At 38.2% G+C, this 72,089-nt stretch overlaps 1 protein-coding gene across 1 annotated transcript; it reads right to left on the bottom strand.

Annotated features, from left to right (window-relative positions):
- Positions 1 to 22,931: 22,931 nt before the first annotated feature.
- On the bottom strand, positions 22,932 to 25,552 carry LOC127091958 (convicilin). Its single transcript, NM_001426955.1, has 6 exons — positions 24,711 to 25,552; positions 24,383 to 24,558; positions 24,189 to 24,263; positions 23,809 to 24,114; positions 23,438 to 23,720; positions 22,932 to 23,340 (listed from the first exon to the last, which is right to left on the bottom strand). Exons 1-6 carry the CDS (start codon positions 25,513 to 25,515, stop codon positions 23,144 to 23,146), a joined length of 1,842 nt encoding a protein of 613 aa, NP_001413884.1. The 5' UTR covers positions 25,516 to 25,552; the 3' UTR covers positions 22,932 to 23,143.
- Between the last annotated feature and the right edge of the window lie 46,537 nt (positions 25,553 to 72,089).

The raw sequence follows: 72,089 nt of genomic DNA, 5'->3' as shown, positions 1-72,089 counted from the left end.
TGATGTATGCTCGTGAGATGTCTACTCAGACTGACAATTTTCAATTTCTTATTCACTAATTCCAAGATAGTATGACCGGTGTTGCGCTTCGTTGGTATATAGGATTGGACAGTACTAGCATTCGCACTTTCAATGTCTTAGGGGAGGCTTTTGTCAAGCAGTATAAGTTTAATGTGGACATGGCGCCTGATAGAGACCAACTGAGGTCTATGTCTCGGAAGGACAAAGAGACGTTCAAAGAGTATGCGCAACGATGGAGGGAGTTAGCTGCCCAGATCACTCCTCCTTTGGAGGAAAAAGAAATGAAAAAGATCTTGAAAACTTTGAGTTCATTTTACTATGAATGAATGATTGCTAGTGCCCCCAGTGACTTTACCGAAATGGTAAACATGGGGATGAGGCTTGAGGAAGGAGTCCGAGAGGCACGTTTGTCAAGAGATGAGGCATCAACAAGCAAGAGGTATGATAGTAATTTTGGTAAGAAGAAAGATAGTGAGACGAATGCAATTTCAAGTGGGAGGTCTCAAAAGGAATCCACCATCCCGTCAACATCATCATCATCATCAAGTATCTTTTGTTATCCCGGTATTTTCTAATCAACAAGTAACACCAGTTCAACAACACCAACGTCAACAACAACAACCGCAACAACAAACGAGCACCTAAAACAACAACAATACCAACAACAATCATCATCAACAAAACTTTGAGAGGAAGAAGGTCTCTTTTGACCCGATTCCTATGTCTTACGCAGAGCTTTATCCATCTTTGGTTCTCGAGAACATGATCCAACCAAGAAGCCCGCCACATATTCCAGAACCACTTCCTTGGTGGTATAAACCTGAGCTCCATTGTGCTTTTCATCAAGGAGCACCCGAACATGATATAAAAAATTGTTATCCATTGAAGTATGAGGTTCAGAAATTGATGAAGAGTGGTATGGTGTCCTTTGAGGACTGTGCGCCGAATGTAAAAGCGAACATGTTTCCCGCTCATGGGAACTCTTCTATGAATATGGTGGATGATTGTCCTGGAGAATTCAAAGTTTTTGATGTGCGTTTTATCAGGAGGTCCTTAGTGCAAATGCATAAGGATGTTTGTATGATAAGTGAATGTGAGCACGACCATGATGCTTGTGCTGTTTGTAGTGTTAACCCAAGGGGTTGTGAGGTTATGAAAAATGACATCCAACTGTAAGACCCTAATTTTGACCCTAAGATCCCTCATGGCATCATAACATTGCATTTGCATTTGCCTCAAGGATCATGGCATCTTGGCTCCTTGACCCTAGGGTGGGAACACTTGTGAGTTGGTTTGAGATCACCAAGCATGCTTGAATTGTATATTATTGCTTTCCTCATTTTTTTTACTAACCAAAAGCACAAAAATATGTCACTAACATCTTTTGTTTGTAGCTTGAGAAATCACAAGATTCAAGGCTCCTAAAGGCCCCTATGCTCATTGATATGGCCAGGAGAAGGTGAAAGAAAGCATGACAATGGTTCACCAGGATCTCATTCACCAAATATGCCTCCCAAAGATCTCAATTCATCATGTTGATCAAAGCAAACCAAAGGGTTTGAGGCTTGTTTCCCAAGGAAACCCTAATTCATCTGTTCATCAACTGTGCCTTGCTCGTGAAGCAACCTCAACCTATGATCAAATACAATCAAGGGAAGTTATTTAATTCATAATTTCATGCATATTTGAGCTTATTTGAGTGTCCTTAATCATTCAATTCATAAAAATTTGAGGCATGGACTTGAGAAGTTGATCAGTCAATTCATCTGACTATTTTGAAGTACACTGAGACCTAACTTTTAATGTGTTTGTCAAATGAAGATGACCCCAAGAGAAAGAACGTCCTTAAGAACCTTATGAACAACTTTCATGTTCATAAAAAATTTATTTGAATCTTGGAAGGTCATCATCCATTTCAAAACATTATAGGTCATTTTGACTGAAACCCTAATTTTGGATCAACTTCCCAAGGACATAACTCATTCATTTTTCATGATTTTGAGGTGGGATCAAATGAATTGGAAATTTTAAGATGTCTAATTCATTTGTTATGTTTGACACATTTTCATAATCCTAAAAGAAACACATGTGATAATGCAAAACATTATAGGTCACTTTGGACCAAACGCATTGAAATGTGAAAAAGTCCAATTTCAAGTGCCCATAACATTCTCATAAAAAATTCAAATGATACAAAATGTGAGTCCAAATTGATTGTCTTGAAGAGATCTACAACTTTGATGTTGACGGTTTTATCATTTGGAGCTTGCATCATTGAAATAGAAGGGCTTGAAGTTTGGCCATTTTTGAAATGTTCACATACACATGTTTTGCACCTTACACTTCATGATCAATTTTCACCAATTTCCAAATTTCAAATGAAGTTTTGGTCAACATAACAATTGATCCTCATGCCAAGAGTTTTCCAACCATTACCCATAAGGCTATGTTTCATTTTTGGAAATGCCATTTTCGAAGGGAAGAATATTTGGTGCATTTTTGGAAACTCATTGAAAATACATTGCATAAGCTGATTACATCCATTTTGCACGACCAGTTCATATAATTGTGATCTCAGATTTCCAAACCAAGTGGAATTGGGCCCTCCATGCGCCTGTACAGGCCCATGCATGGAGGCCCTTTCCATCCATGCACATGCATTGCTCATGGATGCAGCTACATTTTGCTATAAATAATGGTCCAAGGCTTCATAATTTCGCAACCTAAGGGCACCTGTTATGTTGCAAGAATATCCCCTTAACCACACTCAAAGGAACTCTCTCTTTCTTTCAAAAATTTCAGATCTAAATTTCAATTTACTTGATTGATTTCTAGATCTATAGTTCCTAAACCTTGCTCACCTTGATCCTGAGATTACACTGCAAGCAAAAACATCAAGCAATCGTGCTCTCAAACTCTTCATTTCAGAGGTTTACATCAGAACTTGTTTTCTTCGAATCTCCTTGTATATAGCTTATTTCTTGCATTTGCTGGGTTGTCTGAAGTCCTCTCAATAGAGGCAATTGTTTTATACTTTGAATTTTTAAATTCCATCAAGTTTCAGTTGAACACCCCAAATTTCAACCTCTGATTTCTTTCTCCATGGAAGTCTAGAGTGGAATTGGTTGGTACAGGGGTGATGTAGATCACCCCAACTTTCATTTGATATAAGGATCGTGGCATTTGGTGAAGTTTTGATCTCTGCAACTTTTGGTCGGCGCCGGAAGTCTTGCCGGAGAAGACGGTGGTGTACACCACCGTCTGGTTTCCAGATTAAACCATGGCCATACGATCTCGTTTCCAGATTAGATCTGAGCCCTTACATGTTATGACTTTTTTTAATGTTCCATGTGACTCGTTTGACTCACGTGTTTGGAAGGCGCGCGCTATGATCCACATGATGCGCCAACTCAATTAATGAGCTCTTGATCCAACACCTCACAATTTTTCTTATTTTTAATTTCTGATTTTAATTTCCATTTTATTTCTTTTATTCTATTTCATTTCAAAAAATCACATCTCATTCATTATTGGTCCAAAAAATGTGAGAACAATTGCATTTTTCTTCTTTTTATTTCTAGTTTCTAAAAATGATTTTTAATATTTTTTATTTTATCATTTGATATTTTTTATGAATTTTCTCTTTTCTGGTTATTTTTAATTCATTTTAAATAGTTTTTGATATTCAAAAAATACAAAAATATTTTCCCAACCTCTTTGAATGATGATGGATCTATGAAAAATATTCTCATCAATTTATTAATTGATTTAAGATTTATTTGAGATTTTAATTCAATTAGGTTATTTTTATGCATTTTTAATTGATTAAAAATAATTTCTGACTTCTAAAAATGCTGAAACTTTTTGTCAAACTTTGTTTGACCTTGTTGAACTTGGGATGATTCACTTGGACTTTTCAAAGTTGATTTGAAGTGAGTTTGAAGTTTGACCTTTAATTGTTTATTTTAATTCAAGTATTATTTTAATTTTGAAAAATACCAAAAATATTTTATTTGTTTCTTGACTTTTAATCTTCATTTTGCTTCTGTTTACTATTGTTTGACCTTGATTTCATCTATCTTTGGTCAATGCTTGTTGGTTACCTCATTTCATTTCCATTAATGCACTTTATTATTCATCATCTTCTTCTTCTACTTCTACTTCTTTTTCTTTTTTTGATCAATGAGTTAAAGATTGGTGGTTAGCCTTGATGTATGGGAGGTTTAACCTTCCTTGATTCAAATCTATTTCATCTTGATCATAGATCAGGTGAATGGATTTGCATTAAGGATATGTTGCTTCCTAATTAAGCAAAGAACCTAAATCAATACAAGATCATTTCTCTTCTTCTTTTGGCATGGCAAGTTGTAGGAGCTTGATTCACTAATCAAGATCTTTAACTTGTGTTTGTTGCCTATATTTTATTGACCGGCCTTAAATAGGTGTGACTACTACATTAGTCCACTTACGATTGCTTAACATAGCGCTAAATTGCCTTATGGCACACTAAGACTAACCATTAACCATTAACCATTAACATTTAATTCTTGCACTTTACATTTATTCAATTTACTATTCTTGTACATATTATTCATTTGCTTTCGCCCTTTGCTCATTTGAGCACATGTTTATGTTAATGCAATTTTCCTTTTGCTCACTTGAGCACATAATTGTGTATATATTATTGTGCTTGTGTTTTGTTTTGATTGTTGTGAAAACCAAATGCAAATAAATGGACAAAAAAGACTTAGATTCTAGGATATTCCCTATACAAAAATGGAGTAAAAAGGCCTTAATGTTGAAGATGGATTAGAAGGACCAAATCTCTAAACTCACTCTTGTCCATTCTTGGTTTACATGGTGGAACTTTTTGATGTGTGTGCTTTTGTGCTAGGGATTCCTATTTGAGTCAAAGTGAAGAACCATTGTCATGTGCACCTAAAGTGAAAGATACAAGAGCCATTGGAAGATTCCTAAGAGCTTTGCTTGATTGATTGATTGATTGAGTATACACTTATTTGCTTGCTTATTCCAAAGGATGGGAGCTACTTGGATCATCAATATGATCTCAAGAAGGGAACTCCATTTGTGGTCTTATTTCTTTCCCTTCATCTCTTGTATGCTTAGGACTTAGCCGTTCTTCTTCTTCCCTCCACTCTAACCCAAGCCAAAACTTTTGTGCAAACATTAACACTTGTTTTCAACATTAGAAACCTAAGCATTATGCTTTTGATTTTCAAACTTTCTTTTCATAACACTTATTTTGAATGGAATCTTTAAGTCAACTTTGACCATATTTTTGTAAATACTTTTCATTGGTAAATATAACCCATTCAAATGTTTTGTGGTTTCAATGGCCACTTTCTTATCAAAAACTTTTCATAACCTTTAGCTATTAGGTTTGAGTTATCCTTGAGGTAGATATAATACTCACCTATATCCTTAGTGATGGACAATGAGTCTTCCATGCTTATTATAGGGTTAACCCCTCACTAGCGTGTTGAAGCTATCCTCACATGGTGGATTTGTGGTTTTAGGTTGAGTTTTCTCCCTTGGATAACAAAAGACCTTAAGGCTTTTGGACTAATCAATTCACCAACTTATTTTGAGATTTTTACCCCGAACTACGAGGTTTTGATCATAATCTTTTAAGATGGTACGTAGGCAATTGGGTTTATCCATTCAAACACAAAATTGTAAATAATTTGTACATTCTTCTCTCATCTCCCCAATCATGTTTGCACAAACAAAATTTCACAAAATACCAACCTTACAATAATTGTGAAAAGGGCTCCCTAGGAGTACCTAGGATGTTTTGGGTGCTTAAAACCTTCCCATTGCATAACCAACCCCCTTACCCCGATCTCTGACATTTTTATTAGTTTTTGATTCGATAAAACTTCTCGATTTTTGTTCGCTTTCTAACCTTTCCTTTGGATAAGTAGAAGTGTGGTGGCGACTCGACTTGTATGGTTTACTTTTGATTTAGTCAATAAATCTAAAGGTAACGAATACCCCGCTACACCAACGTCTGATGGATGAAGGCATGATCCAAATTGTTCAATCCCGTCATGTAGATGATGATGTTAATGTCATAGTGCCTGTTTTCAAGCAACCCGAGAAGTTGGTAATTCAGTATGAATCCAGTAACAGCAACAGTCAAAGATCAGTATCACCGTTGGTAATACGGTTAGCAGGCCCAGTCCTGTATTCATCTAATAAAGTTGTGCCATATCAGTATAATGCTACAATGATGAAGGATAGTTAAGAGGTCCCGTTACCTACGACTAGTTCAGTAGTGAGCATTGTTGATGTTACTAAGGTGACCCGCAGTGGTCGAGTGTTTGGGTCAGTGTTCCCAAGAGATAAAGAGGAAGCAATTGTTGGGAAGAAAATGGAGATGCCTGCTGCAGATTTGGTTGGTGTTTCAAAGGATAAGTCTAGTGAATCCAACAATTTGAAAGCCAATGATGATGATGATGAGGTACTCCAAATAATCAAAATAAGCGAGTTCAATGTGGTGGAGCGGCTGCTCCAGACCCCCTCAAAACTTTCTGCGTTATCTCTACTGATGAATTCTGAAGCGCACATAGAAGCACTGCAGAGAGTTCTGGCTTTGCACATCTCGATGAATTGCAAAGAGGATGCTTTGTCAAATGTGCTTGTTGACACCGGTTCATCACTAAATGTGCTTCCGAAGTCAACTTTGTCAAAGTTATCTTACCAAGGAGCGCCCATGAGATATAGCGGTGTAATTGTCAAAGCCTTTGATGGTTCGCGCAAAACGGTTGTTGGTGAAGTGGACCTTCCAATTAAGATAGGTCCGAGTGATTTTTAGATTACTTTTCAAGTAATGGATATCCACCCGGCCTATAGTTGCTTGTTGGGAAGGCCATGGATCCATGAGGTGGGAGCTGTTACTTCCACTTTGCACCAGAAGCTCAAATTTGTGAAGAGTGGCAAGCTAGTGATTGTTGGTGGAGAGAAGGCGTTGTTGGTTAGTCATTTGTCATCTTTCTCTTATGTGGAAGTTGAGGATAAGGTTGGAACTCCGTTCTAAGCCTTATCTATTGCTGCTGAGAAGAAGGTTGGGGCACCTATGTCCTCGTTAAAAGATGCTCAAAAGATTGTGGAAGAAGGCAATATCGATCAGTGGGGATGCATGGTAGAGGTCTCCGACAACAAAGGAAAACCCGGCTTGGGGTTCCAGAAAGGATCATCAACTGCAAGGTCTGAAGATATGCAACTTAGCTTCCGTAGCGGAGGATTCTTTCATGGCAATGAACAACACTTAGCTGTTGTGCTAGAGGATGACGAAGAGGAAGATTGCACCAATTTTGTGACGCATGGAAAGGCTTGCAACAATTGGACTGTTGTTGATATTCCTGTTATTTTGTATCGATCTAAGTAATTATTTTATATGTTTTTAAATCCTTCTCCTATGCCTAAGGGATAAGTGAACATTGTTTGGGCATTTTCAAATTGATCATCAATAAAATTAATTTTATTCATCTACATCTATGATGTTTGTTTTATTTTTTGCTTTATTCTGAAAATGGTAATCACAGAAAACATAAATAAACAATATAATTTCCCATCGGCATAATATTTGGTCACAAATTCACTTCTCTAAAATCAAAATATCAAATTATTATGCAGGTTGGTTCCTAACCCCATTGAATACAATGATCCTTCTCCTTTTCCAAATTTTGAATTCCCCGTGTTTGAGGCCGAGGAGGAAAGTGATGTAGAAGTGAGTGATGAATTATCTCGTCTGCTTGAGCAAGATGAAAAGACCATTCAACCGTTCGAAGAGCAAGTGGAGTTAGTCAATTTGGGTTCCGAGGATGATGTGAAGGAAGTCAAGATTGGGTCTCGACTATGTCCAGAAGTCAAGAAGGGGTTGATTGATCTTCTTCAAGAATATTCAGATGTGCTTGCTTGGTCCTATCAAGACATGCCTGGGTTGGATTCTGAGATTGTGGAGCATAGATTTCCTGTTGAAGCCAGAATGCCCACCAGTCAAGCAGAAGTTGAGAAGAACGCATCCTGATATGGCTGTGAAGATCAAAGAGGAAGTGCATAAGCAGATTGATGCATATTTCCTTATAACTGCTGAGTATCCACAATGGGTGGCCAATATTGTGCCTGTGCCGAACAAAGATGGAAAAGTTCGCATGTGTGTTGACTATAGAGATTTGAATAAAGTCAGTCTGAAAGATGATTTCCCTCTGTCGTACATTGATATGTTGGTAGACAATACTACAAAATTCAAAGTCTCTTCGTTTATGGATGGATTTTCCGGATATAATCAGATCAAGATGGCATCCAAAGATATGGAGAAGACCACATTCATTACACCTTGGGGAACATTATGTTATAGAGTGATGCCTTTCGGTTTAAAGAATGCTGGTGCAACTTACCAAAGAGCAATGACTACTCTTTTTCATGATATGATGCATAAAGAGATTGAAGTTTATGTCGATGATATGATTGCTAAATCGACTGATAAAGAGGAACATGTTGAGCATTTGTTGAAGTTATTCCAGCGTTTGAGGAAGTATAAACTCCGCTTGAATCCCAATAAGTGTACTTTTGGTGTTCGTTCTGGTAAGTTGTTGGGCTTGAAATTCTGGTATAGTCAGAGTTCAGATGTTCTACACGAAGTCATGACATCTGATCCAACATTGTTACTAATACAGCAAGACAGTTATAAAAATTAAAACCCAGTACTCATATGCACATAGTCACAGATGTCATGACATCTGCTACTATACCACCATGGACAGAAGAACATCCAGTTTTGTCCATCTAGTACAAAGACACAGTATAGATCAAACATAACACTAATGTTTATTGATCCAGCCCAGTTATCAACATGATGTCTCAACATTGATTTGAACATCACCTGTTCCAACATTACAGAAGGTTGAACTGTAACAGACCAATCAGTTTATACATCAGTATTAGCAGTCAATTATGAATGTCATAACATTCTGTTTTGCATTCAGACTGCAGGCTATGTGTCAGGTCTGTTATTCCCTTCATAAACAGACTAACACCAGACTGAGTTATAATAGACAAAATATAGTGTGCAGAAGGTAAAAACACCAGTAATTGTTAACCCAGTTCGGTACAACATTACCTACTCTGGGGGCATACCAAGCCAGGAAGAAGATCCACTATTAGTAGTATTAATTCAGAGTTAAACTCCCCCGTTTACAACTCTTCACTTAATCCCTACCCAATGCAATCTATACCTAGGCACTCCTAGATAGAAACCTCCAGTTTCCATTCCTATCACTACAATTACAATGTAATGTTTAAACAACTTGAACATGCTTCACAGCTTCGTTCAAGAACATAACAACTCTTGCCTACAGGCTTTGAGTTACAAATAATCTCATGCTTTCAAGCACTGAGAAACACCTGGTAACCTTCCCACAGGTTGGGAGGTTTACCTCACACACACCTCTAATTTTTACATTGTTTGAGGCTTACAAAACCTAGGTTACAATATGCTATTTATAACCTAACCACCCAACTGGATTTGGGCCTTCAGAAATCGCAGCAAAGCTTTTCCTTTGCTGTTACAGAGCTGACATAATTCTTCTGCTACAATCAAGGTCTTCAATCTTTTATTTCCTAAAAGATCTCCATATTTTGAAACTGTATATTCACCAAATATATTCACCAAATCTTCTGATTGAATCTTCAAGATCTCCACATAGGAGTTAGGATATTCACCAGATATCCTAATTAATCATTTAACACAAACCAGAATTAACTGATTCAGTTTTATACACATGTGAGATGTCACAGTCCTGATGTCGTGACATCTTACATGACATGTTGGTCCAGATGTTGAACTTCTTCAACCCAACATATTAAAACAACAGAGGTGATTACATTATTTGTTTTACAAAATTAATGCCAATCTTAAGGTACTAACAATATCCCCCTTTGACAAATTTTAGCTAAAACAAATAACCCAATATGGGTCTGTACTTCCTCTTTGTCAATGACAACCCCATTACCACCACCACTGTTGGTGTACATGAGGAAGAAGCTGTACAAGATACAACTGCATCACAACCTTTCCCCTCAACAGGAGGGCTTCCTGAAGAATATGTAATGCTGAGTACATAGATAATGTAACTCAGATCACAAGACACAACTGTCTTCTTAACTCAGATCACAAGACACAACTGATATACCCAGTTAGTGACTTTTGTGCCTGAACCCATCTTCTCCTTGCTACCAGATATTGCTTGCTTCTGGTGCATCCTCAGGACAATGTTTCTCTCCCCCTTTTTAGCTAAACATTTATAAATGACACCTTCACAAAACCAGATCCAGGAGCAGTATGCCCAGGTCTTAACAAACCCCATGGTTTAGAGGGAATGAATTGTCGCTCTTGTGAGAAGAGAAGTGCTGATACATCCTTTAAATAGGTCAGACCATGCTTAGGAATTAACGGTAGGAGTAAATGCTTGGTCAAGATCCATAAATATTTGCTGAGAATCAGTCAGAGAATCACCACCAATATCCCAGACTATCTTTGAATACCTTTTATAGCTCTTGATTGTTTCTTTCCAGAAACAACAGTTCCAAGACTATTCCATAAATGTTGTCAGACACGTTGAAAGCTATGTCTTAACATTTGATACTGCTTTTGTCTGCAATCTTCATGTATTCTCCCTATCACCATTTCCTAACACCACTTTCTCACCTCCAATGGTAGCTTGACATCTAGCACTACATACCCACATTTCCTTATATAACTTCTAGTAGGTACATAGGATATCTTATGTTACGACATCACATATGACATCTTGTGAACATTCTGTCCTTTTTGTTCACAAGGAAAACTAACAGCAATTAAACAACATAACAGTAGTTTAATCAGTAGCAGAAACAAAATAATTACTAGCGATGACTACTAGTAATACACACATGCACAAGGGTACTTCTCCTCCCCCTAAATCTGTGCAACAATCAACAGAATTACTAGTTATGGATGCAACTAGTAAGACACACAAATGCATAATGCACCAGGGTACTTTTTCTCCCCCTAAAACTGTGCATACAACAAACATAACAGCAACTCCAGCACCTGTTCCACACAGCTGTAATACACAGGCTCATAACATAATGAGACACACCCCATCCATATTTCCTTATGACTATAAGTTTCAGAAGGAAATAACAATATTGTCCAAGGCAATGTCATGACATCCGGTCAGACATTTTTCTGCTCACTCAGCCTTGACACACACCATAACATCCAACTAACTAACAAGGTTCCATACCTTGTTATTTGAGAACACATAGACCACAAGCTTGTTGATTACTTGCAGTGCAAAGACAGAACTCCCCCTGTCATGAACAACCAACTCTCCTCTTGAAACATGGAGATCACACATGAACATATCCAACACCCCCAGGTTGGACCTTAACAAACTTCCTGATTCAAAGAGAACCCAGACAACTTGATGAATGGAAAACATAAGACGCATCTTCATGTCTTCAAGAGCACACTCCCTGTTCGACCCTCTTGGCTGAACACATCCACACCCTGTGACTATCTCTCTTCTAACTAGAACAGAAAACCACTTCACAACATGACACCATCTGATATTCTTCAGATATCACTGAATCATAAGCTTGATCCAGACCACAATTGGGACATATGCATTCTCATCCCATCAAGAGATACTCTTCCATAGATAGCTCAGAACTCCTTCCACAAGCTCCAAGAGATGAATAGAAAACACCTCCTTTTGTCTTCAACTTACTCCTTTTCTGCTCAAGGTAATTTGTCCCAGACCTTCCTCAAGAATAATCAGCTGCCATAAGTTGATTGTCTTGATTCTTCGAACTCACTTCTGAGATAGACCAAATGCCACTGGTTGATTACCTCCTTCATGAATCCTCATATGAAAAAGTCAAATGCCATTCTTTGACCTCTCCACGTTTATCAGACTTCTCCCAGAGATATTCTGACCTTCCAAGTGAGACTTGAACTTCAAGCTACATGTTGAACAAAACTTAGATTTTCCAAGACATGAACATGTAACATCCTCTCCATCCAGCAACTCCAAAGAACTGCAACAAGAACGATCTTTTTGAAGTATCCAATCTACAACCCTGTAGACCCTTCTATCTCAAGTTGATATGCCACTTCACCACCTAAGATTCTGATGTTGAACCAAATGTCACAACATTGTGTTTTAACATCTAGCTGTTGAATTCAGCTCCTTCTTCTGCCACTTGAAAGAACTTCCTCCCTTCACAGAACAAGAGTTCAATGTTCTCATAGACTTGATTGTGGAACCAAGTTTGAGTAAACATCCTCCATCCTGCAGGTTTGCAGTTAAATCATCCAAGCTCACACCTTAATGAATCCCTGCTTCTTCTCCAAAGACATCAGACACTCTGATGCATGAGTCTTCAGAAGGACCAGTTAGAAACTATCCCTTCAGCTATACCAAGGATTCCACTTCCTAAAGCAAAGCTGTTTCCATGATGTCAAGACCGCTGCCACTTGTTCTTGACTCCACAGTGTGCATTAGCTAATGCACTTCCTTACCTAGATCAGAAATGAACTGATCCAAGTAACCACCATCAGGACTATGATGTTTTCTTCTTCTTGTACACACCAAGGCTGAACATGTTTCTTGCCAGGAAACCTTTTCAGAGATCATATGCTTTTGCTGCCACCAAAGTGATAGATCATAAACCAATGTACTATCCTTCCTGTGATTCTGCACAGGGTCTTGAAGACAAGATGTTCCAACATCTTTTTAAAAAAACATCAGTTATCTTGAGTTCCAAGGATAATCAATTAAATACTTGTAATTGGCACAAGTAGACATTGATCTTAAATCCTTTCCCAATTTTCCTTTCAGATACTTCCACCATAAGAATACTTTGAAAATACTCTTCTTGTGTCAACATCTTCTGCTTGCAAGCACCTCAACAGTTTTTGAGAATCTCTCCAGATTAGATTCACCCTTAGGAATGAGAGAGATGAATCCTTCCTTGCAAATGTGTCACACAACAACCAGAACCCATGTGACACAGGTCAACAGCCAACCAGACCCTAGGTTGACCAAACGTGAGGACGTTAACCAAAACTCCCCCTTAAATTAACAATCATGGAAACTTCACACCAATATCCATGCATTGTACACAAATGTCTCAACATGACATACATCACCCCTACCAGTGGCATGTAACTCTATGAGTTATGCCTATACATACTCGAATCACACCAATCAGACTCCGGCTGACCATAAGTACTAGTGAAAGAAAACAACACCAGTCAATAGTAGATATGCATTGCCAGAGCATACTACCTCAACCAACCTCTGAATCTTCATATTCTCACTCCTTGAAAGAACTGCCACTTCTGAGTGTGGTGTTTGAATAACAAGATTCATGGTCCCAATCCTCTTAATAGCAATCAGGTTACCTCATTATTGACTTCTAACATCCAGGGGACTTGTCTTCCAACACAACATAGTACTTCAGGGAACAACTATCCAACCCTGATCAATCTAGCAGGAAATTTCACAATGTCACATCTCAACCAACTCCACTTCTAGAGATCAGACTTCTAAAAGTGACCTTCTTGAGCATACACACAGTTGACCCTACCCTTGTCAACTTAGCACACACAGATGTCTCCTCTTCCAGGTCAGGAGTAGGTTCCAAACAAAAGTATCCCTTTGTTTGACACCTAAACACATCTGCTCTTCAACCAGTAGCTGCATACTTGTTGAACAACATGTTCTATCATCACATAGAACATTAGTTCCACCTCCTTGGAACAAACCCTCCTTGAAAGTCTTCAAGGTCTTCATATACACTACCCAAGAGAGTAAAAGAATCAGTGATCAGGTGATTCTTACCATCCTGAAGTGAGAACGTCATGATGAGTGGACTTGAGGAGACTCAAGTATCTTTGACATCTTCAGTAGATTATGATGAAATCTTGAATACAGAAGCCTTTCATCCACATGAGGGGAAACTACATCAGAGTTTGAGTTTTGCCAGGTATTATGCAGCGAAAATTATAATACAACTCAACCTATGAACACACACTTCACTAGATCAGCCTCCAAGAACATACCAAGTTTGAATATGATTCAATACTAGCACAGCTGTCCCACACAAAGTCCAATTGCCAACCTCCAGAGACAGGTACACACAGTTCCTGTCATGAATAGTCCATCCACCTACTTCAAGGGACCATTCAGGGAAATCACAGAACCTTCCACGGGTTCCAACATCAGTACTAAAATAACTCCTTGCAAGATACCAGAAAGTTTCACCCATGGATCTCATCCAGAGACAGAACAGGATGCCTGCTCTGATACCAATTGAAATTCTGGTATAGTCAGAGTTCAAATGTTCTACACAAAGTCATGACATCTGATCCAACATTGTTACTAATACAGCAAGACAATTATAAAAATTAAAACCCAGTACTCATATGCACACAGTCACAGATGTCATGACATCTGCTACTATACCACCATGGACAAAAGAACATCCAGTTTTGCCCATCTAGTACAAAGACACAGTAGAGATCAAACATAACACTTATGTTTATTGATCCAGCCCAGTTATCAGCATGATGTCTCAACATTGATTTGAACATCACCTGTTCCAACGTTACAGAAGGTTGAACTGTAACAGACCAATCAGTTTATACATCAGTATTAGCAGTCAATTATGAATGTCATAACATTCTGTTTTGCATTCAGACTGCAGGCTATGTGTCAGGTCTGTTATTCCCTTCATAAACAGACTAACACCAGACTGAGTTATAACAGACAAAATATAGTGTGCAGAAGGTAAAAACACCAGTAATTGTTAACCCAGTTCGGTACAACATTACCTACTCTGGGGGCATACCAAGCCAGGAAGAAGATCCACTATTAGTAGTATTAATTCAGAGTTAAACTCCCCCGTTTACAACTCTTCACTTAATCCCTACCCAATGCAATCTATACCTAGGCACTCCTAGATACAAACCTCCAGTTTCCATTCCTATCACTACAATTACAATGTAATGTTTAAACAACTTGAACATGCTTCACAGCTTCGTTCAAGAACATAACAACTCTTGCCTACAGGCTTTGAGTTACAAATAATCTCATGCTTTCAAGCACTGAGAAACACCTGGTAACCTTCCCACAGGTTGGGAGGTTTACCTCACACACACCTCTAATTTTTACATTGTTTGAGGCTTACAAAACCTAGGTTACAATATGCTATTTATAACCTAACCACCCAACTGGATTTGGGCCTTCAGAAATCGCAGCAAAGCTTTTCCTTTGCTGTTACAGAGCTGACAGAATTCTTCTGCTACAATCAAGGTCTTCAATCTTTTATTTCCTAAAAGATCTCCATATTTTGAAACTGTATATTCACCAAATATATTCACCAAATCTTCTGATTGAATCTTCAAGATCTCCACATAGGAGTTAGGATATTCACCAGATATCCTAATTAATCATTTAACACAAACCAGAATTAACTGATTCAGTTTTATACACATGTGAGATGTCACAGTCCCGATGTCGTGACATCTTACATGACATGTTGGTCCAGATGTTGAACTTCTTCAACCCAACATATTAAAACAACAGAGGTGATTAAATTATTTGTTTTACAAAATTAATGCCAATCTTAAGGTACTAACAGGGCTTTATTACCAGCGAGAAGGGTATTGAATGTGATCCTTCCAAGGTCAAAGCAATACAAGAGATGCATGCTCCCAAAACTGAGAAGCAAGTCAGAGGTTTTCTCGGCCGCTTGAATTATATTTCCATATTCATTTCCCACATGACTGCTACATGTGCGCCTATATTCAAGCTTCTTCAAAAAGATCAGTCTTGTGATTGGACCGAAGATTACCAGAAAGCACAGCTTCTGAAATTCGTATTTGAGCACAGCGGATAGCAGTTCTCAATGTCATGTCCGGGTGCTCCTTGATGAAAAGCACAGTGGAGGTCTGGTTTGTACCATCATGGAAGTGGTTCAGGAATTTATGGAGGATTTCTTGGTTGGAGCAGGTTCTTGAGAACCAACGATGGATAAAGCTCTGCATATGTCATAGAAATCGGGTCAAAAGAGACCTTCTTCCTCTCGAAAGTTTGTTGTTGATGATTGTTGGTATTGTTGTTGTTGTTGTTGTTGTTGTTGAAAGTGTTTGTTTGTTGGTATTGTTGTTGTTGTTGAAAGTGTTTGTTCGTTGCTGTGGTTGTTGTTGTTGACGTTGTTGTTGTTGAATTGGTGTGGTTTGACTGTTTGAAAATACTGGAATTACCGAGGATACTTGATGATGGTGTTGACGGGGTGGTTGATTCCTTATGATCTGAGGCCTCCTCTACCTCCCACTGGAAATTACGTTGGCTTCGCTGTCTTTCTTCTTCCCGAAGCTGCTGCCATATCTCTTGCTAGATGATACCTCCTCCTTTGAAAATCGTCCTTCTGGGACACCTTCTTCAAGCCGCATCCCCATATTTACCATTTCGGTAAATTCATTGTGGGCACTGGCGATCATACGTTCATAGTAAAATAAACTCAGGGTCTTCAAAAAGATCTTTGTCATCTCCTTCTCCTCTAAAGGAGGGGTGATCTAAGCAGCTAATTCTCTCCATCTTTGCGCATATTCTTTGAATGTCTCCTTATCCTTTTGAGACATGGACCTCAACTGGTCTCTATCAGGCACCATATCCATATTATATTTATACTGTTTGACAAAATCTTCTCCCAAATTGTTGAAAGTGCGAATGCTTGCACTGTCCAACCCCATATACCATATAAGCGCCGCACCGGTGAGACTGTCTTGGAAGTAGTGAATCAACAGCTGATCATTGTCAATTTGGGTAGACATTTTGCGGGAATACATCACCAAATGACTGAGCAGACATGAGTTCCCTCTGTATTTTTCAAAGTCAGGGACTTTGAACTTCACCAGAATCTTCACATTCAGCACCAGACATAATTCTATAGCACTCTTCCTAAAAAGATCCTTTCCTCTCAAAGTCTTCAATTCCTTGCGCATCTCAAGAAATTGATCCTTCATCTCATCCATTTTCTCATACACGTCTGAGCTCTCAGATGGCTCAGAATCTTAAATGGTGTCTTCCACACGAGGTAAGGTGTGAGCAACGGGAAGTGGCACATACATGACCGGGCTAGATTGACGATATAGAAGCAAAGGTAGGCGCAAAGCTTTCAGGCATGAAGTTCGGCGGCATTCCCCATGGGAATCTGGCAGGCATAGCAGGTGCGAAATGGGCGGTAGCAGCAGGCATGGTAGAGGTAGCCACCTCTCAAATAACAGTCGTGTGAGAAGGAGGAGTTGTGGGTGTTGGAGAAGACTGACTTTGAGCAGCTAGCACTGACTCCATCATGGCAGACAGGCATGCGATCTCGTCCTTAAGCTCTCTATTCTCTTGCTCAAGATGTTCCATGATTCTGAAGTGATTGGCGCGAGTGTTATATCGATGAGTCAGCTTGGCTAAGCACAGAAGAAACACCTATGAGACATCTGGCGAAAGAGAAACCTACTTATGCAAATGATGCATGAAATGCAATGCTTGTTTATGTTTTTTTATTTTTTCAAGGAACTTACTATATTATTTGCGAATTATATATATATATATATATATATATATATATATATATATATATATTATATATATATATATATATATATATATATATATATATAACAACAACTGCAAAAATTTGATATGACCAAAAATCTCTTTTTATTTATACAATTTCAGAAACCAAATGAAAAATACAAGAGAAAAGGAGACTAGTCATCCTAAGGATCCCTAACAACAATGTCAGAAGATCTGGCTGTAGGAGCGTACTTCCTTCGAATGCATCGAATCTTGGTCTTAAAAAAAGCTTTCATTTGAGTCTTCTCGAGGACAAGCTGATCAACAATCTTCTTCCAAGCAACGGAAGGCTGAGGCATGCTAGAAGATGAAACCTCCGGCTCTCTCTGTCTCTTCGTCACTCGGTCTTCAAGTAGCTCAATGAGTGCATCTTTGTCCTTAGACTCCAATTGCAACTCCTCATGCTTCTTGCTCAAAGCATGGAAACGCTCTTCCTACATATCCTTCTCTTGCTTCATCTTGGCGAGTGCGTCTTCCAATTCCTCTACATCTTGGTTAGGGAGAGTTAATTGCTCAACCACAACCATAGATATAGGTCTTTCGCAAGGATAAGGCATCTTCAACTCCAAATCTCTCTTCTTCACCCAAATAGTGTAAGCTTCCAAAGCTACACAATTGCACGGACCAAGCTCGGACCTTCCTTTCCTATGCATATTATGCCAAACATGCATAATCTTTTGCTTCAAATGTTGAATATCTTTACCCTCTTTATAGAAAAGACCTTCTAACAAAGTGTTATTAGGTTTGTCTCTCAAGGGGAACCCAAGTTGAAGACGAGCCAAAGCAGGGTTGTAGTTAATTCCTCCTTGTGTACCAATGAGAGGCACATTAGAGAATTCATCACAACAATCAATAATCTCCAAACTACTCAAAGAAGGATCATACCAAACTATATTATCATTTGTGAGAGACATGAGTCTCTGAGACCACCGTAGACATTGTTTGTTCTCCACAAAAGCAGGTGTTTGAGGCAAGTGCAAAATAAACCACTTGTACAGAAGAGGGATGCAATAGACAATAGTTCCACCACCCTTAGAATTCCTTAGATACAAAGAGAAATACATATCACCCAACAAAGTAGGCACATGATTCCCAATCAAGAAAAGTCTAATGGCGTTAACATCAACAAAACCGTCAATGTTAGGGAACAAAGCTAATCCATAAATGAGCAACATAAAGGTAGCTTCAATAGCGTCCACACTACCGGCTTGAGCAAAAGAAGTAGCTTCCTTGATGAGGAAATCAGATGGCAACCGAAATAAATCTCCTTTCTTCACCCAATGATCCTTTATCTCAGACTTCTTCAAGTGAAGAGCTTCAGCAATAAGATGAGATCTGGGAATCTCCTCCAATACACTAAAAGGCATTCTGCTAGAAATGGGTATCCCCAAGAGATGAGAATAACCCTCCAATGTAGGCACAAGCTGATAATATGAGAAAGTGAAGCAATGGTAGAGAGGATCATAGAACTGCACTATCACACTCAGAAGTCCTTCAACCACATTAGCAGATAATACAGACAATAACTTCCCATGACGTTGTTTGAAGTCCAAGGGATCTAATACAAAATATGCTAGCTTCCTTAACTCTTTCAAGTTAGGACTTCTGAAACTGTACTTCTTAATGTTCCTTCGTCCATAATCCATGGTCTGAAAATATTTGCAAATAATACCTCAGTTCCTTGAAATTTTCGTGTGATGAATGTTATGATGCGCAAAAATGCATGAATGCAACAATTACCAATAAGGGATCACACACAAGGAAAACAAATAAAGGTCAAGGGATGAATCAAGTCATTGTCAAGATGAATCATCTATTTTGGTGGATTATGGCTTACACCTTATCAACACCCATGTTCCATTGATATTGACAAGACTTGATTGGATCAACCAAGAATCAAGGGTTTATTGTAAGTCACGAGCATGGAGTTTGGGTAATAACCATCCCAAAGGAGGGAACTAAGGATAAAAACCTGTAGATCATGTTCTAAAAAAGTTCCCAGAGTCTTAATTTCATCTATTAGATATTACAAGTTAAGATGACTGACTCATCGATCCATAATATTCTCAAGAGAAACTCGTCTGAGTGTAGTATCGCGTAACAACTATTATCAAGTCTACACTTGAACAGTCTTTGCAATACGTCCTAAATACGCCAAGAGGGATAAATGTTTTACGGTCCTCAGCTTCTCGGACCCAAATTAGAGATAGTAATGCCTAACCACAAATACTTGTGTGACATTTCCAAATCCAAAAGGGTATCCACTTAGTAGATGGATCTCAAGTCAACTTGTTAAGGACTACTCCACACATGTCGAACATGACAAAAGTACGAACAAAACCCAAAAATAAGAAATTTTCAAATCAAAACTAATAAAATGTCAGAGATTACAGGTAAGGGGGTTGGTTACACAAAGGGAAGGTGTTAGCACCCAAAGTGTCCTAGGTACTCCTAGGGAGCCTTTTCTTGTGTGCATCTGTATTTTGTACAAAATGATGTTTACAAACAAATAGAATGTGGGGATGAGAAAATAATTAATTAATTATATTTTTGTGTTTGACAAGACCATCGGACTTGTGCCTACGTACCAACATAAAATGAGGGATTCAAACCTCGTAGTTCGTGGTACAAATTTCAAAGTGGATGTATTTCTTTTTAATAAAAAAATTAAGTTTGAAAGGCACAAAGGCCTAAAAATGGTTTGAATGAGTTAGTTCTTTTTTTCTTTTTTGAAAGTTTAAGTCAGGTATAATTAAGTCTATTTTCAAATTTGATTAAGAAAAGAAGTTTGAAAATGCAATGGCATAAGGCCAAAGTTTCCAATTTGCAAAGGGTCTAAATTTAACAAAAAAAAACTAGTACAAGCAAAGAAGAATTTTTAAAATGAGGTAGAGATTTTGAAATTAAAGAAGTGGGGAGGAGATGAAGAGACTAATCCTAAGCATAAATTTAAAAGTTAAGAGTTGAAAAGATCTGGCCAATGGGCTGCAATCCAATAGACAAGAATGTCATATAGAAACCCCAAATTCCTTCGGACATTAGAATCAACACACACACACACACACACACACACACACACACACCACAACACACACACACACACACCCACGCACGCACGCACGCACGCACGCACGCGCACAACACACACACACACACACACACACACACACACACACACCACACACACACACACCACACACACATATGAAATGTTTAAGATTCTTCCCAGAGAGAAGATTTTAGATTTGCAAAATAGGTTCACCAATTTGCAAACCATTTAAGCGTTCTTGTAAAAACCTTCACCAATAATGAATTAAATTTAAAGGTCCTTAAATCCTCAATGAAGGAATGGCAACCAAAGGTAACGAAAACTACATAAAAGAAAATCCTATCAAATATGAAATCGACATCATTATTCAAAAAATTACAAGAACATTAAATTAAACTTCATCAAATGGAAAAGCATGAAGGACATGAACATAAAGTTAGATCTCTTGCTTTCAAGACTAAAATAAAATAAAAATTATGATTGTGATCAAGAAGAAGAAAATGAAGTAGATATAGAAGTACTAATTAAGAAATTTGAAAAATTCTTGAAAAAGGACAAGATAATGAAAATTGATAACGAAAGAAGGTTATTGAAGCATTAACTTCAAAACAAAAGGTCACTTATTTTGAATGTAGAAAAAAAAGGGTATATTAATAGTGTTTGTCCTATTCTCTAAAAGAAGAAAAAATTCAACGACAAGAAGGATATAAATCAAAGAAGAGCATACATTTCTTGAGATCAAAATGATTTGAGTATAAATTATGAAAATGAATAAGAAACACATTTATATTTTATGGTTCCACATCAGAATGATGATGATGAGGTTGATTATGTTGACTCAATTGATAAACATTCTTATGATGAATTTCAAGATACCTTTAATGATTTGAATGATGAATATCTAAAGCTTTCTAAATTATGTGATAAGAAAAAAATCTCTAGAACTCTAAAACTAATAACAATCAAGTGAAATTAAATAAAGTTAAAATAAGTTCAACATATAATAAATGTGTATTCCTTGAATTAAACATTATGCAAATTTAAAAATGGAAAACTTTAGTTTAGAAAGTGTTATAAACAAGCAAAGATATACAAATGATAGAAGTGAATTAGGATATTCCAAATTTTATAAACCTAGTCGAAGAAAACAAACTATCTTTATTAAGTCTAATAATACTTAGAACAATGTTCAAGCAAAAAAGATGCAAAAGGCTCTTTGAGTGTATCTTTTGTAAGTCTAACAATACCATCAAGCAAAATTAATGTGAGTTGTTTCACCATAGAATTTCATGTAGATCTTCATAGTTTTTGGTAATTGTAAAAAATGATCTTTGAGTCAGGGTGATTTACTATATGGTTTGGTGTTTGTTTTTAAACAAAAAAGTGATGTGTTTTCTTGATTGAATTGTTGAGAATGTATCAAGTGTGAGTAGTATAGATAATAGTCTCACATGGATTGAAAATGTGGAGACTTAGGCATTTATAACTAAGGAAATCCACCAACCTATTACCTTAAAATTTTGGGTGAATATATGGTGTGTCTCTCACAAAGATGTTGCTCAAAAAGAAGAAATCTCACAATCTTCAATACTCCCTAATAAAAAAAAAGTTCCGCAATCTTCAATGCTCCCTAATGAAAAAAACTCCCCCAACAAATTCCGCAATCTTCAATGCTGCCTACTGAAAAAAACTCCCCAACAACCCCAACAAATTCCGCAATCTTCAATGCTGCCTACTGAAAAAAAACTCCCCAACAAATGATATCACGAGCCTTTGATTCGAGAAATGGACCAATTTACTTGTATCGGAAGTCAACAGCGCCAATGTGGTGAATAAGAAACGTTTCGTTGAAGAGTATCAATGGCGCCAGTGTGGTAAATAAAAAACGTTTTGTGTAGTAGAAGAGTTTGTGGAAGTAAGAAAAACCTTCACGAAATAAATATTGTACCAAATGTGAATAGTGTGGATGAAAGAAATTCATCTATCTATTAATTTTGCTATAAAAAAAAAAGGTAGCACAATATTCAATGTTTCGTAACAAAGAAAACTTAATGATAGGTGTTTCTGCTTAATGTGAATGATATACCCTTTAAGTCAAGGATAATACTTTTAAGAAGTTAAGAAATTTAGCGCCCAAACACTCTTTTAAATTAAAAAAAGACAAAAATTTTATTCATTATTTATTTCTTCATAGTAGAAAGGTGGGACTCAATAAGCAAGAGTTACATGACCCTTTATTTATTCTTAGCTCATTATGAGCTAGCTATATCTTACAGCATACATTTTCCTCCTTATTTTTCATAGTTTATTATCCAACACTTACATCATACATACGTGTTGTATTATTTTTCATACTGATTACTTAGTAAAAAGTGCCCAAAATTGAAGACAGAGGACTCCTTTTTCCCTGGCTTCCTTGCTCCTTTTGTTCAGGTTCAGCATTTGCAAAGTGAGATTGCTTTTGGTTCTTTATTAGTCTATTTATCTCTTGAACAGATCCAGGAAATGTAAGCTCTTTTACTGGATTTTCAATTTGGCTTATCACATTGTCGTCCGAGCCTTCAAATTTTCAATCACCAAAATCAAAATATCAATTTCAAAAAATTCTCATTTAGCCGAGACTTATTAAGTAATCATACTAATATTCACTAAATACCTGAAAGAAAGTTTCTCTCATTGTTCTCAGCATTGATACCAAATCCAAGCAAATTCAAATTTGAAGAAGCAGTAATGGCAACCGGATGACCTGCTGGAATGATAACAACGTCACCCGGAGACAATCTAGCTTCATATCTCTGCACCTCATTGTTTCTTTCTTTTCTATCTTCCCTCTCTTGTTGCTCATTTTTTAAACCCAGAAGTTCAAGGTTTCCTTTTCCTTCATTAACCAATAGTACAACTATAGCCCTTGAATTGTAGTGTGGCAACATTAGAGCTCCCTAAAAATATAAGCAAAAACGCATTAACATATTTCTGTAATATAATTAAAATTATATGTTTTATATATATTTAGTGTTGTGTACTTACCTCGTTAATCTCCACACAACTAACAAATAGATCTAAATCTTGAAGTTGAGGGTATTTTTTTTCCGGAGTAATCTCAAACAACTTGCCAAACTTATTAGAATATTCTGGCTTGTGGCTTCTCAAGTTGATTGGTTCAAATTCAGAGGGTAAGCTTTTCTTTGAGCTTGATTTGGCAAGCTTTTTCAATTCCTCAATTTGTTCCCTTGACACTTTGACTATTGCATCTGTTTCTTCCCCTTGTTGTCTCCTTTTCCGATCTTTCTCTTGTTCTTCTAAGAGAACCTTCTCTATGGTCTCGTATCTAGTCTATAGTTGTAAACAATGATACAAATTAAAATGGTTTTATTTATTAAAAAATGATAAAAACTTCACATACTTACGTTATAGGAGGCCTCTAAAATATTCTTGCTGAATCCTCGTAAGTATTGGTTTTTATTTTTAGCTAGGTCAAAAGCCTGATGGAAGAACGGAAAATATCAATTTTTCATTATAGACAAAAGTAAAAGTAATATAAATGGATGTTTTTGTAAGAATAACGCTTCTGAAGAAAAATTTATTGTATTTTATATAGTACCTCAAATTTACCAGGCCCATTCACGGGTATTACAAGATCTACCAGTCTAAGATCTTCTTCATCATCTTGGTTAACTAAATAAGAGGTTGTTCCTGCAGGAAGTTTGATGGTATCACCACGCTCAAGATTATACGAATTTCTATCATTGGGACTCAACACTGTCAATATGGCTTTCCCTGTAATACATATTAACCAAACCAAAATTTAATTATGAAATATAAGAAATATTGTTAAATTGAACTTTACAATGTTTTTATTTTAAATAGTCATATTTCTATAAAACAAAAAGATTTGTTATAATAATATTATAAAGTAAAATAAAAATTACCACTGAGGACTACAAGGATTAAGTCAGCATCTATGTGTTGAGGAAGGAAGATGGTGTGGGGTTTGGCTCTATATTCCACAAGACGATAGTTTTGGAGATTTTCAAATAAGTCTGAACGTTTGTCGAACCTTTGAAGGAGACGAATGTGGCCGTTTTCGTTTTCAAAGAGTGTTAGAAACTTGTTAGACTTAAATAAAAAGGGATTTCTTCGTTCTTGTGACTCTGAAGATCTTTCTTCCTCCTCTCCTTCACGTTGATGGCGTCTGTCTCTTTTTGTTCTCTCCTCTCTATGCCTTAGCCTTGCCCTTTCTTCGGGATCTTCACGACGTTGACTTCCTCTCCACTCTTCGTCTACTTGTTCCTCATCTTCCTCTCTTTCCCATCTCTCACGTCCAGGTTGAACTTCCTTTTGTTCCTTCTTTTCACGTTGATATTGATATTTCTGCTTCTCTTCTTCATCTTCCTTTTCACGTTGATATCTATATTTCTGCTTCTCTTCTTCATCTTCTTGCTTTTCATACGAAGGTCTCCATTCTCCGTGGCGTTTTTCCTCTTTTTCACCCTCTTGGCGACCTCTTTCTCTTTGTCCCTCTTCTTCATCTTCTTCCTTTTCGTAGGAAGGTCTCCATTCTCCATGGCGTTTTTCCTCTTTCTCACCCTCTTGGCGACCTCTCTCTCTTTGTGCCGGTACCCTAGGTTCTGAACCTTCATCGTAATTGGCATAAGTGACACAAACAACAGAGGCCAGGAATATAATTCCCAGCAACAACAAAAGTGGAAATCGTGATTTGATAGTGGTAGCCATGATTTGTATTTCACTAGTTAAAAGTTTAGATGATGAAATAAAAGAGTAAGATGAAGGATATTTATAGTGATAGAACATAAAGCTAGATGAATAACGTGGATAGACATTTGGCCACATTGTGCCATATAGCATGACGAGTGTTGAAATGAACAAAATAGAGGTGGCAACTGAGTTGTAACTGTTAGAAAGGTGTGGATGAGCTTGCGGGTTGAGTTGTTGATTATTTTGAGCTGCATGTGTGACACATTGGGATTGTACGTGTTTCCATGCATGGAGCTTGGGGTCCAGTTCTTTTAGACTTACATGGATGCGGTGATCATGACCATGATTCATGTCAACTTTTTTTGTTTGAATTTGATGAATGAATGAACCTGGAAATTCCTTAATTAAATTGTTTGTCACCATCATTCACCATTCGTTGGCTTTTATGCATAAATTAATGCATATTAATGAAGGCACTAGAATATGATACAATTATGAATATGAATATAATTCGTAAGCATCAAAGGATTAAAAAACTAGGAGAAACAAATAAAACATTCCATTTCCTTCTTTATGTGAACCTTGAATAGTAATTAGTACTTTCTCCCTATTATGAAAAAGTTTGTACTAAATTGTAGGTTTAATGTACCAAAAATGAAGGGTTTTATTTTTACTGTCAGTCAATAAAAGGCCTGTAGAATAGGTCTCAAATGTAATGTTCATTCTGTTTCCATAATTTTAGCTAGCTGAATTGTTTCCTTAGTTTTTAGGAGTATTCTGTTCCAATTCTGTTTTGTAAAGGCTATTTAAAAGCCTAGTTTCTAATGAATAAAGCATCGAAGTATTTCCTTTGCATTGTCAATAATTGGCATCAGAGCTTAGGTTAAGAGTCTGACTTCGAAAACACATAAAAGAGTGAAGAGAGATGACGAAGGAAGGGCAAAACCTACTGAGCATTCCAAAATTTGACGGCGATTACGATCACTGGAGTATGTTGATGGAAAATCTACTTCGATCAAAAGAGTGGTGGCATCTCATTGATCCAGGTTACAGTGAACCAGAGGCAGGGGTAGAACAAACCGAGGCACAAGTAGCTGTGAGAGCAGATCTAAAACTAAAAGATTTGAAGGTTAAAAATTACTTATTCGCAGCCATCGACAAGAGCATTTTGAAGACAATCCTTCAGAAGGAGACTGCTCAACAACTATGGGATTCAATGAAGAGGAAGTATCAAGGGAGTAAAAGGGTGCAGAGATCACAACTGCAAGCTCTTCGAAGGGAGTTTGAGGTCTTGGAAATGAAGGAAGATGAAACGGTCACGGAATACTTTGCACGGGTAATGTTGGTTGCAAACAACATGCGCAACAATGGAGAGGCCATGCAAGACATCAAGATTGTGGAAAAGATACTGCGAACTCTCACCGAGAGATTCAATTACATTGTAGTATCTATTGAAGAGGCAAATGACATAGATTGCCTAACTGTTGATGAGCTACAAAGCTCATTGGTCGTACATGAACAAAAGTTTCGAAGGAAGGAAATAGAAGAAGAGCAAGTATTAAAGGTGACATATGAAGAGAGAAACACCCGAGGCAGAGGCAGAGGCATGGCTGGAAGCGGTCGAGGCATGGCTGGAAGCGGTCGAGGTAGAGGTCGAGGGAGACAACCCACCAACAGAGCATTGATTGAATGCTATCGATGTCACAGGATAGGACACTATCAGTATGAGTGTCCTGAGTGGGATAGAAAAGCAAACTTTGTAGAGTTTGATAATGATGAGGAGCTTCTACTCATGGCTTACGTAGAAAAATACAAAGCTACTAGAGATGAAATTTGGTTTCTTGATTCAGGGTGTAGCAACCACATGAGTGGTAATCGAGAATGGTTTTCATAATTGAATGAAAGTTTCAAACAAACTGTAAAGCTGGGTAATGATAGTCGTATTGCTGTCATGGGAAAAGGAAGTGTGCGGATGCAAGTCAATGGAATTGTTCAGGTAATATCAAACGTGTATTACATTCCTGAATTAAAGAATAACCTACTTAGTATAGGTCAACTACAGGAAAAGGGGTTAGCAATGCTAATCCAAAATGGTACATGCAAGGTGTATCATGAAAGAAAGGGAGTGATTATGCACTCAGACATGAGTGGGAATAGGATGTTCTACTTTCTAGCTGGTATGGTTTCAAAAGCTCCAAGGTGTATGCAGATTCAGTCCATGGATGAGTCACACTTGTGGCACTGTCGATTTGGGCATTTAAGCTACAAAGGTTTACATGCCTTAGCACACAAAGGAATGGTGGAAGGGCTACCGACCACCATTACAGCTCCGCAGAAATTGTGCTCAAATTGTTTGGTAGGTAAACAACACCGGGAGAACATCCCAAATAAGAGCTTATGGAAATCAACACATAAACTGCAGCTGATACACTCAGATATATGTGGTCCGATTACGCCGACATCGAACAGCAACAAAAGGTACATATTGAGTTTTATTGATGATTTCTCACGAAAGACATGGATATTCTTTCTAAACCAGAAATCAGAAGCATTTGTCATGTTCAAAAGTTTTAAAGCATGTGTGGAAAAGGAGGCTGGAGCAAGCATTCAATGCCTTAGAACAGATAGGGGTGGTGAATTCACTTCAAACGAATTTACAGAATTTTGCAAAGAGCATGGGATTAACAGACAACTCACATCAGCATATACGCCTCAGCAAAACGGTGTTGCTGAGCGCAAAAATCGAGCAATCATGAACATGGTTCGATCCATGCTGGTTGAGAAGAATATGCCAAAAGAGTATTGGGCAGAAGCAGCAAACTGGTGCATTCATATCCTAAATAGATGTCCAACAGCAGCCTTGGATGAAAAAACTCCACAAGAAGCTTGGAATGGCATTAAACCAAAGGTAGACTACTTTCGAATTTTTGGTTGCTTAGCACATGTACACATTCCAGATCAAAGAAGAAGCAAGTTAGAGGATAAAAGCAGAGCACATGTTTTCCTTGGAGTAAGCAAAGAGTCCAAAGCATATAGACTCATTGATCCGACCACAAAGAAAATCTGCATAAGTCGTGATGTCGTATTTGAGGAAAATGTAGGTTGGGACTGGAAGAGAAGCAAGGATGAAGAAAGCTTGGATGTCTTGGAGTACAGTGACAACGATAAAAAGGAAGAAAGTGACGGGGCTGAACCGGAAGAAGTGGACAATTCATTAAACTCATGTGATGAAATCAATCCAAACTCTCAAACAGAAAGGCCAAAAAGACAACATAAAACACCAGATTGGATGTCAGAATATACTTCAGGGGAGGGACTCTCTGAAGAAGAAGAAGTTGTAATGATGATGATGTCAGAGGATGATCCAGTGACCTACCATGAGGCTGTAAAAAGTAAGAAATGGAGAGATGCAATGGAGAAAGAAATTGACTCCATAGATAGGAATGACACATGGAGTATATGTAATTTGCCGAAAGGTGTCAAACCAATCGGAGTCAAATGGGTGTACAAGACAAAACTAAATGAAATTGGAGAGATAGAAAAATGCAAAGCAAGGTTAGTTGCTAAAGGATATGCACAACAATACGGAATTGACTATACAGAGGTATTCGCTCCAGTTGCTCGGCTGGATACAATCAGGCTCATCCTAGCAACTGCGGCACAAAATAAATGGGAGGTGTTTCAGTTAGATGTGAAAAGTGCTTTTCTTCAAGGAGATCTCGAAGAAGAGGTATACGTACAACAACCTTTGGGTTTCGAGAAACAGGGTGAAGAGGATAAGGTGTATAAGCTCAACAAAGCGTTGTATGGACTCAAACAGGCACCAAGAGCATGGTACAGTCGGATCGAAGCATACTTTTCTCGTGAAGGATTTAAACGGTGCTTCTGCGAACATACACTCTTTACAAAAGCAAAGGAGGGTGGTAAGCTTTTAATTGTGAGTCTTTATGTAGATGATTTGATTTATACTGGAAATGATAAAATTTTGTGTGAAAATTTTAAAAACTCAATGATGTGTGAGTTTGATATGTCCGACTTGGGTAAAATGAGGTACTTCTTGGGAGTTGAAGTAATTCAAAATAAGAATGGAATTTTCATATGCCAGCGAAAATATGCTCGAGAAGTGTTAGCTCGGTTTGGAATGGAGAATAGTAATGCAGTGGGAAATCCTATTGTGCCAGGGACAAGGCTTTGCAAGGATGAAGAAGGAAAAAAAGTTGATTCAACAATGTTTAAGCAAGTCGTTGGCAGCCTTATGTACTTAACAGCAACACGACCAGATATAATGTATGCGGTGAGTCTCATTAGCAGGTTTATGTCGTCTCCAACAGAGACACATTGGAGTGCAGCAAAGAGGATTCTTCGATATCTTAAAGGAACACTGGAGCTGGGAATATTGTATAGGAATGAAGGAATGACTAATTTAATTGCATACACAGATAGTGATTTTGCAGGGGATCTCAATGACAGGAAGAGTACATCTGGATTCGTGTTCTTGCTTGGGAAGGGAGCTATCTCTTGGTCTTCGAAAAAACAACCCGTTGTAACCTTGTCCACAACGGAGGCCGAATATATAGCTGCTGCATCTTGTGCTTGTCAATGCATTTGGCTGAGAAAACTGCTTGAAAATCTCGGTCATATGGTAGAGGGAAGCAGTGTAATAAATTGTGATAATAGCTCAACTATACAGCTTTCAAAAAATTCAGTGTTTCATGGAAAGAGTAAACATATAGATGTGAAGTTTCACTTCCTAAGGGACTTGGTGAGTGATGGAACGGTAATGTTGAAGCATTGTAGAACACATGAGCAGATAGCAGATCTTATGACAAAGCCGATAAAGATGGAGCAGTTCTTAAAGCTTCGAGACATGCTAGGAATGGTTGAAGCACCAGAAGTAAACTAAATGCTACTGCATTTTAGTTTAAAGGAGGGATTGAAGGGTTTTATTTTTACTGTCAGTCAATAAAAGGCCTGTAGAATAAGTCTCAAATGTAATGTTCATTCTGTTTCCATAATTTTAGCTAGCTGAATTGTTTCCTTAGTTTTAGGAGTATTCTGTTCCAATTCTGTTTTGTAAAGGCTATTCAAAAGCCTAGTTTCTAATGAATAAAGCATCGAAGTATTTCCTTTGCATTGTCAATAAAAAAATTATTAATGATATTTTTCTAGGCTATATGAACGTCTTCCAAATCTGTAACAGTATAAGGGGGCAGGAGAGGATCTATGTTCATAATCCACCTTCCACCGTTTCAAATTTAATATATTATAGAAATAATAGGGAATAGATAATGTCTCAAGGAAAGGTTTTGCTTCCAAATAACATACTATATTATATATATATATATACTAGATGCCAATTCACCTTTATGTTTAGGATTTATTTGGGAGGGGTTTAAAGGGATGGCTTATTTTTCCTTTTTAAATTAAGCAAGATACGAAGCTATAAAATGTTCCTAAAAGTTAATGTGTGTGATTGAACTTTTATACGATCATATATCATGGTATTCTTTCTCTTTTTTCTCTAATCTTATTTATATATTCAAATATAGGCCTAAATGACAGTCCGAATACCATTTACATTAATTTTGTAAATTTATTGATTGGAATATGAACATTACATATTACATATTTTGAGGAAATATAAGGAGGAAGTATATAAAGAGGAAATCCAAATTTAGAAGAAAAAAAGAAATATTTTTAATTTAGAGATAAAAGTTGAAGACTATATACCTCACAAATAAGATAATTAAAATATTTTGCGCGTGTAATAGAAAATGATAGAGAAATAGAGTATTTTAAAAATTTTATGTGATAGAAAAATTTCGTTCAAATTTAAAAAAAAGTTTATGACGATTTATTCTCTTTAGTTGTGACAACTCTATGAAATCTTGTTTTGGATATAAAGTTGTAACTTTATTTATTTGTGTCATATCATCTCACTATCATATATAGTATTTCTCTAGATTCATTTTTAAAAGGTCAAGTCTAGTATTTATTATCTATTATAGGTCATGAATTTAACATTTTGTAAAGACAAAAAATTTAATATTTATTATCTATTGAAAGTCACAAGTTAAACTCCTCTTAAAGACAAAGATACTTATGAATATAAACATTAAAATTGAAATTTAATTTCCGTAAAATCATAAAAAAAACTTATATTATTTGTTTGAGAAAAATGTGTAACATTTCATTTATATATTTTTTAATTAAAATATTTATATTTTCAGTGAATCATCTACTATTATTTTTCTAACAAAAACTCATTTATATTTTTTTTTCTTTTATTCTCCACTCCATATATAAAGTTACATATTTATCTAAATTGTACATCCACGATAAATTGAGACACATATCATTATAAACACATATTATTATAAATTAGATACATGTACAATTAACATATTCAACTTACAACATAACTTAAGCAATAATTATTTTATTTTATTTTCTATTACGTACACTTATTTTAATAAAAAAATAAATTAATCAATTTTTAAATAATTTGACAAAAATTATGAGAGCTTATTCAATTTCTAAAAACATAAAATTAAACAATTGTTAAATAATTTGATAAAAAATTATAAAAACTAATTTAATTTCTAGAAAAATAGAAATAATTTTTAGTCTCTTAATAAAAGTGATCACTACTTAAATCGCTCAAAAAAAAATAATCGATTATGTAAAAACAACTATAAAAATACAATTTATTATATCTCATACAGTCAATATTTGTATTTTTTTCGTATCTATATTATTTTGCCTATCAATATTTTTTTTAAAATAATCTTGTTTTTTAAAATATAATTCTTAATTATAAATGCAATTATATGTTCCAAAATTTTACCTTCAAATATTAGATCTCATATCAATGTTAAAAAAAATTAACAAACAATTCTTTCAAATTTAACTTATAATGTTCAAATAGACAAATAAATGCCTTAAAATGTTTCTAAAATATTATTTTAAATTATAATTGCATATATATATTATAAACTTAAATAAGAAATTTTCAACAATAGTTTATAATTTGTTACAATAATATATTGTTAAGTTGTAAATAATTGAAATTGATGGGCTAATTCATTTGAATTAAATCAATGATAATTATTGCAAACGAATGGTAGTAACTTCCATTCTAACTTCCATAGTCGTACTCTAGACTACAAATTCAATATAAAATAGAGAATTTTATCTAGGATTTTAATGTTGACATTCATTAATTGTTACATAGAGTGTAAGAAAATTCTCTAGGATTTTAATGTTGACATTCATTAATTGTTACATAGAGTGTAAGAAATTTGAATGTGGAATATTTTGCATCCACGAAATAATCAAGAACAAGCATTCTTAGAGATGTTAAAAAAAGGAAAGAAAATATTAAAAAAAATTATTGAAATTCTTTACGGTTATTTCATATTTTAAAATTAAATTACAATGTATTATTTGCATATCTATGATTCAAACATATTTCTTTTAACTTAAACATTTACTCTCTCTTTTTATGAGCTTTATCTTATCGTCTCAATTACAAAATTTTTTATAATAAACAAAATCAAAATCTACATTTTATAATAAAACTTAAAAAATTCATCTCAAACTCGTGCATCGTGCGGGTCTCATTAGTATATATTAAAATAAATCTTCATATTGTGGTTTTTATCTATTTGTTATATCTACTTCATTTGTGCCACATTATCTCATATTCCTATGTGTTATCTCCAAAAGTTTTTGTTTTCAAAAGGCAAAATACAATAATTTTACTCGGTTGGAGATCGCGGGTTCGAACCATCACAAAGACAAAAAAGAAATTCATTTTAAATAAAAAAGTCTTACAAGCTAATCATTACTCAAACTATCTATATTTCTTTAGAGTTACTTCAACTAAAAATATCCTCTCGTATTTCTAAAATTAAAAGAGAAGTGGGAATTACACAGAAAAATATTTTATTTTTTATGAAATGATAGCAATATCAGTAAAAATTGAAACAAATATTTTTAATCATAAAGTAGCTCTTACACAATTTTTAAAAATAAGTCAGTATGAGTTGATATTAAAATATAATAGAATATGTATCAATTTTTTAGGGTGTGTGTATATACTTTATTACTATATTTTTTTCCCAAAATCAATATAAATTATAGTTTAGTCTTTTCTTTTATAATAGTGATTATAGAGAGTATAGTAAAAAAACAATAATAATGTTTAATAAAGAACACCTATTTTTCAACTAATATCAAAACATAACAAAATATAACTTTATAATTATTTAAGTTTGCAAAACTAAATTACAAATGCCACTCTCAATTTATAAACATGTATTTTCCTTTCAAATTAAATATATCTTTTTATATGTGATTGATTCATATCATTGTATCAATTATAATTCATAATAGATTATTGTAATATAAATTTAATATTCATATTTTGTCAAATAAATTACTAACATATTTGAAATTTAATTAAATAAATAAATTTACAATTATGTATCGTGCAAGTCTTAATCTAATTAAGATTAAATTTAAAGTACATATCACTATTTAAATAACATTTACTTCAATAAGATCATGAAGTTGCAAACCAAATTCTGGGGGTGTAAAAAACCCACCTAAACAATATACTAATATACTAAGAGGGCACTATCTTTCAAATATCAACACCTAAAAAAACTCAATATCATATGTTATTCGTGGAACCGATATCCCTCACCCTACCCTAAATTTTAACAGGTCAATTTTTTAAACACAGACCCCTGTCGTAATTTGATAAAACCAAGTGATTTACAACTTCAAGCAAAACAAGATCAAATTTATCCCAAAAAAAAGATGACTAAAACCATAATCGAAGGAATGCCCAGCCAATGAGACAATATTTTTGTTGTTATGAACACATTTTAAAGAGTTTACACCTCTTGGGAGAGTATTCCTAAAAACATCACTAGGAGAGATAACCCAACAAGGTGGAACCGCTAGAGGGTCGCCCATGTCATCATCGGCGAGTTCCCAAACTTTAGCGGCGGGTGTGCAGCTCAATAAAGATGAAATTTCAAGAAATAATAGATCTAACCAATAGAAGAAAAAAAGTCACTTTCGAGGAAAAAAGAGAAGGGGTATGAGAAGATATGATGGTGAAGTAATGGAGAATATATAATGGTGAATGAGAGGGAGATAATACGTGTTTAGTGCTCTCGTCGTTAATGGAGATGATACATTTCGTTATGGTTAAATGTGATTTTAATAAAGGATGAATGTGGTTTTTTTGAATAAGAGTAAAACATTTCACCACGGTTGGAACATCTAACTGTGGTGACATCATATTTATTTATAATTTTTACCACAGTTGGAAAATTAAAAAAATAACCTAACATTTCACCACAGTTGAAAAATCTAACCGAGAGAAAAAATGACTTATTTATAAAAAAAATTAAATAATGTGTCACTTTAATTATAAATAAATCACAAATTTACTAGTATCGAGATTGTGAGGAAATATAAATTATTTTTAGTTTAAAAATTTTAAAAAAAAAAGGAAGGCGTCAAAATGGAAAATTATCGATAAAAAACAGTTAAAGAAGAAAAAAATTACAAATATAAAAAAAATGAAACTTAATAAGGGATGAATAAATAGTATAGTGAAGGTGAGAAAAACACAAGAGGGAGAGGCTGAATTGTGTAAACTTTTTCTTTCTTTTAAACTCCTAGTCAGATTCTAAACACAAGGTATCACTACGCCAAAAACTGGAATAGACAGCGCCCCTTAGAGGGCGCTTTATTACAAAAGCGCACTCTAAAGTAAAGAGAAAAAATAAGGAGCATACTATTGGAATAGACAGCGCACTTTAGAGGGCGCTTTTGTAACAAAGCGCACTCTAAAGTGAAGCGAAAAAATAATGAGGAAATGGAGGGACACCAATAGAGGACGCTTTATTGAAAGCGCCCTCTAAGGGTAACCTTAGAGGGCGCTTCTAAAAAAGCGCTCTCTATGTCCATGTACATTTCCAGTTTATAAGGCGCTTTTGGAAAGCCTTAGAGAGCGCTTTTAGAAGCGCCCTCTTAGGCCCCCTTTAGAGGACGCTTTTGTAACTAAGCGCCCTCTAAAGTGAAGCCAAAAAAAATGGAGGGACAACAATAGAGGGCGCTTTTGTGAAAGCGCCCTCTAAGGTTACCCTTAGAGGGCGCTTTTGAAAAAGCGCTCTCTAAGTCCATGTACATTTCCAGTTTAGAAGGCGCTTTTGGAAAGCCTTAGAGAGCGCTTTCAGAAGCGCCCTCTTAGGCCCCCTTTAGAGGGCGCTTTTTTTAAAAAAGCGCCCTCTAAGGTCCCCTTTAGTAAACATTAAAATTATAACATATACTGCATGTCTCTTTATTTTCCCTCTCTATAAGCTATTTCGTTTACGTAACTGGGTTTTCTCTCAACTGCGATTACTCTCTACTGCGATTACTCTCGTCCTCCGTTCGTTCTCCCTCCCTCACCGTCATCGTCGCCGTTCGTTCTCCCTCCCTCACCGTTCACGTTCACTGCGTTAACCTCTTCCACCGTCACTGTTCACTTTCTTCTCCATCGTTACCGTCACCTTTAAGGTATTTCTCTTCTCCATCGTTACCGTTCACTTTCTTCATGTGTTTGATTAGGGCATTTTCTAAACTTAGTTTTTCATTTTGTGCATTATGTTGATTAATGTTGTTTAGGGCAAACTGAGTTTTTTATTTCTGATTGAAAACTGATATATTTGAAGTGTGTTTGAGCTTGTGCTTGGAAGTTTGATGAATATGGATGCAAGTTTGTTCATGTTCCAAACACCATAAGTTTGCATTGGTCTTTTGCATGCAGTAGGTGTGTGTGAGTAAATGTGTATGCAGTAAGTTTGTGCATGCAGTAAATGTGTTCACGTATTGAATCATTGTCTTACTTGGGTCTTATTGAATCATTTCTATATTACAGATAAAATGGCTAACCAAGACGATACCCATGCCGCGAATGAATCACGTAATAATGTTGAAAAAGAAATCAAACGAGGATTGACTGTTATGAAGTCAATCATTCGTGCAAGAGACAAGGGTGTAAAATTTGAAGTACATTGGAGTGCTGAAGACCAACTAATTGAGCCTAACGGTTCAATGTTGGCAAGTTACATTGGTTTCCTTGTTCGCCAACATATTCCGATTACATGTGATAATTGGAGAAGTCCGGACTTGAAGGTTGGCAAGGAAAAAATATGGTCGGAGATACAGGTACTTACCATATATTGTTATATGTTTTTTTTGTTGACTATTTGTTAACCATATATTGTTATAATATTACTTTATAATAACACACTCCATTTGTATGTTTTTTAGAGATCCTTTCACATCGATGAAAGCCGGCAAAAATATTGTATTCAATTGGCCGGAAAAAGACTCCGAGGATTTCGATCCTTTTTGTGCACAAAATTTCTCAAGGATGAGGAAGGAAAATTTGTTGAAGGAGAACGGCCAATGAAGTATGCCGAGATTATTTCAGCCGATGAATGGGATAACTTTGTCGCCAAACGAAGAAACGAAAAATTCCATGTAATGTCTATTAATTATGGTATTATACAATTGTTAAGTTACTTGGTTCTAATATGCCTTAAACTTTTTTATCCAGGAAGTAAGCGACATAAATAGGAAAAGGGCATCAAAACCCGCGTATCCGTACAAAAAAGGGCGTACGGGTTATGCACGGTTACAACAAAGAATTGTGAGTATATTCAAATGCTATGAGCTTATACATTGTCACAATATGTTATAATTGATGATCTTATAATCTAATTCAATGTGTAGCTAGCCGAGGAGAAAAGTGACGCAACATCTCTTCCGGACCACGTATTATGGAAGGCTGCTCGGGTTGGGAAGGATGGGGCTGTCGTTGAAGCGGTCCAAAATGTTTATGACGAATGTGTAAGTATATGTAACATTATTTCTTTAATTATATCGAAAATTTTGTTAGACATATAATTCATTTTTAATCTCCTCTAATAATATTTCAGGAGACTTTATCCCAAACCGTACCTTCAACCGAGGTCCAGGATTGCAGGAGCGTACTTAGTCGAGTACTAAATGTTCCTGAGTATTCCGGTCGTGTGAGGGGTAAGGGTTTGGTGTGACTCCGTCGTCATTTTATAAAAAAACAAAACAAAAAATCCTACCAACAAAGAGGTGATGGAGACCTTGGCGGAGTTAAGGGCACAAGTACTCCAACTGCAAAACGAGAATGCAAGGTATAAAGAGGAAAGGTGCGCTTCCGAGGCAAAAGATACTAGTGACCGAGCTAGTATCAATCATCAACCGAAATTTCCCGAGGTAATTATATATGTTATTATGAAATTAAAATAACACTTTTTTACTTGACACATATACAAGTTAACAATAACATTTATTATTGGTTTAGGGCATTTCACCTTGTCAGTTGTATCTATCCTCACCAACTTATCGCATGGTTGGCAAGGGAAAAGTGCACAATACTTCGGGTGAATTACTTCACCATAATCCCCTCCCGGTGGGATTTATGAAAGTTTCGGTTGACCTCGTATTAGATACGGACGCCCGTCTACCATTACCCGACGTTGTTTCAGAGACAACGTTGATGCGAGATGCAGTCGGATCCTTTGTTGGTTGGCCGTCAGATCTAATTTTCCCTGATGCCGAGGTATATATGTTCTAAATGATTATGAATATTTAGAATTCACATTTCAATTCAGCTACAATTATGATATTTAATCAATCCTTATTACATGGTAATGTTAGACTCCTACAAGACCCACCCCTAAAGCTGGTAAAGGGATTTCAAGACGCATTGAGTCGGTTGCATCTCAAAAAGAGGTACAAATATATATACCCATTGAATTATATACACAACGATTCTTTTGCATCACAAAAAGTAATGATTTATTTTATATGAATTTTTAGGTTCCCGGTCGAAAGTTGAAAAGCGATGGTAAGGATATTCCAACGAAGGATATTCCAACGAAGGACATTCCAACGAAGGATATTCCAACGACGGCCGGGACAAAATCTCAAATTATGATGCGTCTTGAGAAAATGGTGGAAGAGTCCGATATTATGGACGGGTCCATTCGTAGTATAGATTTTGATGAAGGTGTTTTCGGAAAAGCTCATTTCGAAATAATTGGAAAGGAGGACATGCAACAACTTTTTGAGCACGACGAATTGGGCATCGCTATCATTCATACATACATATGGTACTCCGATCAATCTATAATTTACTTAGTTGAACAATTTATTTACACATTTCAATGAGTAGTCTAATATTTATTATGTTTCTATTTAAGGTATATGTATGACAAATTGATGCGGGGAACTGAATTGTGTAACCGTTTCAATTTTATTGCTGCTTCCCGTGTCAATGCAACGTTAATATCGAAAAATCCAACATCCGTAAAGAATGATCTAGTCGATAGATTCATGGCGGCCGGCGATAATACTACACGCAGTTTGTATTTTTTACCGTTTAATTCTGGCAACGGGTTAGATTTTCTTTCTAATAATTTCATTCTAATCTATGTATATCTTTTACGTAGAAAATTTTCATTCATCTAAATTTTTGTTTTATTTTACAGTGGCCACTGGGTGTTGGTTGCTATGGATCTTTCGAGACTAATAGTGTATTATCTCGATTCGTTATCGGGTGATTGGAGTAAATATCCGGGTTTGAAGAAGACGGTTGACACATAAGTGAAATTCCCCTAAATATTCGTGTGTATTTCTATATTTAATTATGTCTGTCAGATTGATCTCAATATACGTTTTTATTTTGTTAGGGCAATAATAAAATTTAGATCGAAAAAGAATTACCGCATTAGGAAGGACATTACCTGGGTCAGAGTTCAGGTATATATTAAGTATCTTATTTTTGCTTATAATAGTGTTTGTTTTTTTGCTTATAATAGTGTTTGTAAGAAATTAACTATATATATATTGTTTGTTTTTCTGTGTAGTGTCCTCAGCAAAATAATTCGGTCGATTGCGGATTTTTTGTATTGAGATTTATGAGAGATATCATTGCATTGAATCGTATAGACATCCCAAAAATGGTATGGAATAATAACTTAGGGTTTATTTTAATATTATCGGATAACTAATCTAATTTGTTACTAAATCATGAATATGTTTTATTCTCTTAATTGTAGTACTTTGAGGAATACAAATCTTACTCAAGAGCTCATTTGGATGAAATGAAGGATGAATTGTGTCAATTCATTGTTGATCAAAGAATCATATAGCTAGGTTGTATATTGTTGTACATATATGTATGGAATGTTGTTGTTGTATGCTGTTGTTGTATATATGTTGTATATTGTTGTTGTACTTTTACTAAATCATGAATATGTTGTTGTATATTGTTGATCAAAGAATCATATATTAATGTTGTATATATGGAGGATTAATGTTGTATATAAATGGATTCATGTTGTATATATCAATGGATTAATGGTGTATAACATTGGATTAAAGGATGAAATCAATATGAATTTTACACTTTTGCAGCATGCGAACAGGTTACCAATTAAATATCCACTGTTTTTCAAACAAAATTTTTTAAAATAACTAACACTTTAGAGGGCGCTTTCTGTAGGAAGCGCCCTCTAAACACTTTACATTGAGAACTTTAGAGGGCGCTTTGTCCAGAAAGCGCCCTCTAAACACTTTACATTGACAACTTTAGAGGGCGCTTTCTGCAGAAAGCGCCCTCTAAAGTGTTAGTTATTTTAAAAAAATAAGCGCCCTCTAAACACTTTACATTGACAACTTTAGAGGGCGCTTTTTCCAGAAAGCGCCCTCTAAACACTTTACATTGACAACTTTAGAGGGCGCTTTTTCCAGAAAGCGCCCTCTAAGGTGTCCCTTTATGGACCACTCCAGAGGGCGCTTTTTTCATAAAGCGCACTATAATATGGGCCTTTAGACAGCGCTTTCTCCAGGAAAACAAAGCGCTGTCTTTACCTATGCCAGCGCCAGATTAGAGGGCGCTTAAAAGCGCTGTTATAGGCCAAAATAAGCGCCCTCTTTTCCCTTATTTGGCGTAGTGTATAGAATTTGATTCAATAAGAGGTAGACAACGGATATGAAATGCAAGTAAGAAGATAGACACACAAAGTTATCCTGGTTCTTCATACAACTTGAGAGTAATCTATTCCCCTTGTACCTACAAGAGATTTTCACTATAAAAACATAAAATTATAATTTACTTAAGCTCACAAAAAGGAGACTTTCAATGCTTAAACACTAAAGTAAGATACTTTTATTCTCAAGCACACAAGCAAGAGACTTACAATGCTCAAGCACACAAGCAAGAGACTTATATGCTCAAGCACACAAGCAAGTGTCGCATTACGCGAAAAACCGGCGGGAAAACGAAACAACAGAGCCGCCACCGTGCGTTATTTATCCCAAAAGAGGGAAAGGAAACGCTCGAAGTAAACTTGGGAAAGACATGGTCTCGCGACCAGAGAGAGATGGGATCGGGAGTCGGTTATGCGAAGGGAAGGTATTAGCACCCCTATGCATCCGTCGTGCTCGACGGGATCCACGCACAAAAGAACGGATAAGGTTGCTAGAAGCTGCTCAAACAAACTGCACACAAGGCTGGAAAGAACACACAGAAAGACAAGAGAAACAGGACTCGGCAGAATATCGCATCCTGGGCCTACGTAGTCTGTCAGGCACAGACATCAGAGTCGACGTAGTTCGGGACAGGGGAAACGTGCTCGCTAGGATGTCGCATCCTATGCATACGTATCTTCTCTGACCGGAGAAGAATCAGAGCACTCGTAGCTCGGCTAACGCACGCCAAACAAAACCACACAGGAAACCGACTGCCAATCGCTGGACTTACGTCAGACTCCACACAAACAGGCAAACATGGAAACCGAATGCCAATCGCTGGACTTACATCAGACTCCGAACCAACAAACGCACACGCAGGAAACCAACTGCCAATCGCTGGACTTACGTCAGACTCCAACAAGCAAACAAGACACAGGAAACCAACTGCCAATCGCTGGACTTACGTCAGACTCCAACACACACAAGAGGGGTTGTAAAAGAAAAAGGGCGCCCAGAGAGATCAGCTCATCTCCTGCCTACGTACCTCATCTGGTATGAGGATCAGGGCGACGTAGTTCCCCTACGCAGGGAAAGAACTTCTAACCTAACCAGAGACTGGGAAATGACAAACTAGAAGGGAGACTGACTCGAGCCTAATAGTTATCATGCAAATTCGCCATGGTCCTAGGTTGAGGTTTCTATCTAACTTGCACAGGGAGCAAGCTATCCTACACAGCACAGGCAAATCCACAAGCACAATAAACAATCACACACACTATATACAATCAATTGGGCTCACACAAGGTTAGGCTGTGAAACACAAGCCAACTGGAATCGGGTGTAGTTAGCTCTTAACCCTAACATTGAGAGTTAGGGTGAAGCAGATGAAATGGGAAGTGAGGGTAGGACCTCACAGCTCTTATCCCTGGCCTGGAAGAGCTTGACTCAAATAGAAGGTGTAGGAGTTCAGAAAGTAGGAACTCTTCTATCCACATATGACTGACACAACAAAGATCTTGGGCTTTTATCCACAATGCGTCAACACAAGGTGTGTGAGCAAAGTGAATGAAACACTGAGTAGCAGGAGATGGATTACACATCTCTTTTATCTACCGATTGCCTCATAAGAGGACTTTTCCTGCTTGGCAAAAGATAAACAAACACAAGCATTGCCTCTTAAGGAGGACTTCAGACAAGTGCCTGCCCAAGTAACAGGACAGGTCTTCCAGACTACATGAAGTCAGAGAGTTATACCTCAAATGGTTAAGCAACCAAGCAAAGCAAAAGCAAGTTCAAAAGAACTTAAAGCAACTTATGTACCTGAAAAAATCTAACCCAGTCAGTATACAAGTCAAACAATCAAACAGACAGTCAATCACACAATCAGACAGATAAGCAAGCAATGTGCAAGGCACAAGCCAATGGGCACAACACAAGTAACTTGGCATCAACCTACAAAACAACTCAAAGTTAGTCAATATTAACCACTTAATCAACTCAAGAGAGTGAGCAACTCCAATCATGGCAATGTGCTTCTTAACCTGAAATCCACAACCCAAATGATAAGTCCAAACCACTAGGTCCAAGCCTAGGGTCAAAAGAGGGTCAAACATTCAAAACAGAACATGAAATTTAACATGGATCAACTTCATTCAATCAAGAACACAATCCAAAAAGTCTCATATCAATATCATCAACCAAATTCATTTCATGAATCAAACATGGCAAGGTATGCAAATTGTAACCACATTGTGACATCAGAATGAACAAATGCACATTAATTCAAAAATGGTTCAAATAATCTCAACAAAATTCATGAGTAAACAGGACACACAACATGATCATCACACAAAAAATCAAAGCAATTGGACAACATTAGGCATGGTAATCATATTGCATAAGTCAAGACAAGCACAACAAGCACATGTGTGGCACAAAATGTCACACCAACTTAGCATAAGCCTAAAACAGAAATGAATCATGGTAAAAACTTCAAACCAAAGCCAAAACAACATTCAGCATGTCTAGAAACAGTGTGGAAAGTTTCACATTCATTGGATAAACCACAAGCATTTCACAAAAGAATGAAGATCAAGGCAATTCAAAAGCTCAAATATGACCATCCAGAATGAAAAATCTCAATCAAATCAGAAATGAATCCAAAAATTCTAACAAAAATCATGAGCAATCACAACATCCATATCAAGCATCATACAAAAAATCAAAGCAATTGGAATTCATTTGGCAGGGCAAATTAATCACATAAGATGAACAAGCAAAGGTGTGACACACATTGTCACACCTGCCTTAACATGATCATAAAACAGAAACCACATATGGTAAAAATACCAAATCAACACCAAAATGTCAAGCAAGATGTCTAGTTTCAACATGCAAAATTTCATGAGCATTGGATAAAATCTCAGCATTTCACAAAAGATATGGCAAGGCAAGGTCAAGATATGATACATGTTCACATTCCCTAGCACAAAAATAATTCCAGCCATGCACAATTTATGAAAAAATGCTCATAAAATACTAGACAAGACAAGGAACATCATGCAAAAAATCTCACAATTTTTGGATCATTATTCAATTATTTATGAATTTTGGAAGATGGAGAAAAAATAAAAAATGATATGAGAAGCATGTATGAACATATGGAGGAAAAAGGAAAAAATAGGCAAGGCATTTGAATTTTGCAATGGCACGGAATCGAATAGAGGCAACATTTGAAATATTAGCGCGCCAGCATGTGAAACACAGTCGTTTCACTTATGCGCTGGCAAGTCAAAGCCAATCAGGGGCTTGCATGGCTTTTGAACGGACCAATCACAACGCAGCTCTGGGAAAACACATGCAAACACAGCAAAAACATTTTCTAAAGATCAAACACGGCCTGGAAATGAAACTCATCAATCTTCATCGTGTTCATCATGAACAGTGCCAGGCTCAAGAACAAATTTCTCAGATTTCAGAACTAAGCATATCATTAGGTAGATCTTCCAACAAGGAGCACGAATCAATGCATAGCTAAGGTTAAATCACCACATACAAGGAGAATCGAAGCAATCTATTTTCATGCATGAATCTTTAAATCAACATAACTAACTCAATTTGGCATGGATTTTCATGAAATAAAACTCAGATTAACCAGCATCAAAAGATGAACAATAATAGCATAAGCATTTTAAGAATTGAGAGATTCGATTTAGAACCTATTTGAAGTGCAGAACTGAAATTCGATGGATCCAAGGCCTTGTGATGCTTCAATGCTCCTCCAGTATGCTTGTATGATTGATTGGATGAAGAATTGATGATTAATTGCATGCGATCTCTCAAAAATCTGAATCCACCATTGTTGAGTTCAAGCTTCAAGCTGCTTCAAAACTGCACGAATTCCTTTGGATCTTCCTTCAAACTTGCTCCATAATGCCTCCAGATGATGAATTGATCAAGAGAAATGGATCTTGTTTGGAAAAAATTGAAGAAAAATTTGAGAGAAAACTTTGTGATTTGGATCTAGATCTGAGAATTGTGACTGTGGTTAGTGAAAAACAGTTACGATTTACATTATATACTCCCTCTTAATCATGCTCTTAATCATGCTTAGCCAAATGGTAAATGGATTAGCAAAAAAGAGGTGCACATGCAAATTTGCTTTTGCTTTGCTTGATAGCTTAAGCATTGAGGTATAACATCTCTGACTTCATGTAGTCTGGAAGACCTGTCCTGTTACTTGGGCAGGCACCTGTCTGAAGTCCTCCTTAAGAGGCAATGCTTGTGTTTGTTTATCTTTGTGCCAAGCAAGAAAAGTCCTTTGATAAGGCAATTGGCAGATAAAAGAGATGTGTAGTCCATCTTCTGCTATTCAGTGTGTCATCCCTTTGCTCACACACCTTGTGTTGACGCATTGTGGATATTAACCCAAGATCCTTGTTGAGTCAGTCATGTGGATAGAAGAGTTCATGCTTTCTGAACTCTCACGCTTTCTATTTGAGTCAAGCTCTCCCAGGCCAGGGATAAGAGCTGTGAGGCACACCCCTCACTTCCCATTTCATCAGCTTCACCCTAACTCTCAATGTTAGGGTTAAGAGCTAACATCACCCGATTCCAGATGGCTTGTGTTTCACAGCCTAACCCTTGTGTGAGCCCACTTTGTTTGTATATAGTGTGTGCTATTTGTGTGATTGATTTCTTTGCTTATGTTGCTTAGGTTTAGCTTGCTCCCTGTGCAAGTTAGCTAGAAACCTTGACCATGGTGAATTTGCATGATAACTATTAGGCTCGAGTTAGTCTCCCTTCTAGTAAGTCATTTCCCAGTCTCTGGTTAGGTTAGAAGTTCTTTCCCTGTGTAGGGGAACTACGTCGCCCTGATCCTCATACCAGATGAGGTACGTAGGCAGGAGATGAGCAGATCTCTCCGGGCGCCCTTTTGTTTTGTTTGTGTGAGTTGTTTCTCCTTTTCTGGTTAGAGTCCGATGTAAGTCCAGCGATTGGCATTCGGTTTCCAGTTTCTTTGTTGGAGTCTGACGTAAGTCCAGCGATTGGCAGTTGGTTTCCAGTGTGTGTTTGTTGGTTCTGAGTCTGATGTAAGTCCAGCGATTGGCATTCGGTTTCCATGTTTGCCTGTTTGTGTGGAGTCAGACGTAAGTCCAGCGATTGGCAGTCGGTTTCCTGTGTGGTTTTGTTTGGCGTGCGTTAGCCGAGCTACGAGTGCTTTGATTCTTCTTTAGTCCGAGAAGATACGTATGCATAGGATGCGACATCCTAGCGAGCACGTTTCCCCTGTCCCGAACTACGTCGACTCTGATGTCTGTGCCTGACAGACTACGTAGGCCCAGGATGCGATATCCTGCCGAGTTAGTTTCTTTTGTCGTTTCTGTGTCTCTTTTCAGCCTTGTGTGCAGTTTGTGAGCAGTTTTAGCAACCTTTATCCTTCCTTTTGGGCGTGGATCCCGTCGAGTACGACGGATGCGTAGGGGTGCTAATACCTTCCCTTCGCATAACCGACTCCCGATCCCATTCTCTTTGGTCGCGAGACCATGTCTTTTCCAGGTTTACTTCGAGCGTTTCCTTTCCCTCTTTTGGGATAAATAACGCACGGTGGCGGCTCTGTTGTTTTCGTTTCCCGCCGGTTTTTCGTGTAATGTGACAGCTGGCGACTCCACTGGGGACATAAAGAAGTTGACCTCTTGCTGGTCCATCTTCCCTTGGCGAGTCTCTCCTAGCGCTCTCTAGGTTAGGGTTTTGGTTGCTTTTGCTGTGTTATTTATTGCATTCATTTATTTATTGTTTGCATTTATGGGTGCATTAATGTTTGTATTCATTCATATTCATCTGTGCTGGCTGTGTTGTGTTCTCTCTGTTAGGGTGGGAGTTACTCGAGGTAAAAGGCCCAATACCCAGGCTATGAGTGAAATCTAGGAAACCTAGGAATAGAGTGATTCATGGGAAGCGGGTGGTATGCGCCACTTAGCGGAACATTGATATCATGAGCAGTTCAGACCCTGATGGGATATTATCGTTACATACTTCGGGTGTGTATATGATGATATTCTGTGAAAGGTTATTTATGTTGCGTTTCTCTCGACCTTTACCCTGGCCTAGATGACACCCGTGAGTGGGGAGGGAATGATCATTATTACAGGTACAGTTGGTGACTTGTTAGTGACTTGTGATCCTGTTGGTGACTCTTGGTTCTTCAGATGACAGTTTATCAGATGACTTTGGGTTTCAGATGAATTGTGGTTCCGAATTCAAGCCGAAGCTCTGACCCTGTGCCTCGAGATGCTCAGCCGACCAGTCATAGTTGCATCATTTGCATCATAGCATGTTTATTTCCAAAAAAATAATAATGCATGAAAAAGAAAAAGTTAACTTGCATGTGCATATCCTTTCTCAGGATCATTCATGATAAAATATAGTACCCATAAACATGCATATCATGCACATATCATCCTTGCATTACAGACATGCTTGGGAGAGACTTCTCACTTTGGTTCCTAACCGAGATATGATAGCTGATCAGAGACCGCATCGTTACTCAACCAGACTCAATCATCAGAGAACTATGGACCAAGTTCAGACGGAGTTGGCTGAGATGAGGGCGAACATGGCCCAGTTTATGAACATGATGCAAGGTGTTGTGCAAGGTCAAGAAGAGCTTCGAGCCCTGGTTCAGAAACAGGAGACCGTGATTCCGCAGTCCAACCGAGCGTCGCCAGTGGGTGTACCTGTTCATGAGAATGTTAATGCTGCTGCTCCCGCCAATGACTATGTCGTAGGTGATGAGTTAAGGGGGATCAGAATCAATGGACAGCCTCTTGCTGCAGAGACTGTCAATGCTAGAGCAACCCGTGCTCCTATTCGTCATCCTGCTCCGATTGTTGACAGACAAGAGGACATGTTCACTCTGCTTAGTGAGGATGATGAGGTTGTAAGAGTTGAAGAGAGGGATAGAAAAGTGGATGCCCTTGCTGAGAGGATAAGAGCCATGGAATGTCAGAATTCCTTGGGTTTCGATGTGACCAACATGGGTCTGGTAGAGGGGTTGAGGATTCTCTACAAATTCAAGGCGCCGTCTTTTGACAAGTACAATGGCACTTCCTGTCCTCGCACCCATGTGCAGGCTTACTTCAGGAAGATCTCAGCATATACTGACGATGAGAAGATGTGGATGTACTTTTTCCAAGACAGTTTGTCTGGAGCGTCTTTGGACTGGTACATGGATCTGAAGAAAGAATCAGTCAGAAACTGGAAAGATCTGGGTGAAGCCTTTTTGAGGCAGTACAAGCACAACATGGATATGACGCCGAGCCGAACCCAACTGCAGAGCTTGTGTCAGAAGACTGGTGAAAGCTTCAAAGAGTACGCCCAGAGGTGGCGTGAGCTAGCCGCAAGAGTGCAACCTCCGATGTTGGAGAGAGAGCTGACTGACATGTTCATCGGGACTTTGCAGGGTGTGTTCATGGACCGCATGGGGAGTTGCCCGTTCAGTAGCTTTTTTGTTGTTGTTGTCTGTGAGGAGAGGACTGAGAGTCTCATCAAAGCAGGAAAGATTCAAGATCCTGGCTCTTCAAGTTCTTCGAGTTCTAAAAAGACATACTCTGGGGCACCCAAAAGGGGAGAGAGTGAAACAAATGCTGTGTACCGTCGGAGGAATGTGAATAGAGGACAATATCGTCAGGTCACTGCTGTGACTATTCCCACAACTCAACCTCAACAACAGCAGAGAAGGCCAACTCAGCAATATCAGCATCAACAACATCGTCCTCAACAGCAGGCTCACCAGCCTCACAATGATAATCAAGCCAGTACAAGTAATGAGAGGAAGAAGATCATTTTTGATCCGATCCCTATGTCGTATGCAGAGCTGTATCCCTCTTTGATAGAGCGGAACTTGATTACTCCCAGAGACCCGCCGACTATACCCGTCAACCCTCGGTGGTGGTATAGGCCTGATCAACATTGTGTGTATCATTCGGGTGCTCCTGGTCACGATGTGGAAAGCTGCTTTCAGTTGAAGAATAAGGTACAGGACCTTGTGAGATCAGGAATTCTGAGCTTTGAGGATTTAGGTCCCAGTGGTAATCAAGCTTGAAGATAACAAGCCCCGGGCTGGCGGTGGCTTTTCTTCTGAGGTCTTCAACGAAGAGGGTTGTTCAAAAGCAGAAGCCGCTGATGCAAAGGATTCTGACATTTGTCATCCCTGGTGGGATCTATCACAATTGGGTCACTGTGGGCGTTCCTACAGTCATTCATAAGTCAGAGTAATAATCACTTTGTTTAAAAACCCTTCTCCCATGCCAAAAGGAGAAGTGATGACATTGTTGGCAACATTTTGTGCAATGATATTTTCATTCCAATAAAGCATGTTAAAACATTTGTTTTTCCATTTGTTTTCCCTTTTCGCTTTTTGCATGAAATTGGTGATCACAAAAAACCTAAAAAAAAAACAAGAATAAAAGCAATCTTTTCATCTGCATAACGATTGTCTTGTTTGTTTTTCAAAAAAGCTTTTCATATCAAATCATTATGCAGGTTGCTTCTTAAACCCATTGAACATAATGATCCGACGTCATCTCCCAATTTTGAATTCCCTGTATTCGAAGCGGAAGAAGATGATGTTGAAGGGATTCCTGACGAGATTTCCCGACTTCTTGAGCAGGAAAAGAAGATCACTCATCTGCATCTCGAGAATCAGCAGAACAGCCAACTAGGGCAGTACAAAAAAAAAGAAAAAAAAGAAAAAAAAAAAGAGAGAAAAAAGAGGAGGGTGCAAAATCAAAAGAAATCAAAAGAAATCTGAATCAAAAGAAAGAAAAAAAGAAAGAAAGAAACAAAAGAGAAATAGCACCCTCAAAGTCCCAAGTTGACTGATGTTGATTGGATTCAGAGTCGTTACAACCAAGTGAATCCGATCGAAAAGAAGAGATTAACTGCCATGTGTCATGGTCAGTTATATCAGCAGAGAGTGAAGAAAGCATTCGATAAGAAGGTCAAGCCTCGTGTATTCCGAGAAGGTGACCTTGTGCTCAAGAAAGTCTTGTCTTTCGTGCCCGATTCCAGGGGCAAGTGAACCCCAAGCTATGAATGTCCATATGTTGTCAAGAGAGCCTTTTCAGGCAGTGCTTTGACACTTACAACAATGAATGGAGAAGTTCACTCGTCCTGTGAATTCCGATGCAGTCAAGAAATACTTCGCCTAAAAAAAAACAGAATAGCTCGCTAAGTCGAACACCCCAAGGGGCGACTTAGGCAAAAAGGAGCGTCTCGGTGGATTGAAAACCCGAAAGGGCGATCCAGGCAAAAATTAGAGGCAGTGAAAAAAAGAATTTTCATCCCGGTAGATTGATCACCTCACACTGCGGCAATCTAGGCAAAAATTAGGGATTTGGCAAGTAACTGCATCTTGACAAGACCGTGTTCTACATCTGTCATCCGCCAGGGATTCTCGATTCGTCATCGACTAAAGCTCCGGATACATCGAAATTCGGAACGGTAGAGGAAAGGTCATTATGTTCAATGTAGCCGTCTCCAATATATATCACCGATTTCAAATTTGTACAGATCTATGGAGTCCTGCCATTTGCAGACTACCATTCTATCACATCAATTTGAGCTTTTATCCAATTATTTGCACTCTTATTTGTTTCGATTCAACAAGTGTTTTGCATGTTTTTATTGATAAAGTATCATTGTTTTTAAAATAAACAAATTTTTCACAGAATTGTTCTTAAACAAAGTGAACATTCACAATGATGGAAGGATACTTAGGAGATCCGCAGCGCTCTCCCAAGGGTGGTATGATTACCAACAGGTAAGACATTTGTTTGTATCTCGAGCATAACTGTATCTTTTCCCTGTAGAACCTCTTATGGTTTCTCCTCAGCGAGGTTGCTCAGTGCAGTGTTGGTTGAAGTTGTTCATCTTCATGTCCCCGGCAGTGCAACATTCTTCCTCCAATTCCCTGTTAGCCCTATTGTGGTGTATCCCCAGTAGAGTGTTGTTTGAGCCCTATCGTGGGGCATTCCCAACAAGGTTGTTGTTGAGATACTTTTGTGGGGCAGTTCCCGAGCAGAGTGTTTATCGAAGACTTCAACTTTCGTCTCTCCAGCAGAGCAGTTTTCTCCTCTCCCCAGCATGGGTGGTTTTCTTTGGAAGATTCGGTACTTGGTGGATTGACATCCCAGTAATCCGGCATTCCCTCGGATAGATTCCTCAGCGGAAGTTGCTGGCATGATGAGCTTTCTCAATGCCTATCTATCCTCATCAGAGATCTGGTTGCTTCTTGGTATCTCTGATTTGCAACATGAGTTGTTGTTGTGGCGTGTCTGCCTGCACATTGAACTCTTCTCTCCGGTTGTGACCGATGATCCCTCTGAAAGCCTGTTGTGGCCTTCCTCCCCTGCAGGATGACATTGTTCCCTGGTGTCCCCGTCTCCAGCAGACTTTCTTTGCTCTCTGGTGATTTTGGATTTCCCTCTGGAAGAGTAGTACCGGATGGTTGATTCCTGGACCTATGTGTGTTAGACATGTCTGTTTGTCAGCATTCATCATACATGAATCATGCATAATGCATACATGCATAATCATAACATTCAGATACTCATGTTGCAGCTGTTGCCGTGTATCTGTTGATGATTCTCCTGCTAATTGGTGATACAGATCTCCCTAGTAGATCTCCCCCTAGCAGATGTGGGTGTGTCTGATCTCTCCATATAGAGTCGACCCCTTAAGCAGAAAGTGTCTGGCATTTCCTTCAGCGCTCCCCACTGAGTTATATCCTCGTGGATGACGGTTGTTTCCGTTCCCTCCCCACACATAATGGGATGGTTTTTCCCTATTGAGTTCTTTCCTCATTAGGATGAGTCTTGATTCAGTCTGCCTGTTTGGATCGATCCTAAACTGGCTTCCCTGTGGCTGTCTCTTGTGCCTCCCTGTGGTATAAATGAATAGTTGCTCACTAACCGGCACTCATTCATCTTATCCTCAGCGGAATTTGTTGGCTTCTACCTACAAACCGGTAGTTGTAAGTCCTACCTTTGCGGTTTTCTACCTACTACCTGGTAGTTATAAATCCCACTTTCATCCCCTGGCAGAGGTAACCTTTGTGGTTCATTCTGGTTGTTGGCGGATTTTGCGGTTTTCTACCTCCTACCCGGTAGTTGTAAATCCTTTTTTCCCATTCTGTCCCTCAGTAGATTGTTTGTTGGCTTCTACCTACGAACCGGTAGTTGTAAGTCCTATCTTTGTGGTCTTCTACCTACTAACCGGTAGATGTGAATCCTCTGTTCTCCCCTTGGTGGAGTCAACCCTTTGTGCTCATCCTAGTCGATGACGGTTACTTTTCCGTGGTTTTCTGCTTACTAACCGGTAGATGTAATCCCCTCTTTGTGGTTATCATTATCCAGTTTTTGATATTGATATTCCCTCTTCCTTTCGGGTATTTTCTTTGATTAAGCAATCTTATCCCCTAGCGGGTCTTCCCCTTCCTTTTGGATATTTGCTCCGAGTCAACAACTTTATCCCCAGCGGGTCCTTTTTCATTCACCATTTGCCGGTAATGTTTGTGGTGTCCCCTTTTGATTGGTCATCTTTACATACCCAGTCTCGGTATCCCGATGCCTTTCGTTTTCGGTCGATTTATCCATTTAACAACCTACAAACCGGTTATGGATAGTCTTCCATGCGAGTATGTTATCTACGTTTTGACGGCTATAGATAATATGTCTCATGCGCTCCTTGGTCGAAGTGTTGTTCTTCCCAGTCGAGTAAGATTCGTATTCCTTGTGGAATCGAATGTCCATCCTTTAACAAGATTGCTTCTTTTAGCCCTCTTCAGGATGATGAGTGTTTTGGAACACACACCAATTCACGTTTTCGGTCGATTTATCCATTTAACAACCTACAAACCGGTTATGGATAGTCTTCCATGCGAGTATGTTATCTACGTTTTGACGGCTATAGATAATATGTCTCATGCGCTCCTTGGTCGAAGTCTTGTCCTTCCCAATCGAGTAAGATTCGTATTCCTTGTGGAATCGAATGTTCATCCTTTAACAAGTTTGCTTTCTCTCTCTTCAGGATGATGTCGGATTCGTATTCCTTGTGGAATCGAATATCCATCCTTTAACAAGTTTGCTTTCGCTCTCTTCAGGATGATGTCGGTCGATTTATTCATTTAACAACCTACAACCCGGTTATGGATAATCTTCCATGCGAGTGTATTATCTACGTTTTGACGGCTATAGATAATATATCTCATGCGCTCTTTGGCTGAACCCTTTGTTTGTTCCCCAGTCGAGTAAGATTCGTATTCCTTGTGGAATCGAATGTCCATCCTTTAACAAGATTGCTTTTTTTTAGCCCTCTTCAGGATGATGAGTGTTTTGGAACACAAACCAATTCACGCTTTGGTCGGTCACCTGTTTCATGCCTACAACCCGGTATCCTTGGTGTTCCTTCCTGTCTGCTCTCTTTCGTGACCTTGATCCCCAGTGAGCTACCTCTCTGTTGGTTTCGATAAACGTTGAGTTTTTGCCTATTCGTCCGTTGACGTATAGTTGTGCATCTTTCCCAGCAGTAGTTCTCCTCTCCGTTGGTGTCGATAAACGTCGAGTTTTTCCTAGTTGTCCGTTGACGTCTAGTTGTTTCTTCCCACAGGTCATCCGTTGATGTCTGTTTACCTCTCCGTTGGTTTCAATAAACGTTGAGTTTTTCCCAATCGTCCGTTGACGTTTGGTTGTGATTAGCTTTTTCCCCAGTAACTTCTCCTTCTCCGTTGGTGTCGATAAACGTCGAGCTTCTCCTTCTCCGTTGGTGTCGATAAATGTCGAGCTTCTCCTTCTCCGTTGGTGTCGATAAACGTCGAGCTTCTCCTTCTCCATTGGTGTCGATAAACGTTGAGTTTTTCCCGTTCGTCCGTTGACGTCTGGTCGAGTTTCCCCATTCATCCGTTGATGTCTGGTCTACCTCTCCGTTGGTTTCGGTAAACGTTGAGTTTTTCCTAGTTGTCCGATGACATCTAGATGTATTTCTTTCCCATTCATTCGTTGATGTCTGGTTACCTCTCCGTTGGTTTCGATAAATGTCGAGCTTTTCCTAGTCGTCCGTTGACGTCTGGTTGTATCCCTTTCTTCCCCGGTCATTCATTAATGTCTGGTTACCTCTCCGTTGGTTTCGATAAACGTCGAGTTTTTCCTAGTCGTCCGTTGGCGTCTAGTTGTGATTTCTATTCCCGTTCATCGTCCTTTGACGTTTGGATGTGGTTCCCTTGTTCTGAGAGAAAATCAAAGCCCCCAGTGGTAAGTATCAGATCCCAGTGGAAGCTCCCGTTGGTGCATTTTCCTTTCTTGGATCCCCTCAGAGTGCAAATTTCTACGGTTCTTCGGTATTCAATCCTTGTTTACCCTGAAAGCCTGACAGCCGTTGCTCTCATCCGTTCGGGTTCCCAGTTGATTGAATAGGGGCAGTTGTAGCACCTCAAATTTGCACCTCCCATTTTGTACATACATTTTCATTTTTAGGTCATTAGCATTGCATTGTCCACTGCATAACATTGCATTGTCCATTGCCTAGTGCAAGCCATCAGTCAACTGGTCAGGAGATTCAGTTGTGCAAGCAAGCAAGTGCATTTCTTATGAAAGCAAAGCCCTAGGGTTGGTTCATTGAGTTCATATGACCTAGGGATCATTTTGAAGTGGTTTGACCAAAGATTGGAGGCTTAGAGACCATCAGTCAAGATGCAATTCATCTGAAACCCTAGAAAGTCAACCAAAGTCAACTGTGCATTCAATCATGGATTTGAAAGTGGGAGATGGTTAGAGAGGCCTCATTCATGTTCATACAAGTCTCATTTGACATTTCAAACATCAACAATGAAGAATTTGAGGTCAGATGAAAAGTTTCCAAAAATAGTAAGTGACCTGTAATTTGAAATTGCCAAAAATGGAAAGGTTTTCCCCTGAAGATTACATGTCCAAGAAAGCTTCAAATGAAATTTTGTCCAACATGAAAGTTGAAGATCTTTCTCTCACCTTTCCAAAAAGTCCAAGAACATGAAATTTTGAAAAGTTATGGATCAATCATGGTCAAGAAAATTTGAAGTTCAAAAGGGGATAACTTTCACACCAAAAGGCCAATTGAAGTGGGATTTTTTGTAACATTCTTATTTTGGCATGAGCTATCCAAAACATACATCAAAAACCATGCATATCCATTACAAAATTTTGGCATTTTTCATTTGCAATTTGGAGGGAAAAATCTAATTTGAAAAATAGGCATTGGCTTTACATATTTTCACTTGCATTTGCCTCTTAACAACATTTGAAGTGAATTGGAAGCATGAACCGTGTACTGTTACATTGATTTCATGCACATGAGGTGAATTGACCAAATTTGCATAAACACTCATTTTCACTAATCCTTGGCATTTTGGTTAATTCTGATTAACAAACCTCATTAGCACATCATATAAAGGGTAAATCATAACAGAAATTGGATTAACTTGGCAGAATTTCCAGATCTGAACTTTTTCTTCATTGTGCTCTCAAACTTGTTCTTGAAGATTCATCAAAATTCTCCACAAACCTTGCTATTTCCTCGACTGAATCACCATCCACAATGATAACTGAGTTGGATTGAAGCTAGAATTCATCATTTTCGTGCACATTTTGGAACTGTTAAAGCAAGCTTCCATTCATGGCAGTTGAAGGTTTCAGCACTATTGAGCACAATTAAGCCTCGATTCTTCATTCATTCACTCACATAAGCATTGAAGAGCAACTGTTTCAACATTACAAGGCCTGAGAACTACAAATCCAGTTCTGCATCTCTTTGAAGATTAGGATTCGAATCTTATAATTCTTGAAATCATGATATGCATGTTGTAGATCTTGGAACACTGAGTGCATTGAGCTTTGTGGCATTGGTTTTCATCAAGAAACGAGAAAGTTATGTTGAATATAAGTCTGATACCTAAAACTTCTTTTGCTCGATTCGTGCATGATAGTGAGAATTAGGCTTATTTGATCTTAGATTAGTGATGTACATTAGAAGAGGATTCCAATGGTATAGGTTTTGTCAATTTCTGTGCATGAATGTTCTTGAGTGTATGAATGATGATGAACACGTATGAAGATCTTCAGTTTTCATTTCCAGAAGTAATTTGATCCATGAGCGCGCATGTTTGCATGTGATTTTCTGTTTATCACCATGCATTGGTACACCTGGCAATGACTTAGCTGATTCATTGGTCACGAGCGCGCGTCAGTCGACGTAGCTTTAATAAAACGGAGCGTTTCATGTTGAAACGCGCTCATTTCAATTGTTCCCACAATTCGATTCCCCGTGTTAACATTTCCACATTTGCCTTGGCATTTTATTTCTTTATTTCATCCATTCATGAACATGCTTCATTCATATTTTATTATTTTTTCCATTCATTCCAAAATTCATAAGTCAGTGAATAATTGTCCAAATGAGATGAGGTTTTTTGCATGATGCTCCTCAAGATGTCTACTATTTTTTGATGATTTTTCCAGAAATTGTGCACGCATGGATTTTAATTTTGGCTAGGGATTGTTCACATGTGTGTTTTCTTGACATTCCATGCCATATCCTTCATGAAATGATGAGTTTTGATCCTATGATTGTGAAATTTTGCATACTTAAAATAGACATCTTAATGGTCATTTTGGTATAGAGTTTGCATTTTTCCCATTTCTGGTTGATGAGTTATGATCTGATTAATGTAGGTGTGACAATGTGTGTCACACCTTTGCTTGCTTGACTTGTTGATTTTATTTACCATGCCAAATAAATGCCAATTGATGTGAATTTTTGCACGATGCTACTTCTGGATGTTAGGATTGCTCATGAAGTTTGGTAGAATTTTTGAATGCATTTCCAATTTGTTTGAGATTTTCTTTACTGATTGGTCATGTTTGGACTTTTTGAGAGTCATGAACTTAGATGATTTGTGAAATGGTGGATGTTTATCATATGAACTTGAAAGTTTGCACATTGATTCTAGACACTTTGAAGTTTATTGTGGCTTTGATTGGATGCATTTATCATGTGTGGATTCTGTTTTATGCTTGTGTGAAGTTGATGCATCTATTTGTGCCCTAATTGAGTTTGTTTGTGCTTGCCTTGCCTTATGGATTTTATTTGCTATGCTTCCACTTGTCCAAATGCCTTGATTTTTGGTATGTTGATCATGTGATGTGTTCTGTTTAGTATTGATTTTTCTTGGGATTTATTGAATTATGTTTGAGTTAATGTGGATTGGTTCATTCTGTTTGCTTCAATGAGCTTTGAACTTGCATGCTTTGCCTTAGTAGCTTTGTGAAATGAAATTGGTGTATGATATGAATGTGAGACCTTTTTGATGATGTTCTTAATTGATTAAACTTGATTCATGCCAATTTTCATGTTCTGTTTTGAATTATTTCTCCCTCTTTGACCCTAGGCCTTGTCCTAGTGGTTTGCTTCTCATGTTTGAGCTTGGTTTGCAGGTTTAGAAGCATATGGCTATGAGGAGATTAATGCACATTGCTTGAGTTGACTATGTGGTTTATCTTGACTAATGTTGATTTGTTTTGTAGGTGGCTTTTAGCTCATTTGAGTTGAGCTTGTGCATTGTGCAATGTTGCCTTGCTTGTTTGCTTGTATACTATGTCTGTTGACTTTTGGATTGTCTGTTTGACTTTTTGAGTTGTATACTGATTGTGTTAGATTGTTTTCAGGTACCTTAGTTGCTATAGTTCTTTTGAACTTGCTTTTGCTTTGTTTGATAGCTTAAGCATTGAGGTATAACATCTCTGACTTCATGTAGTCTGGAAGACCTATCCTGTTACTTGGGCAGGCACCTGTCTGAAGTCCTCCTTAAGAGGCAATGCTTGTGTTTGTTTATCTTTGTGCCAAGCAGGAAAAGTCCTTTGATAAGGCAATTGGCAGATAAAAGAGATGTGTAGTCCATCTCCTGCTATTCAGTGTGTCATCCCTTTGCTCACACACCTTGTGTTGACGCATTGTGGATATTAACCCAAGATCCTTGTTGAGTCAGTCATGTGGATAGAAGAGTTCATGCTTTATGAACTCTCACGCCTTCTATTTGAGTCAAGCTCTCCCAAGCCAGGGATAAGAGCTGTGAGGCACACCCCTCACTTCCCATTTCATCAGCTTCACCCTAACTCTCAATGTTAGGGTTAAGAGCTAACATCACCCGATTCCAGATGGCTTGTGTTTCACAGCCTAACCCTTGTGTGAGCCCACTTTGTTTGTATATAGTGTGTGCTATTTGTGTGATTGATTGCTTTGCTTATGTTGCTTAGGTTTAGCTTGCTCCCTGTGCAAGTTAACTAGAAACCTTGACCTAGGACCATGGTGAATTTGCATGATAACTATTAGGATCGAGTTAGTCTCCCTTCTAGTAAGTCATTTCCCAGTCTCTGGTTAGGTTAGAAGTTCTTTCCCTGCGTAGGGGAACTACGTCGCCCTGATCCTCATACCAGATGAGGTACGTAGGCAGGAGATGAGCAGATCTCTCCGGGCGCCCTTTTGTTTTGTTTGTGTGAGTTGTTTCTCCTTTTCTGGTTGGAGTCCGATGTAAGTCCAGCGATTGGCATTCGGTTTCCAGTTTCTTTGTTGGAGTCTGACGTAAGTCCAGCGATTGGCAGTTGGTTTCCAGTGTGTGTTTGTTGGTTCTGAGTCTGATGTAAGTCCAGCGATTGGCATTCGGTTTCCATGTTTGCCTGTTTGTGTGGAGTCAGACGTAAGTCCAGTGATTGGCAGTCGGTTTCCTGTGTGGTTTTGTTTGGCGTGCGTTAGCCGAGCTACGAGTGCTTTGATTCTTCTTTAGTCCGAGAAGATACGTATGCATAGGATGCGACATCCTAGCGAGCACGTTTCCCCTGTCCCGAACTACGTCGACTCTGATGTCTGTGCCTGACAGACTACGTAGGCCCAGGATGCGATATCCTGCCGAGTTAGTTTCTTTTGTCGTTTCTGTGTCTCTTTTCAGCCTTGTGTGCAGTTTGTGAGCAGTTTTAGCAACCTTTATCCTTCCTTTTGCGCGTGGATCCCGTCGAGTACGACGGATGTGTAGGGGTGCTAATACCTTCCCTTCGCATAACCGACTCCCGATCCCATTCTCTTTGGTCGCGAGACCATGTCTTTTCCAAGTTTACTTCGAGCGTTTCCTTTCCCTCTTTTGGGATAAATAACGCACGGTGGCGGCTCTGTTGTTTTCGTTTCCCGCTGGTTTTTCGCGTAATGCGACAGACATCAACAGATGAATGAGAAAAAGGAATACCACTAGACGTCAACTGACGAATGAGAAAAACTCGACGTTTATCGAAACCAATGGAGAGGTGACCAGACATCAACGGATGAATGGGAAGACTCGACCAGACGTCAACGGACGAACGGGAGAAGCTCGATGTTTATCGACACCAACGGAGAAAGGTGACCAGACATCAACGGATGAATGGGAAAGACTCGACCAGACGTCAACGGACGAACGGGAGAAGCTCGACGTTTATCGACACCAACAGAGAAAGGTGACCAGACATCAACGGATGAATGGGAAAGACTCGACCAGACGTCAACGGACGACTCTACTGGGTATTTCTGGCTGAGGAATTACCAGACATTTACCGATGACGGGAGAAGCTCGACGTTTATCGACACCAACGGAGAAAGGTGACCAGACATCAACGGATGAATGGGAAAGACTCGACCAGACGTTAACGGACGAACGGGAGAAGCTCGACGTTTATCGACACCAATGGAGAGGTGAACTCTGGGGAAAAATTAACACAACCAAACGTCAACGGACGATCGGGAAAAACTCAACGTTTATCGAAACCAACAGAGAGGTGACTCCTGGGGAAGGGTACAGCTATACGTCAACGGACGAATAGGAAAAATTCAGCGTTTATCGACACCAACGGAGAGGAGAATTATGCACTAGGGGAAAGATGTTATGAACATCGAAAGATGATGTTTACCGACATCAACAAAGAAGACCAGACATTAACGAAAGACTGGGGATGGACTCGATGTTTACCGACACCGAAAGAATGGTGTTTACCGACACCAAAGAAATAACACACGCGAGTGTTGACATGACACTTACCGGTATCACAGGGACGACGTCTACATATGTCAGGGCAAGGCTAAACACTTGCTGGGGATCTCACTGGGGAGAATCAAGCTTTTCTTTCACGGACGGGTGAGGAAATAAACCTCTTTGGGGAATATCAATCCTGAATGCTGTCAGGAGCAACTGTAGCAAACGTGTCGTACAGAGGTTGATCAAAGACCCGCCTCTGCCGGGGATATGGTCCAATTAGGTTTGACATATGAATGCATATGTTTGAATTTTTCTATGGCGTAATGCTCCATATTGAATGGAAATGCTACGCGTTTTGAGGATGCAATGATCACTACATGCAAAATGCAAATGATGAACTCCTGCTGGGGGAGACTCTGATAAGATACTCCAACTCTGTGGGGAGACTCTGTCTGAAGAATACTCTGCGGGGAGTAGCACCGACTTCTCACTCCTGCTGGAGAATAGCATCGCTGCTGGGGAAAGGATCCCAATCCACTCGGGGACTCTGCTAGGGAAACAAACAAAGCGACTTCGCTGGGGATATCTGCCAATCCAATCCACAGGTAGGATAAACTCTGCTGAAGATAATTTTCCGGACCTGATCCACTCGGGGAACCTGCTGGGGGAAACCATCAACACAAACCTCTGCTAGGGGAACACATCACAACCCTGATGGGGACAGGCATTCACCACTCTGTTGAGGAAAAGCATACTATTGGGAAAACATATACCAAACCACGCTGAGGATAGACATCCACGACCCTGCCGGGGACAAACGTTCACGACCACACTGGGAATAGCAGTACTTCAAGCCAGACTGCTGGGGATAAAACCACTCTACTGATACCTCCGCTGGGGATACAACATCCTTCCAATCCGGTGGGGATTAACAATCTCTAGCTCTGTGGGGAAATGCCAGCTTTCAGACTAGCTGGGGACTTAACAATCTTTAGCTCTGCTGGGGATAGAAGGCACTATCCACAGACGTCTCTGCAGGGGAGAAAAATAGTTCTGACAACCTTCAGACTTGCTTGGGGAAACAGCCACTTCCAAGCATGCTGGGAAATCATCCATGGCTTAACTATGCTGGGGAGACAAGTCTCGAACTTGCTTCATCTGCTGGGGAACATCCCCATCCTCTCACACTGCTGAGGAATCAATCGTGGCTTATCTGCTTCAGCCAGGAATCAAAAGGTAACAACCTGCAAAACAGCGCGACCGACATGCCCCAGGGGTTGCATAGACAAGATACGCTCAAGTGTTCTCAACATTCAAAATGATTTTCAAATGTTTTATCTTTCTGCACATTATTGTCTAGCCTTCACGTTTTCATATGCAATGTTTATCAAAAATTCGGACGTTTTTGCAAACAAAACAGTAAAAATAAAAACAAGAGAGCAACTTATCTGAATAACAATTTTTATTGATTGAAAATGGGCCTGAAAAGGCGAATACATCGGGAAGCAATTCCTAGAAAGAGGTAATTGCGCACAAAAGGAAAAACCTATCCTAATGGCAATGTGAACATGGCATCCACTATTTCCCAATTCTGTTATAACTCACAGATCATCAGTTTTCCTCCCAACTTCCTTGCTTTCTGAGAAGAATGATTGGACCGATCACATCTTTAGAGATGGTAGATGCTGAAGCGCAATGAAGTACAGATAACTCAAACTGTAGTCTTCGCTTTAATCCCTCTTTTGCCTAGATCGCCCTTTCGGGTTTTCAATCCACCGGGATACCCATTTTTGCCTAAGCCGCCCTTGCGGGTTTTCGACTTACCGGGTGTACAAATTCTTTTCAGTTTTTATCCCTAATTTTTGCCCGAACCTTTTTTTTTTTTTGGTTCGTCGGGATGCCCATTTTTGCCTGGACTCTTTTATTCTTTTGTCCAGCGGGTCGATTTATGCGAAGTATTTTTTGACTACATCTGAGTTGTAGCGGTGTATTCGTCGCTATATGATTTATTGATTAAATCATAAGCAAAGCATACAATGAATCGAGTCGCCACCGCACTTTTATTTATCCAAAGGACTGGCTAAAAAGCGAACAAAAGCCTAAGAAGTTTTACGCGTAGAAAACTAATGAAAAGATCAGAGAATCTGGGTAAGGGGTAAATTACGCAATGGGAAGGTGTTAGGCACCCACTACGTCCTAGGTACTCCTAGGGAGCCCTTTTCACACTTGTTGTATAAAATTGTTATTTGTTATGAAATATTTATTGTGCAAACATGAATGGGATGATGAGAAAAGAATATACAATTTTTTTATTGTTTTTGTGTTCGAACGGATGAACCCGTTGCCTACGTACCTTCCATCAAAGGTAAGGATCAAAACGCCGTAGTTCGGCTAAAAGATTTCCAAAAAGTTAGTGGATTCAATTTTAAACACAAGCCCTAAGGTCTTACGTTATCCACGGGAGAAAACTCAACCTTATAAAACAACGAGTCCACCATGTGAGAACAGCTTCAACTTGCTAGTGAGGGGTTAACCCTATAATAAGCAAGGAAGACTTACAATTCAATCAACTAAGGACAAATAGGTGAGATTGACATCAACCAACTAGGATAAATCAAACCTATGGCTAATGTATGAAAACTTAACAAGGATGGACAAAGCCACAAAACATTTGAATGGGTGAAATTAATTGATTATGATTATTCACAAAAGGAGGGTCAAAGTATGATTAAGATTGATTCAAAAGAAGTATTATGAAATGGAGTTTGAAAAAGTCAAGGACTTGGGGTCCAGGTTTTTAATTTGAAAGCATGAAGATGTTTGCACAATATTTATCTCAAGTTTTGAAAACAATGTGTGAAAAGGTTTAGGACAAAATGGGATGAATGGATGAAGATGGAGTGTAAAACTTCCTTGAAGGTTCACCTCTTGAAATCATATAGAAGATGATTCAAGTGTGTCCTTTGGAATAGGCAATGAGCAATAATAAACAAGCAAAGCAAAAAGAGGAAAGTCAACCAAAGCGGATACCGGATGCCAATTACTGGGCTTATACCAATCTCCTAAAACAAAACTGGATATCAGAGGCCAATCTATGGACTTATACCAATCTCCTCAACAAAGAAATAAAAAGTGGATACCGGATGCCAATCTGTCTGGGCTTATACCAATCTCCAACAACAAAGCAAACACTTGGATGTCAGATGCCAATCTATCTGGGCTTACTCTAACCTCCAACATATGATCATGGGAAAACAAATGTCAAATTACACGGACTTACAATTGCATCCTCACATACAACAACCAAATGCATCAAGCAAAGAGAATGATGAGTGGCCAATGAAATGGTCTTATACTCACTTCCATATCACAGGAACAAAGGCCAATGAATGGTCTTACAATTGTCCTCAATGGGCAAACAACAAAGATATGTCATAAAGACAAATGAAATTATCATGCACTAATGAGCAATTAATGATGATAAATGCACAAGGCATATAAGCAAACATGTGCATATGAAGTAAGCAATTAATCAAATGAAGTCATTCAGCACACTTTATAACCAAACAATTAGGCTCATACAAAAGGGTTAGGCATTGAAGCCAACTGGAATAGGGTTAAAGGTGCTCTTAACCTTGACATTGAGAGCCAAGGTGAAGCAGATGAAAGGATATGAGGGGTGTGCCTCATCACTCTTATCCCTGGTCAGGGAGAGCATTGAATATCAGAAGGTGTGGGAGTTCAGAAAGTAGGAACTCTCTCCACAAATTATTGACTCGATAGATCTTGGGTTTTTACTCACTATGCATCAACACAAGTAGTGTGAGCAAGGTGAGTGACTAACAGAATAGTAGGAGATAGGTTACATATCTCTTGGATGCTACCAATTGCCTTATTTAAAGGACTTTTCCTGCTTGGGACAAAAGTAAACAATCAAAAACATTGCCTCTTAAGGAGGACTTCAGACAGTTGCCTGGCCAAGTAACAGGCCAGGTCTTCCAGACTACATGAAGAATAAGAGATTCTACCTCAATGCAAATGCTATCAAGAAAAGCAATGCAAGTTCTCAAAGAACTATTAGCAACTAAAGGTACCTGAAATCAATCAAGTAAAATCAGTATACAACTCAAATTCAAAACCAATATAAGATAAGGATCAACACAATCAGTCAAATGTGCAATGCACAAAGCTCAAAGCATATGAGCTAAGCATCCTACAAAACAAACAAGTTAGTTCATGATAATCAATCAAACTTAATCAACTTGCACAAGTCTCCTTAAGGCATTTGCTTCTTAACCTGAAAAGCAAGCTTAAACATGAGAAACAAGACCACTAGGACCAGCCTAGGGTCAAAAAGAGATAAGAAATCCAAAACAGCAAGTGAAAGATATCCAAAATCAAGTTCAAACAATTAGGAAACAAACCCAAGTGGTTTCATGTTCATATCATTCATCATTATCATTTCACAAACAAATTAGGTCAAGACATGTCATATAGAAGCTCAAAGAAGTCAACAGAAAGATTCAAGTCAAATCCAATCACAAACATTTCAATAAATCCTCAAATAATTCATGATCAAACATCATCCATAACATGATAAGCATACCAAATTTCAGCTCATTTGGATCAAGGGAAGTAGGTCAATGAAAATCAGAAAGTCAAAGCAAGTTCAAGCAAACTCAAACAAAGCATCAAAACATGCACCAACTTCAATAAATCATAAAACAGTGACAACACATGATAAATGAATGGGACTAAAACCATGACAAACATTAAGATGTCTAAAATTCACATGTCAAATTTCAAGTCCATCCAATTAGGCATTAGAATTTCACAAATCATGTAACATCATGTGTCACAAAAAGTCAACAAATGACCAAACAGGGGAGAAAATTCCAATCAAATAGGAAATGCCATAAATGATTCCAGAAAAAATCACATGTATTTTCAACAACCACAAGTATGTTCATGCAAAAATCCAGACCAATTTGAGTTCAATAAGCATGGTAATTAAAATCATGAAGTTGGACATGAATGGTGTGACACAAATTGTCACACCCCTATTCAAAAATTCATATCTCATCAACCAGCAATGATAAATTCACAAACTCTACACCAAAATCACCATGAACATGTCTAGTTTAAGCACAAAAAATTTCAGGGGCATTGGGTTAAGTATCATCATTTCACAAGCAATTTGGCAAGGCATACATAAAATGGACAACATGAACAAACCCTAGCACATTTAAAAATCTACACGTGCAAAAAATCTGGAAAAATCATCATAAAAAACTAGAGGTCAAGAGGAGCATTCCACAAAAAATCCCATCAAATTTGGATTAAAAATGAGTGACTTATGATTTTTGGAAGATTGGCATATCAAATGAAATAAAAATTGAAAAATAAAATGATTTAAATAATTATTAAAACCGGCAGTGGCAAACTTGTAATATTTAGACTCACTAAGTGAAACGCCGCGTTTCACTTAGTGAGGTGGCACGCAGCAATTCGTACATGGCAATGGAATAGTGATTCTTCATGCAAAACACAAACTCCAGCGACCAAACACGTTTTCTGGTTCATGAAATTAGGGTTTTGGGTATACTGTTCATCATCATCATCAATCGAAAATCCCAGCAAGAACAATGTTTCACCAAAATCAAAAAGCGACATATCAAACAACTCATCTTGCAGTGTACATCAACAATCTAACAATCATTAACACTAATTTGAACTAACAAGGAAGCATCGAACAAAATAAAGTTTAACAACCAAATTTCATTTCAACACAACTCTCTTAATACTCAACCATTTTCCACGATTCAAGTTTCATTGTACTCAGCATGGCAAGACCTTTCTAAAGCATAGCATGATTTTGAAAATAAAGAGGTTCGAATCTTTACCAAATTTGAAGAGCAGTGATGATTCGATGGTTTTCTGGCCGTGGAAAGCTGAAACAGATGCTTAGTGATGTTTGTGTTGGTGAATGGAAGGAGAAATTGAAGCTCAGCTAGCACGATTCAGCTCCAACTCATAGCTGCCATGGATGAAGCTTTAATATAACAGTGTTGATTCTTGCACTACAGCTATGAAATAATCCTTGCAAATGCTTCCAAAAGGTTGGTAGATGATGGACCAAAGCTCAAGGACACGAGTTCTTTTGAGATTTTCAGAGAAAAGTTCAAGTGAGGAAAAATGAGAGTTTGAGAGAAAATGGATTTCTTTTCTGTTTTGGCAAAGTGTGGCTAGGGTTTTTCTACCAGAAATGTGAAATATATACTCTGTTTAATGTCCTTAAGTTTGGTTAATTGAGTGGTAATGGAGGTTAGCTTAAATGAAGTGTTTTTGGCCAATTAGTGAAAATCCACTCATGTTGCATGTGCATGAGCTACAGTTGCGAAAATGGGCTTTAAGCACATCCAAAATATAATTTCTGAACATTTACAATTGGTAAAATGCATTGGAAATGGTTAATTTAAAAGTCCACTTTTTCACCTCCTCTTTTTAATTCAATGCACTTTGAAAAAGGCCATTTTGATTGGAAGATTTTTGGTGAATTGTGATGAAGGATTTGGATAGAGCACATCAAATATGACTTGTATCAAAAAACCTCACTCAATTTGGCCAAATGGTTTGGAAGATATGCCACTTTGAAGTTCAAAAGTTTTTGAGAATGATTTGATCATAACTTGCCAACCACACATGAGAAATGAGTGTTCTTGGACTTTTTGGAAATGGGAGAACAAGATCTTCAACTTTCATGTTGGATAAAAATTCATTTGAAGCTTGTATGATGAAGTAATTTTAGGGAGAAGAACTTTCCATTTTTGGCAAATTCCAATTACAGGTCAACTTTCTATTTTTGGAAATTTCTTGTCTGACTTCAAATTCTTCACTGTGGATGTTTGACATTTTATATGAGGCTTATATGAACATGAATGAGACCTCTCAAACCAATTCCCACCATCAAATCACTGATTAAATGCACAGTTGATCACAGTTGACTTCAGTTGACTCTGCTAGGGTTTTGGTTGACTGAACCATGTTCTGATGAATTCCAAGCCCCTACCACTTGATATCTTGATTCAAAATGATGTCGCAACCCATATGAACTCTTGATGAATGATCATGGTGCCCAAATTCTTCAAGAATGGCCACCATGTATGGCTCAATGACTGTTTGACTGTTTTGACCTAGCTTGCTTCATCTGCAAGTAACATGGTTAGATGACAATATTTTTGTACTTTTGGTTAATAGACAGATGAAAAGCAATGATATACAAATGCAAAACATGCTTGGTGATCAAGAACCACACTCACAAGATAACCCACCCACTAGGAGGGAAGCAAAGGTGCACAAAGATCCTTGAGGCAATGATATGGTATGATATGATGCCATGAGGGATCTTAGGGACAAAATTGGGGTCTTACAGATGCCCCTATTTAAGGTCATTCTAGCCGGAGAAGTGAAGTTTAGAAATCTTCATCTCGACGCGGTAGAATGAGCTTAAATAACAGTAATGAGACAAATTTTGGTCCCTAAGAGACCTCATGATGCAAATGTATGTATGCAAAAGACACAAACTCTGTGGGGAATATGGTTCACACAGAAGAAAAAGACGATCCGTCGGAGTAATACACTCACCAGGAGCAGAGACTCTAACAAGATTCTCATTGGGGATAATAAAAGAAAAAGAATGCGTGAGCAGGACACGACTTCAAGTTGGGGGAAAACAAAACTGACACAGCGTGAACAAGACACGACTCTGATTAGGGTAACAAAAATCAGACCGGAGACCTCACTGGGGAGTGAAGGACTCACATTGGGGAAAAGAAATTTCCAAAAGGAAAAACATCCATTGGAGAGACACAAGCTGACTCCGGGGAAGAAGCAATAGGAAACTCCATTGAGGAAGCACCAAAGAATGAGATGTTACCGGCATAAGGGTAACAAAATCAGGAAGAATGAATATCCAAGACCAGTATAAGGGTGAGAGATATCAATCAACCAAACATCTGAGACAAACCTGAAAAAGGTACATAAACTCAGGAAAATCTGACTCCACAGGGGACCGAAGTCATAATAGGGAGCAGAAAGGAAGGAACACCAGGGATACCGAGGTATATAATAGGTGACCGACCAAAACGTGAATTGGTATATATGCCAAAACACTCATCATCCGAAAGGAGGGCTTGAAAAAGCAAAACAACTTACAGGATGGACATTCGAATCCACAACGGGAAAACGAACCTTACTCAATTGGGGACACAAACCCAAAGAGTGCATGAGATATAATATCCATTACCGGCAAACCGTGGATAAGAATACTCGCATGAGATATATTATCTATTACCGTCAGAACGTAGATAATAAACTCGCATGGTAAGAAACACCAGAGATACCAAGGTGTATAATAGGTGATCTACCGAAAACGTGGATTGGTATATATGCCAAAACACTCATCATCCAAAACACAAACTGATTAAAGGATGGATATTCGATTCTACAAGGAATACGAATCTTGCTCAGCTGGGGAAAATCAACAAAGGATTCCAACTAAAGAGCGCATGAGACATATTATTCATTACCGGCAGATCGTGAATAATATACTCGAAAGGAAAAGACACCAGAGATACCGAAGTATATAATAGGTGACTAACCAAAAAGAGAGACAATCGATACCAAGCATCCAGGTAAACGAAAGACAACTCAAAGGGATAAATTGCAAGCATCCGGCAATTATCCAACACAAAAAATATTCGATTCCGCAAAAGGGAAATAACGAAACTTACTCGACCAGGGAAACACAAAAGGCTTCGACTGAAGAGCGCATGAGATATATTATTCATTACCGGCAGACCGTGAATAACATACTCGCATGGAAGATTATCCACAACCGGTATAAGGGTTAATAAAGGATAAATCAACCGAAAAGAGAAGGCATCGGGATACCAAACTAGGTATATAATGATGACCAATCAAAAGGAGCAACAGACATTACCAACAAGAGGGTAAATGAAAGGCGATCTGCTAAGGATTCACTGGTGAGAATCAATGATCCGGGGATGAATTGCATAAACAACAATTACCCACAACGACAAGCTGGGGATATATTGATGACAATCAACTATCCGGGGAACGTAATCACTGACAAACAGTGAAGGGACCCGCTGGGGATAAATTGCAAGCATCCGGCAATTATCCAACTGTACCACAAGGCACAAACTCCGCTGGGGAGAAACAATCAACAATTTGGATTTACAATCTACCGAAAACGGGGTAGAAGACCACAAACTCAACTGGGGATAGAAATCACCACAGGGAGACACCAACTCTGTTAGGGATAAAACCACTACAACAGGAATCCACTTATAATCAGGACGAACCACAAAGGTTACTCTGTTAGGGGAAAGGAGATAGGACTTACAATTACCGAATACGAGGTAATAGCCATACTCTGGTGGGGATAACCATGAATTAGGGTTTACATCTACCGAATACTGGGTAGAAGACCAATAACTCCGCGTGGGGATAGAACAAATCACAAATCCGCACGGGAAACCAAAAAAAGGGATCATAACAAACCACAAACTGCTGGAGAGCAGGAAAAAAGGATTTACAACTACCGATTGCTAGGTAGAAAATCAAAACTCTTGCCGCGGAACAAAGGTATATAACCCCCAATTCCATCAAAAGGGCAAGGAAAAATAGGACTTACAACTACCGGTATGAGGGTAGAGGCTCGAAAAACTCCGCTGGGGAACAACCCACTGGGAAGCACAAGACATTTTGACAAATAGCCAACTCGGGAATAATCCGAAAAGACAGGCTGAATCAAGACGTATCCTAATGAGAATGTAACTCAAATAGGAAAATCCATCCCAATATATGTGTTGGGAGGAAACGGAAGAAACCGTCATCCACGAGGATATATCTCAGTGGGGAACCGCAGAAGGACAGACAACACTTTCTGCTTATGGGGCTGACTCTATATGGAGAGATTTAACACCCGACATCTGCTAGGGGAGATCCATTGGGGATATGCACCACCATAGCAAGGAATAATCAACAAAAGATATATGGCAAAAATGCAACATGAATATCTGAATGTTTATGAATATGCATGAATATGCGTGATTTATGTTTGATGAATGCTGACAAAACAGACATATCTAACTCAAACAGGTCTAGGAATCAAACGCCCGGTACTATACTTCCAGGGGAAAACCAACTGGCAAGTCAATCTGCGAAGATCTATATGCTATAAAGCATGGATCTGCGGGTACTGTTGGAGAAGCAGAGGATCAGAGATATCAGGAAACACCAAATCTCTGAGTAATGGATCAACAAACAACCCAACCAGGGTACAGAAAGTCACAACGGGCAAAACAGCCACCAAGACGAATCTGTTGGGGAATAAGAGAAAATCTCGGAGATCCACAGGGGATCTCAGCATCAACTGAGAAACAAAAAGCTTTGCAACTCCAAACAACTCCGGGGAACAATCCACTGAAGGAGAAGAACATCATCCAAGTAGAATCCAACTGCATAAGCAACTCTACTGGGGAAAATTGCTGCTGGAGAAAACTGAGTCTTCACAAACACTCTGCTTGCAACTATGCTGGGGAACAACCCCATCACAAGATCTGGAGAAAGAAGATACAACCAAACCAGGAACATGAACCAAATGTCTTACCTGTTGGAGATCATGCTGTAACACCCCGATAAAATAAGATAATTATTTAATTTAAGTTAATAATATATTTATTAATTTAATTAAATAATTGGAATATTTTTATTGGAATTATTATTGGATTATTTTATTATTATTATTATTGGAATAAAAGTTGGAATTAGAAAAGGTCCCATTTGGTAAAAAGGGTTATTTTCACGTGAAAAGGAAAAAGGAGACATAAAAGTGGAAAAGGGCAAGGAGAACCAGAGAACAAGGGTTGGAGAGAGGAAGAGCTTGAGGCTTAAAGATTCGCCGGATTAACTCAGGTAAGGGGGGTTTATCGTCGATTAACGGGTATTATGGGATAACATGTCATGGGTAGTGATAGACTATTGATTTGTCCCTGATTTGAATGATGCATGATGAAAATTGTGAAATATTGGATGAATGAAAAATTGGGTTATGATTGAAAGGAATTCGTAGGAATTAGATGTAAAAGTGTTAGAATTGGTGAAATTGAATAGGGTATGATTCGTGTTAGATGATATGAACGATTATTGTGAAAAATTGGATTGTAAGAGGTTGGAATTGGTAGATCTCGTAGCAGAGAAGACCATAGCAGATCTGGAAATCTGGTTTCTGGTCATACGCGTATGGCACTAGGCAATACGCGTATGAGATGGTCTGGTACGCGTATGGCACTAGGCAATACGCGTATGGATGAGGAAGATGATGTTTTGAACGTGGTTTGGTCTCTGTTGGTACGCGTAGGGGGAAGTGGTACGCGTAGCATACGCGTATGAGACAGGTGATACGCGTATGGGATTGGCTGAGAAATGGGCCATACGCGTATGGGACTAGGCAATACGCGTATGGGCAGGATTGTGATTTCTCTGTGCTGTTGTTGTGCAGTTTTTGGTTGTTCAGCTGAGCAATGTAATTTAGCTGATGTATGATAGAGTAGGGATCATTTCCCGTTGTTTTGAGTAGTATAGGTATTAGTAGAGTGTGCTAATGCTGTGATTGATTATGTGGTATGACATGATATGATTATGTGGTGAATATGTTAATGATGTATGATGATATGCATAATGTTGTGAATGTATCTATCATGTATGAAATTATGAATGGATTGTTATGGCTTAGAGTGTGAGCATATATCCATTGTGGATGATTGTTGATGTTTGCATGACTAAGTGATTTAGCTTGCATATTATGGCCTTATGGTGGTAGCTAATTCCCATGGTGAGGAATTAGTGAGTTAGTATTGTGGATTGTTGTTGATGTTTGCATGCTAGGTGATTAGAGTGCATATCATAGCCCTTGGGGTGGTAGCTAATCCCCATGGTGAGGAATTAGTGAGTGAGTCACTAGGTCTCAAATGAGTGGGACTAGTGAGCTTGGTAGCCGTATCTGGATTTGATCGGTGAGGTTGAACTATATGTTCACGAATAGTCGGTACCGCATGCATGGAGTCTCATTGCATAATGTATGTTTGTATGGCGTATAATATGAATGGATCTATTCCAATATTATACTTGTGTTTTATGGTTGTGTCGAGTTTGAATATGATGATGATGATGATTATGAGTTGATATTACCGTTGCTGAAAATGTGTGATCTGATTCGGGTGATGATATGTGTTAAATTACTTAGCATTACATGATATTTTATAATGCTCATTATATTGATTGAGGAACTCACCCTTACAACTATTTTTCAGGTAACGAGCAGTGATTGAGTAGAAGC

The sequence above is a fragment of the Lathyrus oleraceus genome, chromosome 6, assembly GCF_024323335.1.
Source record: "Lathyrus oleraceus cultivar Zhongwan6 chromosome 6, CAAS_Psat_ZW6_1.0, whole genome shotgun sequence".
Classification (NCBI taxonomy): Eukaryota; Viridiplantae; Streptophyta; class Magnoliopsida; order Fabales; family Fabaceae; genus Lathyrus; species Lathyrus oleraceus.
The sequence above is the reverse complement of the archived record's forward strand: the minus strand, read 5'-3'. Positions and strand labels throughout refer to the sequence as shown.

Bases quoted from the DNA above. Each gene is read 5' to 3' on its own strand.
- LOC127091958 (NM_001426955.1), bottom strand. From the start codon at position 25,515: ATGGCTACCACTATCAAATCACGATTTCCACTTTTGTTGTTGCTGGGA. The intron at 24,559-24,710 runs GTAATTTTTATT...TATGTATTACAG, and splicing joins AATCCTTGTAGTCCTCAGTG to GGAAAGCCATATTGACAGTG. The intron at 23,721-23,808 runs GTAAGTACACAA...TTATATTTTTAG, and splicing joins GTTGTGTGGAGATTAACGAG to GGAGCTCTAATGTTGCCACA.